The sequence below is a fragment of the Pyrgilauda ruficollis genome, unplaced genomic scaffold, assembly GCF_017590135.1.
Source record: "Pyrgilauda ruficollis isolate IOZ18807 unplaced genomic scaffold, ASM1759013v1 scaffold146, whole genome shotgun sequence".
Taxonomy (NCBI): Eukaryota; Metazoa; Chordata; class Aves; order Passeriformes; family Passeridae; genus Pyrgilauda; species Pyrgilauda ruficollis.
In genome coordinates, this window is record NW_024513210.1 from 399,337 (window position 1) to 460,284 (window position 60,948).

At 45.4% G+C, this 60,948-nt stretch overlaps 3 protein-coding genes across 8 annotated transcripts; 2 read left to right on the plus strand and 1 right to left on the minus strand.

The window, feature by feature from the left end:
• Window positions 1-11,004: 11,004 nt before the first annotated feature.
• FOXJ2 (forkhead box J2) lies at window positions 11,005-42,349 on the plus strand. Of its 5 annotated transcripts, none has more exons than XM_041460594.1 (12): window positions 11,005-11,125; window positions 11,325-11,466; window positions 30,744-31,096; window positions 31,617-31,691; window positions 33,607-33,675; window positions 34,013-34,153; window positions 34,562-34,760; window positions 36,858-37,178; window positions 37,577-37,678; window positions 38,140-38,340; window positions 39,074-39,172; window positions 39,757-42,349. In XM_041460594.1, exons 3-12 carry the CDS (start codon window positions 30,764-30,766, stop codon window positions 39,843-39,845), a joined length of 1,629 nt encoding a protein of 542 aa, XP_041316528.1. In that variant the 5' UTR covers window positions 11,005-11,125; window positions 11,325-11,466; window positions 30,744-30,763; the 3' UTR covers window positions 39,846-42,349. The 5 variants fall into 5 exon arrangements, with proteins under 5 accessions (XP_041316528.1, XP_041316525.1, XP_041316526.1 ...); XM_041460591.1 differs by lacking the exon at window positions 11,005-11,125 and adding an exon at window positions 16,291-16,415 and having other exon boundaries at window positions 11,159-11,466; XM_041460592.1 differs by lacking the exons at window positions 11,005-11,125; window positions 11,325-11,466 and adding exons at window positions 14,914-15,617; window positions 16,291-16,415.
• Window positions 42,350-43,361: 1,012 nt separating this feature from the next.
• C3AR1 (complement C3a receptor 1) lies at window positions 43,362-49,578 on the minus strand. 2 transcript variants are annotated; one of them, XM_041460604.1, is made up of 3 exons: window positions 49,027-49,578; window positions 44,695-44,859; window positions 43,362-44,529 (listed from the first exon to the last, which is right to left on the minus strand). In XM_041460604.1, the coding sequence occupies exons 2-3, from the start codon at window positions 44,850-44,852 to the stop codon at window positions 43,746-43,748; spliced, it is 942 nt and encodes a 313-aa protein (XP_041316538.1). In that variant the 5' UTR covers window positions 44,853-44,859; window positions 49,027-49,578; the 3' UTR covers window positions 43,362-43,745. The 2 variants fall into 2 exon arrangements, with proteins under 2 accessions (XP_041316538.1, XP_041316537.1); XM_041460603.1 differs by having other exon boundaries at window positions 43,362-44,859.
• A 2,327-nt stretch (window positions 49,579-51,905) lies between these two features.
• NECAP1 (NECAP endocytosis associated 1) lies at window positions 51,906-58,697 on the plus strand. Its single transcript, XM_041460620.1, has 8 exons — window positions 51,906-52,107; window positions 53,458-53,558; window positions 53,680-53,784; window positions 54,177-54,258; window positions 54,666-54,774; window positions 54,862-55,048; window positions 56,214-56,307; window positions 56,423-58,697. The coding sequence occupies exons 1-8, from the start codon at window positions 52,010-52,012 to the stop codon at window positions 56,469-56,471; spliced, it is 825 nt and encodes a 274-aa protein (XP_041316554.1). The 5' UTR covers window positions 51,906-52,009; the 3' UTR covers window positions 56,472-58,697.
• Window positions 58,698-60,948: the final 2,251 nt, after the last annotated feature.

Consider the following 60,948-nt stretch of genomic DNA (forward strand, 5'->3'; position numbering starts at 1 on the left):
CCTCCCAGCCGATCCATCCCGCTGCCGCTCCTAGCCACAGTTCTTCCAGCCACTCCCTTTTTCCCTGTTTCCCTCACCAGTCTCCCCTCCTTCCCCCTCCTTCTTTCTTCTTCACTTTCTCTTCCTTTTCTCTTTCTCTGAATGGCTGTAACGCTGCCAGGACTTGGCAGATGAGCCAGCCCCTTTCTTAGAATTAGCTAGATTAGCTCCATCAGCTGTGTGCGTGACAGGGAAACCCCTCTTTCGCAAGCTCAGCCCTGCCCATCCTGGACACGAGAGGGCCGTTTTTAGGGATTCTGTTTCCTGCAGCCACTTATCTGTCTGACGCTGTTTGCTTCTGAGCCGAGGCTCTGAGGTGTGCAGTGATGTACCCTGACAGCTATTTACAGGATTTAACAATGGGCCTGCTGCCCCAGGAAGCGGCTCAGGCGCTGAGGCAGGCAGGCAGGGTTTGCTAAGCGGCGTGTGCTCATGCTTGGGGGCAGCGGGAAGCAGAGCTGAGACCTGGCAGCGCTTCCATCACCTGTTGCAGAGACAGGCAGGACCACCCCCAGAGGGCACGGGGGGACGGCTGATTTATCGTAGTGCTTGACGAACATCTAGCTGCTTCTTAGAGACAATGAGTGGAGGGGATAGCAAGCCAGTTCCCATGGCAACCTGCTCGAGTCATCTAAGGTCAAAATGATGACCGAGGCTGCCAGAGAAAACGAATTTCGATGTGGGGATAAATGCCACATCATTGACCGCATGACTCAGTCTGCCAGCTCCGGGTGTCCGAGCAGCCCTGCACCCCCCTTTGCCCACCGTCCCCCAAAACTGGGCTGCACTGCTCCCCGCTATGATGCTTCTGGGGGCCCTCTCAAAGCCCGATCATCTCTCTCAATGCCTGCCCTGAGTTCACCCGCAGCTATTTCTGTTTCTGGGTCACCGAGATCACATCTGCACAGCCACAGAGGCTGACTGCAGCGTGGGCTGGCACATCCTCGCTCCTCGTGAAGCGTGAGCAGGGGCTGCCCACAGCTGTGAGGCCCAGGCCACCAGCCCGCCACCGGCCGGCAGAGCCTCAGCTGGCAGCCACCGCCCCCGCGCTGGCCTCAGGGGTCCGACTTCATCGAAAGCCATCGCGCCTAGTGACGACAAAATCACGTCAGCTTTCGTCTTTTTTGGAAAGCAGCTGGAGCTGAGCAGCAGTCTCTGCAGGATGCTGCCGCGCTGAAACGGATTTCTGTTGCCATCTGGTGGCAATTGAAGAGTACTTGGAAGTACAGACAAATTCCCAAGATCCACGCCCCACCATTCGCTGAGAGAGGCTTGCTCTCCTCCCCTGGATTGGAGAGAGGTGCCCAGGGAGTCACCATTCCTGAAGGGATCCAAGGAACGGCCGGACTTGGCACTTAGTGCCATGGTCTAGGTGACAAGGTGGTGATCGGTCAAAGGCTGGACCAGATGGTTTTGGAGATCCTTTCCAACCTAAATGGGTCTGTGATTCTGTTTATTCCACATGTCTTTACTTGGGCCACATCAAAATTTCCTCACTTTAAAAGGGAACAGGAGAGAATGTTAACACTTGATTTGATATCTAGAATCCAGATTATACCTGCCATTGCAAGTGTTCTCCACAGTTTTTAATTAAACACTGGCAATTTTCTTGACTACTCCACGTGCAGTAATCAAGACTCTCTCCTATTATCCCCTAAACCCTGCAGTTTAGCTCACCCTAAATTAGAAACCTTCCCTCTGCCTCTGAGAATTGTTGAATGAATCATCCACAGTTGGTCAGTTAATGAATGTACAATTACCAACCCCATCAGGCTATTGCAGAAATCTCCCTAAAGGATTGCACCCCTGCTTATTGAGGAACATATGAAACAGAGCCAGCCTCAGACTCCCTCTCTGTCTAGCCCAGGGCCCCATCCCGTCTCTGGCTTTAGGGCAGAGGCCTCGTGAAGGGCAGAGTTCTCTCATCAGATTGTTTGCCCTGACACGTTCCTTTTGTGGGCGCTATTGCAGCTTGTGCTGGAGTCTGGCTTACACTGCAGCACCAGCATTTCTGAAGGCAGCCACAGATTCACCCTCTTGTCAATTCACTGCTCTCTGGTGGAGAATAATTCCCTTCCTTTTTAAGGAGGGCACCAAACCATTGGACTGCATGGACAATGCAGAAGCAGGGCATCCTAATGGTATTAGGATTGTATAGTCCTGCTTTGGTTTTTGCTCCCACTTATGCTTAGCCCTGCCTTTGTGCCTTCCCTCATGCCAGTCTTGCTCTTGCCCCTGTTCCCTGCTCCAGCCCAGGCACATCTGCCGGCTGGAACCACCCAACCTCCTCCATGAACATGTTGCCTCAACTCCAACAAACCACCTTTACCAGTCAGGCAGAGAGCCCACAGAGTTTCCCACTCTGTTGTTCCCACAGGCAGGGGTGACTCATGACATCTTGTCACTCCCAAGTAACTTAGCTGATGAAATCCCAGGAGCAGCCAGCCACGCTCCAGCTCCATGTTGGTGCTCCAGCACCAGCTTCTGCTCCATGTGAAATAATCCAAGGAAGCGCAGTAGCTCCTTCCCTAGCCCCATCTCAGAGCTGAACCTTCCCTTGCCACATAAAAGTAACAATGACCACTGATGTTGTTTTGGTGCTGTTCATCTTTCTCATGGGTTGGTTTTGGCCCAGTCTCCTGTGTGTGCTCTTGCTCGCCAGACAGAGGATGTGAGTGAGGACCCAAACAAGCCCTCCCCCGCAGAAGGCGAGGCATTGCTTTTAATCCTTTGTTTAGATCTCAGGAGACAGCAGTGAGCAGAAGCAGCACTCACAACATTAAACCAAAAGCAGAAGGACTGTGTGGATACCTGGCAGTACTATGATCCTCAGCATGGTCCCAGAAAGGAGTTATGCAATGGAGCCACCCCACTTCCAACAGGAGCTGATTGGAAAAGCCCTGGTGCAGCTGTAAACATCCTTCACTTTGTTAATTTATTTTTTTATTCTCTACATCATTTCTGACAACCACTTTCAAGAGAGGAAGGCTGAGTGTTCGAAGGGCTTGTAACTTGTGGTGATTTTCTCATCCAGTTCTCTACAGCTTCATATTTCATCTTCATGTTCAGTGAATTCAAAACTGTTACCTCAGGCCACAGAGCAGAGGTAGGCACTAGAGAGTCACACCACAAATGCAGGCAGCCTGACCGACCTGCTCCAAAATGAGGAAACCTCATCCCACCACCGTATGGTGGCAGTGAATCACATGGGTCTGAAAGACACAGGAGCCTCTACAAACTTCACAGACACAGGATTTTATTGAGAATGTGAATGGTTTTTTACAATTTAGACCAGGAACAGATCTTCAGTCACTGTACGCTATTTTGTGAAAGAGAGTAGTTGGTTACACAACAGCACTATGGTGGCTGAGAGTGTTCCCCACTAAAAACTGATGATTAAAGTTAGTTAGCAGCCTAATAGAAACTGTCCTTACAGTTCTGTAAGGACAATTTAGAAGTTCCTGCCGGTTTAGAAGTCAGCACATGGGAAGGAATGTTCCAGAAGGAAGTCTGCCTGCAGCCAGTCTGTTATAGAGGGTAAGAATTTAACACTACGGCCACTCCATGCCCAGTAGCTTCAAAACCAAAGGAGTTTAATCTACTGCCAGAGTGAGCCTTACTTTCTGAGTGGCCATTGAATCAATTTCTCAACACTCTGTTCACTTTTCATGTGGCCCAATTACTTTAGGTTCTCTGCATGGTACCAAAATAATTTGGGTCAAGAGCCTAATGTGGTTTAGGTTCAAAGTCATCTTTCACTAACGTGTCTCTGCATGTAATGTTTGATTCACTATGATGACAGAGTCAAGTTTATTTATTCTTTGGTTTTTTTTTTTTTTTCTTTAGAAAATTAGAGCTTGTTGCTGGTTTTGAGGATCCAAGTTACTGGGAACACTGGCCAATAGGCACATTTGTGCTCTTTTCCACAACTCCCATTGATTTGATCCCAGACATGAAATCTCCCTAAAAGAACCAAAGCTAATGCTGATTTGAAACAAAGCCAGGTTACTCTGAATGCTTAACATAGAGTTCCTTGTTCCCAGAGCTTAATCTACAGATATCCACGTTCTTTCACAGCTGGAAAGGAGAGCTTCCTTAAATCTTGTGCTGCCTACCAAGAACTGAAGAGGAAATACTGGGAAATACCTCTTGCATTGCACCCCTGACCTATTGGCTTGCATATGGCAAAAAATCACTACAAAGCTGGAGTCAGGAAAGCATAATTGTTCTAAATCAAATAGGATACAAATAGTAAACAAGACTTCCAGGCCAGAACTGGTCATTTGGGGTATATGGATACTCATCTTGTTGACAATAGCTTTTCCAGAAGCTGCAGACTAATTTACCTCTGAATATTTTGTATCATCCCCAATTGCATGCCACAACCTCAGCAATGCCATTTTAAGCAACCCAGAGCAGAACTATTGGCTCACACCAATTTTTAAGAAGTACTAAGAATGACTCAAATTAAGATTTCAAAGCTCACAGACTGAACCAAGCCTGTTTAGGGACTCTGCAAATGCTTCTTACCAATTTCTTACCAGATATCAAGTAATGTCTCTTTCTGACACACATTCCTTAAGAAGGGGACAGTGTTTTTTGGACAGCAGTCATTAAGAAATGCACTGAAAACCTTACAAAAGCCTTTATAAATACTTCCCCACTTTTATTCATCCTGTGTTTCTTCAATTACTTGAGAAAAAATCTGATTATGCATGGGAACACAGTTGTCCCAGCTCCTCATTCCTTGGACAGAAAGACAACTCATCCTGGCTATTTCTATAAACCAAAAACTTTAGAAAATAATTAGCAATGCTGTCAAAAAATCCTGCAACTAATTAGGACCACGTTTAGCCATTGGTAAACTCCACTCGAAGGAGTATGTTGTGCTTTCAAATGTGGACTGATTGGAAAGCTTGAATAGTTCAGACAAGAAACTGAATTAAGTTAGAGTTAAATGGCTGTTTCCGTTTCCTGTTTCCACCTCAGGCTTAGTGAAAGAGTAGGACAGCAGATGACTGTCCATGAAAGGAAACATTAGTCAGTCCCCTTCTTGAGCTCTGTATCTTCATTTTAAATTCAGTTATGTTTCAGTGTGACTCACACATTCTTGGGACATTCTTTGCTATCATCTCTCCTGGGCATCAGTAACCTAACAAATAATTTGGCATCTGTAGCCAGGATGTCCCCCCTCAGAACCTCTCAACAGCTTATGAGGACACAACCCTAACAAATACTCCTGGCCCAATTCTATTGTCACTGATGACAGCACTACACACTGATGAGAGCTGTATAAATTTCCAGTCCTTTCTGAAAACTAGTGAAGAATTTGGGTCAACCACTTCCTTCAGCTCCCAGTGTAATCTCATGATATGGAAAAGTGATCCCCAATTTTCCCTTCCCAGTTTCACTGAATGGTCCTTTTGTTCTCATGTATATGATACAGGCAGAACAGAAGCTAAATCTGCTTTTCCTACTCTAGCAATTATTTTACAAACTAGCTGTCGCCACTTTTATATCTCCTTTTCAAAACAGCAATCTCGGTTTTTCCAATGTCTCAGAGTTTTTGCATGCCTTAGTTTCTCATGTCACCATTTCCTGAAGTCTCCTATTTGAGGGCAGACTTCTGTGTTGTCTCCAGAGCATTCATACAACATTGTCCTCAATGGTGATGAAATCTCACGCCTGTAATTATTACAGAGTTAATTTAAACCCACAAGGGTAACATCAGCCCTTGCAATTGCACTGTTTAGACTGAATTTCAAACACTGCTGTGTTGTCCACTCACCTTCCCTGTACAGGTCATTCTAGGGAAAGACATTGCAGAAAGTCCTTAATTAACACTGGAATTTTTTTTCTTACTGTTCACCCTCACTTTGGGAGTATTAGTTCTAAAATTTGCAGCATCCTCCTGATTGAAAGCTCCTTTCCCTATCTGTTGATTACCATCAAGTCTGTCTCTGGAAAACCATCAGATGCTTTCCCAGCCCTAATTTTACTAGGCAAAGTTTTTAAGCCGAAGTTCTAGGGATAGGATCTTCATTCTCCAGAAGATCCTAAATGAAAACACCTGATTTTCATGTGCATGAATCTTTACTGGGACTGAATGATCAGAATTATTCACAATATTCTCTATGAGACTTTTTACATAAAATATTCTCTTGATACTTTTCTGTATACCATTTACCTTTTAGCAGTTCATGATGTGTAACCACCTAATACTCAAAGATCTTTTTTTCTCCTTCTCTCTCATTTCCAGTTGGTGAGTTCCCAGGAACAAAAGTTATTAGTCCCTATATCCATGGTAGTAAATTTTGCATACTCAAATCTCATCCAAGATTTCATTTCATCCATCTTTCAGTATTCATTTATAACATTCTGATCATTCTGTCCTTGTACCATCAGCAAATTTCATCCAAATGCTCTTTTTATTTGTGCCAAGGCCATGAATTCAAATATGAAACAAGATAAGGCCCCACAGTGACCTCCATTAGTAATCCCTTTTCCCTATCAAGATTCTGCCTTTGTGGAGCAGTCTCAAAGGCCTTTTAAAAATCGAAACGTATCAGATTAAATGTTTCTCTTTTATTAAGTTCTTTGTTGACGCATCCCGAAAACTGAGCAGAGGATTTATGAGATACTCTTTGCTTAAAGAATTAATCTCAGTTATCAGGATCTTCCAGGTGTTTTGACATATTTTTAATTACCATTCTGACCAGCTTTCAAGAAACAGATAAAAGCTTCACTATTCTACTTCCCTGATTCATCCCTAGCACCTTTTTCAAAATTGTGGGTGCAGTCTGTGTTGTGTTCCCTGAAGTTGTGGTACCATGGCAGCTTTCCATGACAGACCATATATTTTCCTAACCCAAGAAGGCCCACTACTACTCACTTGAAATTCTCTGGAATTCTTGGAGGTATACCATATTGTATTTTAAAATTATCAGTTTGGTCCAACATTTCTCATTATCAACTCTCAGTCTTTGAGAGCTGCTTCATTGTAAAAAACAGAGTGCATGCAGGACAGGAATACAAAATTCTCAAAACTGAAAGTGTATGTGAAAAACCAAGGTTTTTCTCGATTGTTCTCTTTAACCACCCTTGATCCAACACATCCACTAATTGTTTCACAGGCTTCCCAGTTCTCACACCCAGGAAGATTCTCATTTATCTTTTTCATTCCTTTCATTGTTTGCCCTGCAACTCCCTGTTCTGGCTTCCCTCCTAATTATTAAATGCTGCAAATTCAAGCTTCTCCCTACTGTAAATTTTGAAGAACCTCTTGCTTGACTCTGAAATTATAAGTTAAGTCACACAAGTATCCTATTTTCCTTTTGATCCACAGGAATGCTTGTCATCCAAGACTATTATTATTGCTGATATCATAGGTATCCGCCAGCACTTCTAAGGATTTTAATCTTTTACTATTAACTCTGATGTCTGCTTCTCAGTCAGAACGCAACAGCATGAACTGCTCATTAGTTTGAGTTATTGCGATCAAACTTCATATCCTGTCTGCGTTTTCACACCATCTGCTTTTGAAGTGGCAGATAGGCTGTTAATCAGACTCACCGTGCTTCAGTGCCTGTGAAGTGTACTGGCTCTTTGAAAAGTGACTTCAGGTGGTTCTTCATTTACTGTTTCAAGCAACTTCTGTCCACACTTACAGGCAGCCAGAGCTTTCCTAGCTGCCAGTCCTGGGAATGTGTCCACAGCTTTCCCTTCCTGCTTAATGCCCAAGATGAAGACCCAAAGTTTGATGCACAAAACAGGGTTCTCTTTTAAGGACAGCTATCAATCGATCTTTTGGTTTGCTCACTATAAGCACCCAAAACTTAGAATACAATTTTGTCAATTCCAAAGGAAGGAGCAGTATCCAGCTTCCTCTTTCAGCGCAATTTTTATTCTGCAGGGCTAACAAGCAAGAAAACCAGTAAAAATTACTTCAGCTTATCAAGTTGAATTAGCTATAATGCACCTAAGCATCTTACCTGCTGTGAAAGAAGGTACCTTTTCAGGCAGGCATTTCAGAGGAGGATCACTTTATAACTTTGCTGTACTTTGTATTCCTTGAGCCTGTGGTAATACATGTGACAGTACCTCTGTGAGCTTTGGGGCCCTAGAATCTGACCTTCGCTATCAATTTGTCTGTCTGTCCAAAAACTGAAATGTTTCCCTTATGAGTACTTCACAATCCTTATCATAGTAACACTAGGCAAATCTTTTGAGTCAAGAAAGTGCAATTATAATGGAAATAATTTTTTTCATGGAAAACTCTTCAGATGTTCTACACTGAAGGAAAAACAGCATGACTTGAAAATGTATGCAAAACAAATTTGTTCACTGACACTCCTTTATCTTCCTAGAAAAGCACCTTTGTCTCACCTAAGTCTCCTAGAATAGAGCACAGCAGACCCTAAGCCACCAGAAAAACTTGTGAAGACCTTGACACCGTGGTGTACCAGACCACGACGGCCGGGAGTCCCCTCCCCAGGGCTCCCCTGCTCTCTATCCTTACAAGCACTGAGACCACACAGGAGTTTGCATTTAAGTACCACTCAGAATCCTGGAGGCTCGTGCAGACTCTGACAGCTCCGACTTCACCCTCCAGGTTTTTCAGTTTGAACAGAAGCTCCAGAACAAGACTCCTGCATATGATCTTCCTCCACCAACCTTTCCAGATGGCATCGTTCCCAGAGGGCCATTCACAGCACAAGTCAGCCACAGAGAACCCATAGGAAGGGCTGGGGCAGACCAAGAACATCACGGTTAAAATATTTTCCCCAGTTTGTGTTAGATCTGTATCCTGACTCCTGCCTCAGTGCTCTGCTTTCTGTCAGATACCACAATCTGAACGCACGGTTAAGCATTGTGCAGCAAGTTTTGTCATTTTGTATCTCCCTGGTATCTCCCATGTACTGCCTGGAATGTCCTAATGACTGGGGTTTGTAATCCACCTATTTTTGTCTCTGTGAATATTTAATCAGTCATTCACACAAAGAGGATAAGCTTCAAGGGGAAAAAAAAGGCATTAAAAAACAATTACCTCCAATTATCCAAAGCTGAATAACAAGAGCATTTGCCTAGGATACGCTGGCACATCTCTCTTTCAAACAGGGCATTTGACCTCGGGACACAGAAAGAGCAGTCTTCCTCTGCTCAAGATCCTTGGGAATGAGCCCTACTCTGTTCCCGTGCCTACCTACAGCCACTGTGCCTGTCTGAAAGATCAAGGGAAAAACGGGTGAGCCAGGTTTAAACCTCTGCTAAAAAGCCATGAAAAGAATGAAGGTCCCTTGCAGAGATCTAAAAAACCAAGAACTCATGTAGGATTCATGAAAATAAGAGACCAAATACAGGAGACAGACTTTATTTTTGTCCTTGCAGAGGGAAAGGTCACAGTACAAACTAAAGATTTAAAAGGCTTAAGAGAACCAGAATGAAAAGAGACATTACAAATGCACCAATTAGGGGAAAAGCTTCAGTTAGAACTTGTGCCTTGTCACTCATCAAAGGATCCAATTACGAGACCAAAACCAGGCTTTGTTAGTACTGCAATTCACAGAACTACCTGCTTCAAAGCACATTAAAGTGCAGCTGCAGCCCGAAAAGTGACTCTCACAGCTACGTGGGATGGCATGGAGCCTGCACCGAGTCTTGGAGGAAACAAAGACCCAACCTTCAGTCCCTAAGGAATGAACACAGGGACTTTCCTTGTTTCAACAAAGCCTCCCTGTATTGGAAGTACAGCCAGTGGCCCCGTCTTGGACTTCTGAGAACTTCAGGGAGAGCTTCTACTGTTTCAGGTCCTATTTGAAAGCAGAGGTGGGCCTGGAAGAGATGGGACAGTCCATGTGGAAACCATTTTTGCGGGCAGCGAGAGACAGAGGGGCTTCTGTCCACCCAAAATACTCCACTGCCTTTCCCGGTGACTAAACCTCTGGAGCATGACTGGTTTGGGTTTGGCTGGCATTCCTCAGGCAGGGAATGGCTGAAAGACAAAACACACCCCACTGCTGGGAGCCCGAGTGCAGTGTGTGGGAAGGGGACACACTTCACCCTGAGAATTCTGTCCTACCCGCTGTGTGAGTAACTGAATTACGTTTAAAGGCTTCCAGGATGAAAGGATATAGTCTCAAGATGTGCCAGGGGAAGTTTAGGTTGGGCAAATTTAGGTTGGAAGAATTACTTCACCAAAAGAGTGTTTAGACATTGGAACGGGCTGCCCTTGGAGGTGCTGGAGTCACCATCCCTGGAGGTGTTTAAAGAACATTGGACGTGGCACTCAGTGCCACGGTCTATTGCCACGGTGGTGTTCCGTCACAGGGCAGACTCAGAGATCCCGGAGGTCTTTTCCAACATCACTGACTCCGTGTCTCCCCGCACCCGAGTGAGGCCCTCACGCAGAGCACGGAGCCCCGCGGGGCGCGGCCCTCACGCACAACATGGACCCCCCGCTGCCATTTTGCGGGCGCCGCTCCCCACGTGCCCCGGACACGGGGGATGGCCCCGCCCGCGCCCTGACGTCACGCAAGGCGCATGCGCCGAGGGGAGGCGGGAGGGGGCGCCACCGCCCGAGGCCGCGGGGCGGGTCAGCCGGAAGCCGCCGAGCCCCGCGCAGGAAGTGGACCCCGCGCGCACGCCGCGACCAGCGGCCCCCGGCTGCGGCCGCCCGCGCGGCCCTTTGTGACTCATGTGACTGACGCGCGCGGCGCTGACCAATGGCAGCGGCTCCTCCCTTGCCCGCCTGGCCCCGCCTCCTCTCCGGCATCACGGCCAATCGGGAGGGCAAGCTCGCCTCCGTCGCCATCTCCTCCCTGATGGATGGGTGCGAAACCCAATGAGATCGCTGGCCCCGCCCCCACCTCTCGCCAATGGGCGCCGCGCAATGCGGCGCTCGCGGGCCGGGGGCAGCCACGGAGGGCCCGCCGGCCGCCCCCGCCCCGGCGGAGTCGCCGTGGGCGCACTCCGGCCGCCCCCGGCCCCGGGCAGCCCCGCCGCCCGCCACACGTTCCCTGGCTGGTGCGACACGGGGCGGGGAGGAGCCGCCCGGCCGCTGCGTGCGGGGGCTCTGCGCGCTCTTAAGGTGGCCCGAGAACGCGACGGGAGCGGGACCGGGATAGCCGGGGTGTCCCCGGGGGGGCGGAGGAGGGGCGGCGGCGGCGGGAGCTGCCTGGTGTGAGGGCGGCTGCTGGAGAATGCCCGCCTGGCCGTCAGGGTGAGGGAGCCGGGTGGAGGTGTGTGCCGGGAGATAAGAGCCTGTCACATGAGGATTCCCGCTGCAGAGACGGGGAGCGGCGGCTGGAGACAGTCTGTGCCTTCCTGTGTGTCCGAGGCTGGGCCAGCAAACACGTCCCTCGACGACTGTCCAGCCTTTGAAACTTTGGAGCTCCCGGCAGGTGCGGTTGGCTCTGGTGGAGATATCAGGTACACTGGCTTTCTTGTAGCTAGGATCCTAAATTGAATTGTAATTGAAGCCCTGAGTTTTAAACCACGAGTTTTGGCTTCATGGATGTGCAAGATGCATCGTTACATGCATGGGTATGTAATTTACGTAGAGCACACCAAGAAATTATTCAAGATACACAACGTGAGTAACCAGTAAATCTTTACATACACATCTACAGAATCACTGCATCTCTGAGGTGGCAAAAGACCTCTGAGAACATCGAGTCGAACCTTTGACTGAACACTACCATAGCAACTAGACCACGGTGCTGAGTGCCACATCCAGTCTTTCCTTAAACACTTCCAGAACGTAGGCTGCACCACCTCCCTGGGCAGCACATTCATGTCTAATCACCGCGAAGTGAAGAAATTCCTTCTGAAGTCCAACCTGAGCCGCCACAGCCTGAGGCTACGTTCTCCTGTCCTGTCACTTGTTAGCTGGGAGAAGAGGCCGACCCCCACCTGGCTGCCCCCTCCTTTCAGGTGGTTGTAGGGTGAGAGGGTTACCTCTGAACCTCTTCCTTCTACAGGCTAAACAACCCCTGTTGTTCCCTCAGTCATTCTTGTACTTGTGTGCAAGTGCATAAACAAAGGTTTTCCTGGCTAAGAAGGGTTTTTTTTAAAAAAAAACCAAGCCAAACACCTAACCCTGCCCAGAGAGAAAAACATGTTAGGATACCTGCATGTTACATAGGATTCCTGAGATGCCTGTTTATTACTAGTTGCAAATGGAAGGAACAGTCCTTGAGCCAGGATGTAGAAGAGAATTCCTTCCCAAATACTGAGACTTTCAGTGTCCCAACTGCCAAAAACCAAAGCCACCTCCTACACCTTCCTGGATGCGAGAAGCCCCAACTGCCCGCTACCCATCTGTCAAAATTTATAGATCTCCTTAGACAAATATTAACAATTCAGTCATGCGCAAAGCCTGTGGCATATTGAAAAAATTGGGAGAAGGGTAAAATACATTGAATGTAATGTAAAAATAAGCTATGTGGTGACTGGTTTACTCTTTTTTCCCCGTGTCTCCATCTGCTCTCCTCTGTCTTCTATTTAGCTTTGAAAGGCTTTGGGATGTGTCTTTGTTCTCTGAATGCTGAATATGATGATGGATCATGATACATTTATCTCTGTGCATTTCTGCCACACTGATCCTTTGCCCTGCCTCCCTAGGGCACTTTTTGTGTTGGATGGTAATTTTTGCATTTACATTCTTACAAGCAGTGAAACAAGTTAGTTACATCATACCTTTTAATTGTCTATAAAAAGCAGGCAGTACTTCAGATATTCATTCGAGGAGAGGATCCTGAAAACCAAAAGGAAAAATAAGTAGGGAGCACACATCGGATGCCTGGCACACGTCGAGTCCAACCACAGCTTTTTAACACCTCTGCATTTGGCTACAGATCAAACAACTTGCAGATACCACCCGTCTGCCTCCCAGCACAATGATGCTCCTGCCTTGTCTCTCAGTAAACAGCAGTCTGAGCGCTGTGTGGACACAAATCCTAGCTAGAGGGGGACTGGGGTACTTGGACTAGGAGTAGCAGACACACCCAAAGACCACCTAGCCCAAAGAGAGGTCAAAAGAGAGGCAGAAGAACAAGGGAGCTGAAGCTAAGCTGTTCACGCAGGACTTGAGTGAGGCTGGGAGAAATGACAGACTCGGACAGAGCTCTGCTGTGGCGGTGGGAGGGAAAGAGGTGGTTGTTGGCCCTTGGTAATGATCAAGAACACCATAATGGAGATCTGTAGTGAGATAATACGAATAGTGTGGGGAAAAAGGCAGGAAACCCTTGACAGAACAGGTAGTAGCATAGGGAGGGAAGTTGTGACTAGAGCTGCTGGCATAGGTGCAGAAGAAGGGGATAGTGTGAGAGAAGAAGGACACAGAGAATCCTGAGAGGATGGAGGATGATGACTGACTTCCTGAAATGAAGGTGTGGAACTATGGCACAGGTTTTGACCTGTTGAAGGAATGCAAGGAGTCATTGCAGGTGCAATGGTAAACACAGCCCTGCAAAAGCAGCAAATCTTAAAACACCCCCTCTGCTATCTCAATTTCCACATTACAGTTTCCAGAATTTAAAAAAAAAGATTCTTTCAGAAAATGCCATTTCCTCCCAGTATATTTGCTGTTCTCTACTTCAAGCCTTACAGCAGTCCTACCATTTGGAAGGATTCAGATGTGAAACCACACACAAAAAAATGAGGTGATGAAATACAGGGTGACTTTCAGATAACTGGGATTGGGGCCCTGGGGGGGGCTGTTTCGGTCATGCTTTTCAGATTGACACATCAAAATGATGTGCCTACCACACTGTCTGCAGGTGTATGGGACACCAGGCAGCACCTGCTCCTCCTCACACACACATTTTAGAGTATTGCTCTTATTTGGCATGCTTTACTGCACAGTCCCCTTTAATGTTATAATGAACTACTGCCTTGGTCTGCATCCCTGAGACACATCAACAGGAGACTCCTAGGTTTTGGCCTGCTGGGTCAGAGTGGGACAGCACTGAGTGTAATTCACAGAGTCACAGAATGAGTTAGGTTGGAAGTGACCACAGTGGGTTATCTGGTCCATCCTTGTTTTAGCAGGGTCCTGCCAGAGCGCATTGTGCAGGATTGCATTCAGATTGTTCTTGAGTATCCCCAGTGAGGGAGACTCCACAACCTCTTTGGGCAGCCTTTTCCAGTGGACAGTCTGTACAGTGCAGTTAACCTGCACAGCAAAGAAGTTCTTCCCCATGTTCAGGTGGAACTTCCTGTACATCAGCTTCTGCCTCTTCATCCTAGTGGTTGGCATCACTGAGAAAAGCCTTGTTGCATCTTCTTGGGACGCCCTCTTTAGATATTTATACACATTAATGAGGTAAATTAATGGGGTTGCCTATATGGTTCTAGCTGGCTTTAACACACAGAATAAATAGCAATGAGACTTTTAACAGGATTGTGGTAGAAACACCTTTTAAGATCTGGTGATGTCTCTGCAATAGGTTGTGGACACACGGTGCTTGAGAGAAGACTCCTAGAGACGGAGAGCTGCATTGTTTTAGGGTGGGAGTTGACTCGGAGCACTCAGGGCTGAAGTAGGGCACCACCACTGCACGGCCGGCGTGAGCAGCGCGGGTGGGCAGACCCCGACCCAGGGTGGCCATCTGTGAGCCCCCGTGCCGGGGCTATGCCCGGCTCTCGCTGGGGTGACCCCGCAGCCGCTGCCCCCCGTTTAGAGCGGCGAAAGGCGGCTGCTGGCAGCGGCCGGGGGGCCAGGGCCCCACTGCCATCTCCGCGGTGAATCGAGCCTCCGTGCGGGGGACGGGCGGGCAGCTCCTCCCCTCTGCCTGGCAGAGCGGGCGGGCAGCCGCTGCTCCCCCGGCCCGGCGCCTCCTTAACCCGAGGAGGCGGGGGCGGCCGCGGCCGGGGGGAGCCGGGGGAGGCGGAGCGGCGGCCGGGGAGGAGCCGGGGCCTGCAGTGGAGCCGCAGCCCGGAGCAGCAGCCGCGGGAGCGGCGGGGCCTGGAGAGAGTCAGCGCAGCCCGGGCCGGGCCCCCCGCACCGGAGCCCGGGGAGCCCCCCGGGGACGAAGCCGCGGCCCGGCGGAAGGCGGCGGAGGCGCCGCGCAGCCCCGCGCAGGCCCGTGAGCCGCCGCGGCCTCCCGTGGTAGCCGAGCCCGGGCAGGAGGAGCTGGGGCCTGGGGGGAAGCCAGGGACAGCGGCCGGGGTGGGGGGACACCCCCTTAGCCTGCCGGGGTGGGGGAGAGACCCTGCCCGCCGCCCCCCGCCCCGTCCGCAGCCGCGTTAGGCAGCCCCGCGCCCGCTGTGGGGACACCCCGGCGCCCCCCCCTGCCAGGCCCCTTCCCCGCAGCTGGTGAGGGAGCTTAACACTTGCCCCCTTCCCCACTAACGAGCCAAGGGTGTGCGGAGGCCCCCGGCACCCAGCCCTGGTAACTATCTAGAAGCAGGTCTGCTCTTTCTCGCTGTGGAACAGAGCCTTCTGGAGCTCCCTCGATACTTGTTACCGGGAGAGGTGTCCTCAGACCCCAGTTCCTGAGGATTGTGAGAATAACCTTTACTGCCGACTCCCTCCTGCTGCTGAGGGAAGTCTTCTCTCAAGCCCTTCCCCGGACCAGGTAGTAGTGGGTGTCTTTACAGAGGAAGTCCTGTATGCCCAGGAGAGGCAGTTCCCAAGACAGAAATAAGCAGGAGCTCCAGATACTTACCTAGTAATTTTAATTATTTACATCTGCTCAGCAGGTGCTAGAGCAAAATAAGGGAGAGAAAGCAGAGAGATATTTAGCTACTCTTTCCTTTTCCAGTTGCTGTTAACTGGAGATAAAGGTAATTTCCAATACTAATTTCATCCTCCTTCATCCCAAGGAAGATCCCTCATCCCCTAATCCCAAGAGGGTTTTCTTCAAATACCCCGTGCAAGGAGAGAAGACACACCTCCTAGTTACAGGGAGAGGAAAAGGCAGATTTCACTGATAATATCCACAGAGATAGCAAGAATTGTTTTAGAGAAAGAGATTTTTTTCCCCTTACGGGCAAGGTGTACCTAGAGAAGAGAGATTTCTAGGTAGGCAGATTGGGAAAACAGATTTCTGAAATAATCTGACCGTCAGTGAAAAGGCTGTTTCCCAGGGAACACCCCTTTAGTAGTTAGCTGCCAGACGGGAGAGAGGATCTCCATCCCGGGATAAAACCAGCAGTTTTAGGGGACTGACAATCCCCTAGCAGATTGTTTTAATACTCAGCATCCTGATTTCATCCACAATCCTTTCGCCCTCGAAATATTTTTTGAAGAAGCCCTTGGAATAGCTGACAGCAGCGGTCTGAGTATGGGTCTCAGAGAAGCAGTGTGAAGGGCAGCACCCCAACAACCAGCACCGAAGATAATCCACCTCCCTCCAGAAAATCTTCCAGACAGAGTGAGTGACCACATTATATCACCTCTCTATTCCTACCTGTCTTCTGTTGCCTTCTGTCCTTGTTTTCTGTATCTCTTCTTCTCTCACTGTATCTGCATGCTTTTAATCGTTTAGCTCTTTCTGTTTCTGGAGTTGTCCCCACCTTCTTTTTCTGTGTGTCTCTCTCAATCTCATTCATTTAGCTGCCTTACGGAATTGACCTGATTCTTTCCCTCACTATTTAGCTTATGGGAGACCTTAGCCCTCTTTAATTGTAAGAAGCCTCTCTGCCCTTCTACTTTCTTTCTCTGGTTTATTCATCCTAGACTCAGCCTTAATCATCACTGGTGTGAATTAATTCCTGTCATTTAAGGGTCACTGAGAATGATAATAGTGGCCAAAAAAAGCTTTGAGGAGACAGGGGCAGTGATTTGTAGTGCCAATGTCCAAGGATGCACCCATGGGGTGGAGTGTCAGTTCTCCATGTGGGTCCTACTATGCTTGTGACTGTGGGAATAAAATCATTGTGCAGTGCAGACCTCGCTGTGCTTGGGGTCTGAACCTACAGATCCCCATGCAGATACTCTGAGATGTGCGTCCTAGTGTACCTAAGGGACTGAGGGATGAATTCTGGAAAGAGTGCCCTTGAGAGTGGGTCCTGTGGTGCTCAGGGGCCTGGCAGTGCAAGCTGTGACAGTGCTGGTGGAACCTGCTCTGAAAGCCAAGAGAAGCCGTTCGGTTGCCACCAGTCTTCATGTGTGTTTTATGCTGCGTTTGGGGCTAGGAATGTGAATCCTAGTGCTGGTGCTGCGTGAGCCAAGCTGCTGCTTTTTGTAAATGAGGCAGTTAATTCCCAGCCACAAATGAGTATTCTGACACCAGCGTAGTGATTTCCTGAGAAATCAAGTCTGAGGGAGACGTCGTGCTGGAATCCAAAGCAGATTCCAGTAGCAGAAGAATCTTGGATATCTCACGTGAGGTATTACTGTTTCTAGTGAGATAGCAGTGAGGAAATCTAAGATCAAAGGGCCAGGACAGGGAGCCCTATTGGAGTGCAATGGTTAAACAGGGAGTCCCTGAAGAAGGAACTCCTTGGTGTAATGTGCTTGCAAGATCAGACAAAAGATGCCAAAGTGATTCCCCATTTTGGCAGAGAATTTTGTCAGTTATCCATAGCTTCAGAAGGTGACTCTTTCCAAGGGAAGGCTGAACCACCAAGCATACATATGTTCTGGGGGTACTGTTAGATGCCCTCCTACCTGTTGCCCTATAGTTATGCAATCAGCCTGTTTTGAGTAGAGCTGTGTTATCTAGCACAAGGGAAGCGATAACTGAGGCATTTTGGCCTTTGTACATTCAAGGGGATAAACTGACTTTTCATGCTCGTGAGGTTAATTTACCTCACGCTGCCCCCTTCCTCACAGTCATGACTTGACATTTTTCAAGTGCTTTTGCCTCTGATGGATGCCAGGGCACTTTACAGAATATATACACCAGCCTTGACAAAATTCTGCTCTTCCACAGCAATTACCTTTCTGCATATGAAACATTTTTTTTTCTTCGATTGATGATAAAGATTCTGTATTTGCTTCCTGAGCTTTAAATGTTCGTTACAGACATAAAAGACTGGAAGTGGTGTGCTATAGACTAATTGTTATTTATTTGTTAATTGCTGCAAGGCATTCAGTACTGACTTGGACAGCAAATTAAGACAATTTCTGCTCGAAAGATCTCATAATCTAAAACACAGCTATACAAAAGCTGGGACATACTCATAAATTTTAGGGAATAATTTTTCGTGAGCACAGCTCTTAAAAGTGATCATGGTATTCACATCAAATGTTTATCACAGGTGAAAATGCAGCTTCCTCTGAGATGGAATACTGCAGCTGCTCTGCACCATTTATTTTATACAAAAGTATCTATGCAAGAGAAAGGGAGAGTATTATTTATCTTCATGAAAGTGCAGGGTACTTTATACACACGTTTAAATGCACGTTTAAATGTTACATCTGTAAGAGTTTACATTAAGAATGTTAAACCTGACCACCTAAAATTAGACTTCAAAAACCACATTAATGTACCTACGCAAACAGCCTAATTCTTCTAGATGCCTAGGAATGTGGAATTGGCTTCAACAGAAGCAATGAAGTCTTCTACATTTGAGGAAAAATACACTTAGTTGTGTGTATATGGGTTTGTAAATTTAAATTTGGACGTTCATGCTTCCAAAAGTTGACTTTTTAAGTTGAAGCAGTCTGATCCTGTCCTATGGGCACTCAGCTCCCCTCTGAGAACTGACAGTGTGGCATTTCTCAGGTCAAGCCCTTAAGCAAAATGAAATGAGACGGTCCAAAGAGTTATGGGAAAAGGATTATGTTACTGAAAGATCATGAGGTTATAATAGTGTAAGTCTCTGTTCTATAACTTCTTGGGTTTTATCTTGAAATGTGGTTTTGTAGACAAGTTTCTAGGATTGAATAAGGAGTCCAAAAAGTTGGAGTAAAAGAATGAAGCATTTTGAGGAGTTGGGATCTAAATTTTCAGTCTGACAGGGGGTTGTGACTACTGTAGTCCTTCTGGTTTGGGGTTTTTTGCTCAGTTTTTTTTCCCCCCTCTAAAAATACAGCTGAATGTTGGTGGTGTCTCTGAAGAAGTTTATTCTTATCACAGAGGTACAGGTTCCAGGTTACTACATCTTTCACTAAACTTCAGCTGACCTTCATGTAGGAGGAGATTCAGTCTGCATCCCAGTTTGGATCTTTGGCCCTTTACTTCAAATGTCAGAAAAGAGGAGTGGTTAAGGGCAACTGTGATATGGACAGCTGTCCTTCAAGAGCAGGACTGAGCTGATTATCTCATTTTACACAGCTGTCAGACAGGAATTGGATCTCAGTCATTAGCAACCAAAAGATGAAAAATACTCTGGACTAATTTTTCCATTTGCTTTTCCCAACCTTGGGTTGAAGAGTAACCAGTGATTTTCATGCAGAACCTTCTATGTTTTTTAGTACTCCATTTGCAGAATCTGTTTCTGAGTGATTCTTCAGAACTGAAACTTTGAAGGATACTGGTTTTGATCTGGGAGGCATCTTAGAGAAGATGAGTAATCCCTAGATTGATGGGCAGCCCAATGTGATAGCTAACATGTTTGAACTCTCCAGTTGTGTTAACTCTGAAGCCTAAAGAAAAGTCTTTAATTTGCTGTATTGTTGGCAGTTGCACACGTTATTTTAGCAAGAATATCCAGTTGATGTGTTCAGCCTCCAAATGCTTATTGTCTTTGTAGGAGGCAGTATTGCTACTTGCTGTCTGTTTTGCTGGTTTTGTTTCCTTCTTCCTCCGAATGGATATAGGATGAACATAAAAATCTGTACCATATTCCAGCCCTGAACTCATGTTTCTCACTTCTTAAAGGCCGCCTGTTTGTGTGTATTACTGAGAGAGAGCAAGCATGGAGCAGTATGTTTTCACAATTAATTAATTGCAAATTTTCATCTTAAGTTTGAAGTGCAAATGCAAAATAACTGTGAATGTTTCAAAATTTGGAAATCTCACAGCCAACTTTAAGACCAATTTAATGCTATATCCTGTGGTGATTTGCCAAGATTTGGACTAAACTGTTGTTTTATCCATCTGTCTTTGACCTGCCCAGGCTTCCTATTATGAACCTGATAGGTAGGCAGCACAGATTTAAAGGTAGACAGCAGAGATTTTGGTAGTGCCTGACCTTTCCTGAATCCCTGGGCTCCATAGCATCATGTGGCACTCGTGTTCCTCTCCTGCACCTTTAAGGCCCAGCATGTTTCCAGCCTGCCTACTTCTTGACTCTCATTTCCTCCTACTCCCACTCCTCCTCTCAGTTGTTCCTGCTCTTTGCATCTCTTTTCTCTTGTGGTCCTGTTGGCCTTCTGTCCTATGGTCCTAGAAGCACAAATGCTGCTTTTCTCTTCATCAAGCAAGCATCCCTTATCTCCTCACTGGGATTCTTCACTGGCAGGAGTCTTTTACTGCATCTCACAGGCTCTGGTCTTACTTCTACACCTGCATTTTGACTTGTTCCTGGTTGCCTTTTGTTAGATTATATGCCTGTGGACAAGTAGGATTTTTTGTCTGACGTTATCTCAAGAAACGTCTTTTTTTAGTCACTGAAAATAACCAGTTCTGCTTGCCTGGGGAATGACACTTGGTCTCCATAGTCCAACTCAATTCCATTCTCCCACCCTCCCTTCTCTTCTGGCCCCTCTCCTTCCTTAGGAATAGCTATATTTTAGTTAGTTAGAATAAAACCCCCTTCCATTACATTCTCTGGTTCCCTCTAGCACTTGAGGATCTTGGTTTTCAGAACTGGGCTGAGCATTTTGTGCAAGGCCCAGTGCCTCATTCCTCACCTTTCTGAGCTGGTCAGTTTATTTGGTGTGAAATCAAGAACTAAGGGAATGTGAGTTCTTTTTTTGGCCTTTTTTGTGTGTCAGAGAGACTGAGTAATGAGGGACGGGGTGAGATGATGAGTGAGAGCTTTTATACCTCGAGGAAAAAAATATTTGCTTTTTTGTTTTTTACCATTAGCAATTCAAATTTTGTTTATGCTCTATAAAGACTGTGGCTGATTATAGCAGAAATATGTAATTACTGTTAAAAGTTCAAATCTGAATAATTGGGAAAGAATCTGAACACTTTGTGGTCACAAATTAAAGCAGCAAAGTTCCTGAATTTTCAGTTTCCCTTAAAAAAACTATTGTTAAGTAAAACCAAGACAAATTCTCCCTCCCCATCAGGAATTTGCAGAGAAAAATAAACAAGCTGCTAAAATAGTTATATCTGAAATTCTTTTTATCTCTACCTGAACAAAGCAGACAAGGTTTGAATGTAGAGAACTGGTCTGGGTTTTGGGAGAGCAATGTTCTCTGCAAAGTTCTGCTGTTCCTTTGCTGGCTGACCTTGGGCTGCATGCTTCTCCATGCATGGCTTCCCATTTATCCTGGAATAGGTTATTGATCCTTTATAAGGGTTCCAAAGTATAAGGATGAAAACCACTTTATAATGGCTGCCTGCTCTTGCTGCTGATTGCCTTAATTACAATGTGATATTGAACTTAAAACCTCTATATGCTGGTTTTTGTGGCATTAAGAAACAGTAAAAGCCCCAATATGTTTTTGTTTCATTGAAGGACCAGTCACTCCAAAATGGAAAGATTCTGTATGATTGTGTGCAGTCTAGAACTTTTTTATAAAAGTTGACTTCAGTATAGATATTCTCACTCCCTTGAAGCTTCTCCTGAGATCTCTAATGACCTTTTCTTGGCCAAGTCTCAGGGTCTCTATTCCATCTTCATCCTTCTTGGCTTCCCTGCTGTTTTTGACACTTGATCATGCCCTGTCTTGAAATCTTGACCTCCGTTGACTTTTGTGACAGTATTTTCCTGGTTTCCCTCCTAACTATTCTAGTCATTCATTCAGTAGCCTCTGCACTAAGCTGTTTACTTCCCTCCATTTTTTTTCCCATAACTTAGACACAATGACCCACTTCTAGTATCCTGTCTTTTCTTTACCTCCTTCATGCCAGGGATGTTAAATGATGCAGCTTTGCATACTACCTTAACATATTTTTAAATTAATTGCTGCAAGTTCAAGATCCCTGAGGCCAATATGGAACTTGAGAAAGCTCCTTTGAGATTTGCCTTTGTTTCCTGCTTTCCTCTGCTGCAGGCTTTCACACTTGGGCCTGTAACATGTTCTTGCTCTGAACGTACAGTCTAGGACTCATCTTCCTCTTCATGGCCTGAATGTTTTGCTGCTTCTTTGAGTCTCTTTGGGTAACCCTTATGCTTCCTCCTTCATTTCTCGTCTCTGTTACTGTGAGCTGTTCTTGCTGGCCTCTGACAACCGTGTTACCTTCTCGTCTTGTTAGCAGCACGATTGCTGGAGCTGTCCTCCTGGCATGTTTTCTCAACACGTTGCCATCTCCTCCTTGACAAGCCTGTGCTTTGGCTATCATCCACCACATAAGGTTCCAGCTGCTTGTGCTCACTCTAAGGGGCCTTCACATTTCTGTTTCTCCCCTATGTGTCACTGTCCCTTGCTGCATTGTCCTTTGCTCTGCCAGCGACACAAGCATGACATTGTGCTTTTCCATTTTTTTGCATGAACATCTCTTTGCATTCTTCCTCAGCTGACTCATACCTTGATACACACAGGAATATTGCCAGCCAATAGAAGCCAGACATACTGGAAAGTACTTATTTCATAGAACCCTAGAATCATTAAGGTGGGGAAAGGCCTCTAAGATCATTGGGTCCCACTGTTAATTGCCTATTTGCAATTAGCTGTTTTCAAGTATGCAAATAGCCATTATTTGCATTTTTGAAAATTATTCAAAGGTCTAACTGATACTCAAATGTAGTCATCTTACTGTATGTACCCCAGTCTCCCTGGCTCCTTTTGTGAAGAAGCATGATTGCAAAAGAAATAAAGATTGTTATAAGCAAAGACACAACATCTTGAAGATTGGAATGTTCAAGGTTAGAGCAGAATAATATTTATTTGCAGCTGCAAGGTGACAACTGTGGCAAGCATGTGTGTGGAAGAAAGACTCCTTTCAGTGTCTGTAAGGAGATGAACAGAAGATTTAGTTTCAGAATGATACACAAAATGGAGCATTTTGTGAGTAGGATGCCAAGTAGCAGTACTAGTGTTTTAAGCAAAAAGAAACCATTAATTGGTGTGTGTTCTGTGGTAGTGTGGTTCTGAATCCTCTTGAACTTCAAGTGTGGTAGAAATCTTTTCGAGTTGTGAGCCAGGCAGGGATTGTCAGGTGTTTTGTCTACTGGAAGAGAGTTCTGTCAGTTTGAGAATAACAGCTAACAGAATAGTAAAAAGGAATTATGTTAAAACAGTGGTTGAGACTTAATTTATGAGCCTCACACAGTATTATTTGATTCTTCTGATCATTCTCCAACTTCAGTTTCAGCTGTGCTTTGCTCTTAGACTCCTCTTTAACAGGCTTCTCTGCAGTGCTTTGGTAATCTCAACCCATGTGCTCTATGTACATTTTGGGCACGTGGTATTCAACTAATCTGCACTTGATACTGATTTCCTTTTTTCCTATGAATTCAGTACAGAGTTCTTGCTACTGCTTGATACCCATTTCCACGAGTGGGTTGTGGTTTGTTTCAGCAACTATTGCAGAGTTCATATTGACTAATCCGTTTTCAGTGGTTCAGCCTTTGGTGAACAAGTTCTGACCACTTGCAGTCAGATTTTCATTTTCCCTGTATGTGGCTGACGTTCCTTTCTCTACCATAGAAGCTTTTCACTATTGCTGTCATTAAAATGCAAGGCTAACAGTAATTTTTCACTGAGAGACCCATTTTTCAATGTGAATAAGAATGCAGTTTTCGTTTATAAGCATGTTACATTCTTTTAGCCTGTGTTTCTGTATATATCTTTGCAACGCTGTGCAGATCTTCTGAGCAAGATAGTCTGCATGCTGATCTACTTCTGGTGTTGTCTCTAATTTCGGAAACAATCTGTGTATTAAATTGGTGTTTACATGTCTTCTGGTGCAGGTTTATTACTGGATGTGATTCTGATAGGCAGGTAAAATTGAAATCCTTCAGCTTGGGGGCTCTCATAGGGATGGGGAAAATACCTGCTCTTACCTACTGTTTCTCTACCACAGACTTCCCAGTTTCCGAGAGAAAATTTCATTTCAGATATGTGCTCATAAATTTGACTTATTCCAAACCCAGTTCCCTATACCTTTCTCAGTGTAAGAGTAATTGTTCCGTTAATACTCTTAAAGCAAATGTCAAAGATTTCTCTCCTGCCTTGGCATATGCTTGGAATTGCAGCTGCTACTTCCAACGGTGAATTATTGCGTAGCGGTACCGAGGGTGGAGGGATGCTGCAGAGACACTTCTGCTGTGGTGATGTATTTTCATTGCACTTCTTCAAAGTGCTTGGTTTACTTTTTACTTCAAATCTGTTATTGGGAGGGTTGTCATGGGACATTTGGCTTATTATTAGAATAAATCTTTTCTAGTAGTCTTATTACAAAGGAAATAATTTCCAGCTCAAAAGTATTTTATGTATACCAGTATTCTCAGTACCATTCACTGGTTTTTTTGACAGGTGTTACGCATTCCCCACTTTACTTTACACAGCATCATAAATAAACAAACTGGTCCTAACTTTGAACACATATTTTCATACTGTCTTAGGAGTGTCTGCAATGTTTGTGTAGTATTTCTCAATGCTTTTTTTCCCTGTATGTTTATATAGCAGACAACAAAAACATTTGATTAGTTGGACTTATTAAAATCTGGCAAGGCCCTAGCTATGCTCAATCCTAGCCTGTTAGACCCATAAAGATACTGCTTCTCTTGACATGAGCATATTTCAGACTTTGGCTATAATGCCATCTGTTGATAAGTTTAAATAAGCAGGTCAGATTTTGTAAACTATAACATTTGTCAGTTTCAAACAAAGCTAGGACATAATTGCCTTTGGAATTGAATCCTGATGCACTTCCAACATGAGGGTTTGGGTGACTTTATAGTTCTCACAAGACTTCATGCTTCATTAGTACCAAAAATGCCTGCACAGTCAATGCTGTTCATTTACTAAATTCAAAATACAAATTTGTGGCCTGCTTGTGCACCTTTTACAAAATGGAGGGAATTGAAAGGTCCTATGATAAATGTGCTATCATGATATTTATCTAATATGTAATGACAGTGAAAACAAATTTGTTTTCATTTTTCTTTGAGACTTCATATGAACCTTATTTTGTTGAGATTTCTATTCATTAAAGGAAAATTATATCCATATAGCAGTTTAATTATAACAAAACAATAAGTCGAGCAATTTATATTAAGCTATACATGGCTTAAAAGTTTTCATCTTGCTCTAACTGATAATTTTCAGTACCATCTCAGTGTTTTTTGTGACTTGGAACAAATTTTCCATTCAGGATACCATAATCACAGTGTGCCATGAAACAGCACTGAGCATTCAGAGCCGCGCTGTCTTGCACACGCAGTAGTTGTGAGCAGGGACTCGGCCCCTGCGGACAGGTGCACACTGTGACAGCTCATACTCATAGGCAACAGCACGCCGTGTGCTCTTGGGTGACAGTGGCTTCCTTTGGTTGGATCCCTTTTCCCTTTGTGGCTCATGGCTAGTGAGAACCACTAGTGCCTCCTGTTACTACATCTGCAAGCCTGTAGTTAAGTGGGAAAACATTTTTTGGCTTGTTCTACTGCTCCCCAAAAAGGGAAGCATGGTTCTAGGGCATGAGAATTTCTCTTACCTCCTTGCCCCCAGGGATGGATTTTCCTCCTTTCATATGGCACTGCAGACAGAAGGGTGCTGTCAGACTGCAATGCCTTTCTTTTCTCAGTAACATGACACCTATCATTCCTTCCAGGTTAAGTTTCATTTTATGAACAATACTCACCAACCTCTCTTCCTTCATTTGATTCCAGAAATATAAACATTTCCTGAAGGCTTCTCACAAGTAGTTACCAAAATATGGATAGCAGTTTCAGTCGGGGCAGATAATCAGTATCCTCTTTCTTATTTCTTACATGAAACAAGTATTTCTGTGAGAATGTTTGCTTAGAGAAGATCAGATTTTTAAGTGTTTTGTTCCTGCCATCTTAGTTCGCACCACCTTCTTTATGAGGGAAAGCACATATCTTAAAATGGCAAATTTCTCTTCCTTCTAGGCTCTGCAAAATTGATTATTTCCCCCTTTTTTGTATTGGATGAGGACACAGGGTTTTTTGAGTGTGTAATTTACACGAGTATGTCAGAACTGCCTTTTTTCATCAAAGTAGAGGCTCTCCATTTCTTCATGCACCTTTTACTCCTTACACTGTGACATTATTTCAGGAAAGTTGTAGTCAAAATTTGACAGTTTTTTAATCTGCTTAATATCTTAGAGACTAGGGGTATCTCTGAGTATATTAAATGGATATTGTTAGTTAGATCACTGGATCTGTGTTTCAGGTAATAAATACAAGTGGTCACCTGTTCATAGGTGTTCTGCAGCAATGTCTGTCATTGCTCGATAGTCTGTTTGGTGTTTTTTCTCTCAAAGTGCATGTTGAGAAACTTGAGTCTCCTTTAAATCTTTTTGTCGTAGTGTTTTGTTGGATCAGAATACTAGCAAATAAAGCAACAGTGAAAGTAAACACAGGAAAATGTAAATGTAGAGATTTATTCTAGAATAGGCATCTTCTGTAGGCAGTGCACAGCATTGTGCCATTCATTGTATGGCTCCCTAGTTCAGTCTAACTGATTCTGCCTGACCAGCCTTTGAATCCAGCCTTAGAGAATGCTTCAGGCTATACATGTTCATTAACTGTGTGTTCAGTGTGACCCTTAGTGTGTCGTTCCCCACATTTCATGTGTTTTTCTGTCCTCATAGGCAAGTAGCAGTGATCCTGGATAAGATCTGACTGGCTTAGAGTGAGCATTTGCAAAGTAGCAGAGTACAGATTTCTTCAGCGCTGCTGAGGGATGCCCTTACTGTCCCATCGGCAGGAGCCTGGCCTGCATTTGCAGCAGGAGCTTCCATTTGCTACTTGCAAAGATTCAAAGTAAGGCGGCAGTTTTCCCAGAAAGCTGTAGGTCTAGTCCCAAGCGAATTAGTGGTTATTGAAGGGTATTCAATGCAGGGATTTTCTTTAATACATTTTTCTTATGAATTGGACAGATTCTTGTCTGTTTAACTGTTGTTCAGGATCAGTGCTTGGCTGGACTTTCTGCATCTCTCTGACCTGTCTGACTTGGGATTGTACTGTAACTGTTTAGTCCTTGAGAAATGAAGACTCTGCAGTCACCTTCCAGCTGTTGATGGTGGTTATGCCCTTGGCTACCCTACCCTTGCTTTTTAAATTCACCCAAAATTACCTTCTAAAGTGGGACATTATGAATTCTGGTCTTTGACTTTTTTTACTTCTTGAAAATTAATTCTGACTTGCTAATGTGGTAGGATTTTTAAAGCACCCTTGATTTCAGTTCAATGTGTTTATTAGTTATTACTGTTCTTTTCTTTGTTTGAGTGGGATCATAAGAGAAGAGTTCAAAAGATTTGCCAGGCAATAAGCTGGGAAAGGAAAGTTGGAAGAATTATCAGCTGCTCTGGTTTGGCTGCAGTCTTGTTTTATCATGCTGCTTAGCACTGTCAAGCTGATGCACCAAACACTTGGGTCAGGTGAATGAGAAATGCAACATAAATTAACAGTAATATTTACTGCATAGCAAGTATTCTTTTAAATAATTTAGTAGCCAATTACACTGAATTATTGTTGCCGTGAAAGTGTTCTGGAATTGCCACCTTACCTGATGTTTGACTGTGCCTGATTATTACAGATCCCATATTGGCAGCAAATCCAGTAACATGATCAAGTGCAAACTTGGAAAAAAGGTTTTATTCCATTGCTTTGAAATTTCCTACGTGATTGCTGTTTGGTCTGACTCTTCACTTTCTGTCCTAAATTACTGTCTAGTGTATATGTTCTTAAAAAGCTGCTGTGTTTTACTGAAAAGTGGTTGTTTCAGTACTGGGTGACAAGTGCATATATAGGCACAGGGTTTGGTTTGTTTTGTTGCTTTTTTTTTTTTTTTTTTTGTTTTCTTGTCAAAGATTTTTATAAGCCAAGGAATGAAAATATTAAATTTCTTAGTGTGGGTGTAATCTGACCCAATTCTAATTTTGCTTGTCTCCCTGACAAGTGTATTTTATACAAATGCACAAAAGCTTGTGTATTTGATGATGGGGAAGTTGCATATCAGCCTTACATTTTACTGCATAGCCAGTCACCCCAGATGCTCTACTGGCATAACCTGGGCAAACTTGAAGCTCTGTGGAAACAACAGTGCTTTCTTCTGTTTCTTGAATTTCTGATGTTTCAGATTGGTATCTTAATCTGCCATAGGCTTTTATAACCTAATTTTCTTGATTTCTGTGCTTGTCTTAAAAAAACAAAAAGTGGGGAGGGGGTGGATAAATTTGTGTTTATTTTACTTTGGAGTAGTATTGTTAGTGCAGCTGATACTTCATAATGGGTGGGTGCTACTTTTAATGAGGGCTTTGCCTGTGAAGTTACCATGTAAATGTAGCTGTGTTTTGATTGGTCTGTCCATCCCAACTGGATAAAAATATATTGTTGCTTTTCCCTTGTATTATTCACATAAGAATAGTCCTGATATTTTTTTAAAAAATTGTGTAAATTTCAAATGTTTGATGCTAGATTAAATCAGTCAAAATGAGTTATTCAATAAAGCGCAACTGGAGGGGGCTGAGTAATGGAAAGCCTTTTGCAGCTTGGATCAATTAGTTAGCTGGGCAGCAGGTAGTAATGCCTGTCCTAAGTGATAGTGTGACAGATGAGTTGATAGGTAAGTTAGTAGCTGATGGGCTTTTCTTTTCCTCCCCAGACATAAAAATGTTTCCACTCGCCATAGAGGCTGTGGTGCTGCAATTGTACTTGTCAGCCTGGGTACCTAAGAGTGTGAGTGATGATGTTGGCTGTGCAATTGGGGCGTGTTTCCTGAGGCCAGGGCTGTGAAGCCACTGCCTGTGGGGGCTGAGGGATGGATTTTGTCGGGGTATTGTGTAGGTGTTCGAGCCCTAAGAGGTGTGGTGAGCACATGCATGGAAATGAAAGGTTTAGCGCATATGAATGCGTTGGAGTATGGACTTCATTGCTTTGGTGCTGTGAGAGCCCTGGAGTGCAGAAGTGAAAGGTATAATGCATATGGGTGTGGGGGAAGAACGGGTAGCTTCAGTGTCAAAATGCTGGGTGCATCTGTCTCTGGATCTGTGCATCCACACTGTGTTATTGTCAAATGCCTATTTTTAGAACAAGTATCTAATTGGTATTCATGCAGATGGGTGTCTCCCTGTCTCATCTGATCCACTCATCTGAGTGATGCACTCAGTGGGAGGTGTCTGCTGACGAATCTTTCCTAAGCAGAGTGTGTTCGTGTCAGTCTCTTCTCTCTTACATGTATGCAAGTGTTTAATTTGCTATACATACCTAAGTGTGTTTGTGTGTTTGCCTTGTCTGTGCTTCAGCATGCTCAAAGACAGTACCATTTGATCTTCTGGAAAGACTAATTTAAGAAATGCAAGGTGTAGAATTTGCATGCCTTCAAGACATGATTCTTCTCTTTATGCAAAGAGCAGTGCAAGTTGTGGCCTTGGAAATTTAGCTACCTCAGTCCAGACTTCAAGGGATTGCTCCCAGTATAGTAATGCAGGCAGCTGTGAGTAGGAATAATGAACTTTCTGCTGCCTTTTCTACTGCAACAGACTACAGAAAACTTAGTGTGCTAAGTGTGCAAGTTCTTACAAGTTCATGCTACAAAATGTTTTCTTCTTATAATTATTACATAGAAATCCCTGTATACAACTGCTAGCCAGGTGTGCTTTATTTTTCTGAGGGGAAATATATAACGTTTGAGGTAAAAGATTCTGAGTCTCTTCCTGCAGCCAACTTGTGTGATTTGAGACAAGTAAGTTTTATCTGTGTCTCAGAATTGGAGAAGATACTTGCCTGCTATATTGTGAATCAAACAGGATTTAAATATATATATATATGTATGTATGTATATATATATTTTTAAAGAAAAACTGGTTATGGCAGGCAAAGCTTTAACTATTATGAGCTTAATATAGTCTGTTCCAACTTGACATGGTAGATGTAATTATCTATATATAGTATTATGCATGATCTTGGTGTTTTAAAATGAGATATGTAATCCTAGCTCTAAGGAATAGGATTCATTATAATGTCACCTAATGCAAAAAGAGAGGCTAGGCCTCAGAGAGAAATTAATTTCCCCTCAAATTAAGGTAGTCCTGACTTCGCAGATGATCCAATTAAATTGTGGTTTGTGTATGGCATGAATGAGTGTTCCCTTTTAGCTATGATTTTCCTCTTACCTGACACTGTAAACCTACTGGGTTACACGTAATCTTGGTGAAGAGTACCAAGGTTACATGGATTATATAGTAAAGGAGTGAATGTGATATACCTGCTGAAAGGGCTCCACTTCCCTTAAACACATCTTGGCTTTTTACCTGGGAGCAGTGCCCTGGGTAAGACTGCCCTAGCAATGTTACCATCAGTGTCAAAAAGCACTGTCCCAGCTGCTCTCAGTACGGATGGTCCTCCCTGAGGCACAGTCATGGGCCCTTTGGAACAGTTCTGGCTAGCTGTGAATAAGATGCATGAAGTAGGATGATATTCATACAGGTATTTGTGATATAGCAGAAGAAGAATGCAATTGTTTATGTCTCAAGGATTTCCTTTCCTCTCCTTTATCTTCACAGATATTCCTGCTTCCAGCACCATGGCCTCTGACCTGGAAAGCAGCCTCACTTCCATAGACTGGCTCCCACAGCTTACTTTAAGGGCTACTATTGAAAAATTAGGGGGTTCCTCACAAGCAGGACCTCCAGGGTCTGCCCGAAAGTGTCCCCCAGGCTCACCAACAGATCCCAATGCCACACTGAGCAAGGATGAGGCAGCAGTGCACCAAGATGGGAAGCCACGTTACAGCTATGCCACTTTGATCACATATGCCATCAACTCCTCACCTGCCAAGAAGATGACGCTTAGTGAGATCTACCGTTGGATCTGCGACAACTTTCCCTACTACAAAAATGCTGGTATTGGTTGGAAGGTGAGGACTTGCATCACTGAAGTACCCTTTGCTGCCTAATTATAAGGCTTACTTTCTTAATTCTTTGCAGAATAGCTTCACTGATTAAAATAAAATTGATGTAAAACTAAGTTGACTAACTGGAGAAAATGCAGAGCCAGCAGTCCCATTTTCGCTGAGAATTTTGTTGAACGTATGTGGTGGTCCACTAAGGAGTGTGCACAAAACCCACCACCACCAACCAAGGAAAAAAAAAACAAACAAAAAACAAAACAACAAACCCACAAAGCACACATCACTACCATCCCCTGCATCACACTGATACTATTTTCATTGCACCTTCTATAGGTGTAGAGGTGGTTCAGCCCAGTATTAACCTCTTAATCCATCCCTTTCTACAGCTTCTGTTCTGCCCCATTCCAGCAATATGTAGTGAACTTTGGCTTTTATGTACCATCCTATTTTCTCTGCTCCAGCACATACTCAGAAGACTGTGTGTTTTTGTTGTAGCACTTACCTGTATCTCTTACTCTCTCATCAGAACTCTATCCGTCATAACCTCTCTCTGAATAAATGTTTTCGAAAGGTGCCTCGACCAAGAGATGATCCTGGGAAGGTAAGAAATCTGCTTGCTCCTGGGCAAGCAATTTAAAACTGCAGGGAAATAAGCTGGGGTTGCCCTTTCTAACTCATGGTTGGAATTTGAAACCTAAAGTGTAGGCAAAAATGGAAGCAGTAGTAAGATTTACTGCAGTCCTTTGGCTACAGAAGCATTTACTTAAAGGGAACCTGTAAAGGAAGTTTAAGGGTTTTAGTAATTATTTTTCTTATCTGTGATCTTCAGTTGACTTTAAAGATACTGCCAGAAGTCAAAAGTGTGATTGAATGTACTTTATTAATTTTGTTTCTTTTTTTTTAATCTTTGTGTGTAAAATGTGGGTATAGCCCAACTTGTTCTGTTATGAGAGAGCATAGTGGCTGCTGCTGAACATAGGACTATGATGTGACATCATGGATTTCATGGAGGGCATGATCCATGGAAATGAGAGCAGAATTACTACCTATATAGATGGCAAAGTATTTGGTGTTAGAAAAATACGTCATCATCACGTAGTTTAAATCTGTAGAAATTATTTACAAGTAAAACTCAAGAATTTAGGAATATGTTGGCTAACTAAGAACTGGTAAAGCTCTAATAGTACACATAGATTTTAAAGGGGAATTGCTAGCAAAACCAAGACTTGGCATCTTGGCATGCAGATATTGTCTGAAAAAAACCCGCACCCAAACAAACAGTAGGGGATGGTAGGGACAAGAAGCTGTGTATTTAGACACAAGGATTGTCTCCTCCCCCTCATCCTAAAGTTACAAGAAAGGACCATTTGCTCAGGCCTTTATTTCAGGTTCTGTTTAAAGGACTGTGTGGTGCTCACTTGGCATCTGTAAATGGAAATAGTAGATATTTGAGGATCACAGCTCAAAAATACCATTAATTATGTGGCTTATTCCAGGAAATCCTAACTGACTTAAGGGTATATGTTTGCAGGTGTTCATTGGCATGTCGGGCTGGGTTTATAATAAAAACCTGTGCTTGTTGCTTATTCAGATGATTCAGGTCTCGATGGGAGGTTAAAACAAGCTAAATCCACTTTGGAGTTCTTTTTATACTTAGTCAGAAGACAACACACATAATTATACACTGTTTTATGTTGGAAGGGAGGTGTAGGGGTTTACATGTACCCCTATCCTCTCCCAGACAGGAACAATCACATTAGGCTGATGAGATCAGTCAAATTTTGAATATCTGCAGGGATGGAGATAGCAAAACTGGGCACTTGTTCAGTGCTGCAACACCATCATTGTGAAGAAAGTTTTGTTTATATCGGATGGTACTTTCCCTTGCTGTAACTTGTATTTGTTGCCTCTTCTTATGCTGTACATTTTTGAGAAGAATTTAATTCTTTTATAATATGCTTATGCAGTTGAAGACAATTGTTTGATCCCCTTAGCTTTTTCTTGTCCAAGTTAAACAGACCTCTCTGTACATCATTTGTTTTAGTTCTTAACCATGGTTTATTTCTTAGCCATCTTGGGCCCTCTGTGGATGCTTGGAGTCTCACAATCATGAAGAAAGAGCAATCATTCTGGCTGTCTCTGCCAAATACCAACATTGAGTTGGTTCTCATGAGTTAATCATAAAGTCAAGTCGTGAGGAAGCCACTGAAAGGAGTGTGCAGGGCCAAAAGAGTTCTCTTAGCTTGGATCAAACCATCCTTTTGTGTCCTGTCTCAAGAGTGATGGAAAGTAGAGGATTCTGCCTTCCACCAGTAGCATTGTTCCTCATACTTCATTGCAACCCAGTGCAAGAAAGGAATCTCTTGGCAACACCCGAGTCTCAGTTGTCTGAGGTTCTAGAGGGTGGTCCTTGTGGTCCTGTGTTTAGGTGGTGCTGCTTTTCTTGAGTCAGAAGCCCCCTACTTCAGGAAGCTCTGTGATTTCATCATTCATTCACCAATGGGTCTTCTTTCCAGGGCTCTTATTGGACAATAGATACATGTCCAGATATATCTCGCAAGAGGAGGCACCCTCCAGATGATGACGTGAGTGTTTGTCTTTCCACACAGCATGGAGTGGACTGGGAATTCCCTTGGGGGGAATGTTTTGGGGTCAGGGTGTATAGATGGGCAGACAAAGTCCAGGACTGAAGGCACTAGTGTGTATGGCCTGTTGATTGCCTGTTGTTGCTGCTATTCAGTAGCAAAGTTAATCTTGTTTGAAGTCCTTTATCCTGACTTTTCTGTGACTAAGGCCCAGTCCTCCTCTTTTTTAAGCCATGAACTTCTACAGCGGGGGAGCTGGCTTCCCATCTGCAGTTTCACTTCTCCATCTGTTTTTGATTTCTGCTCCTTTCCTTTTCTCTTTCTTCCCCATCCACAGATACCACAAGACTCCCCAGAGCAAGAGGCAAGTAAAAGCCCTCGAGGGGCTGTTCCAGTCAGCACAGAAGCCTCTTTGCCACCTGAGGCTACCCCTCAGATGTCAATCCAGAGCACCACCCCCATTGCTAACTACAGTCAGGTGAGCCGTGGGGAAAAGGATAGAAGTGGGAGGAAAAGGAGAGTAGGAGGAGTGCATGAATGGAAAAGCGAAGTGGTGAGGAGAGGGAATTGTGAAAATTGTGATACAGAGGCAAAAATAAAAAGAAGGGAAGGAGCTGAAAATGCAGAAAATAAGGAGGAAGTGAATTTTAGCAAAAGGTTGGATGGGGATAAGGATAAAGGTGTAATGGTATTAGCTGAAGAAAAGGCTGGAGCCGTTGTGCTGTGGTTGGTGTTCCTCAAGAAAAATGGCCTTTGGGAAGATTTGTTGGAAGATGAGCTAAGTGATACGGGATATCAGTGTATGTTCTATGTGTATCTAGTCTGATCTCTGTCTCAAGCTGCAAATGCTAGCACAGACTCAAGGCCTTATTTCTGCCTCCCTTAGCAGGGTGCAGGGCCCGTGGATGTTGCCTCTACTGTGGCAGGGGGGCAGGGCCGTGAAGGGGCCGATGTGCCACCTCCACTGTACAGTGCCAACCATGACTTCAAGTTCTCCTACTCCGAGATCAACTTCCAGGATCTTAGCTGGTCCTTCCGAAATCTCTACAAATCCATGCTGGAGAAATCATCTTCCTCTCAGCACGGTGAGTAACTACATGCGTCATGTGGGGTGGGCAGGTATCTGCCCACACAGTCTTGTCCATTTGGCATATCTCAGATCTTTCCTCGTTTAGGAGCCTGTGCAAACAGACTTTCCTTCTTTGGCATGCTGTAATTACTTCTGCCAGGAGCTGATAAGAAATCTGCACGTCCTTTTATGCATTGCTCCCCCTAGTTCTCTCAGAATAAAAAAGCACAATGTTTTAAAAATGCCTTGTGTTGATACAAATGCAAATACTAAAATGGCAGAAGCTAAGAAAAATGAAGTCCTGAAGAAAAGCATGTCAGAGAAACATTCGCAGTCTGTCAAGCTAGAAGCCATAAGAGGGAGGGGATTGTTGCATCTGGAGTCTGTCAGAAGGAGAGTGGAAAATCATCACAGCTCAGGTCTGTTAAAAGTAGGATTGTACAAGGCCTTGGAGAATTGAGCTTTGTGGATTGAGAGCAAAGAGAGGGCCTCCAACTCCATTCATATCTTGTATTTCTGAGATTAAGTAAGCAGCCAGAAGAGGGCAGAATCACTTCAGGGATGCAATGCCCATGGAAAATACTTCAGAAAAACTTAAAGCTCTTTCTGTCTTTAAACACTCTTCTAAATATTAATCTTGTGTAAAAAGGAATATGTTGTTACATGAGCTTTTCACACAGTCTAGACAAAGTTTGCCACTCCAGAAAGGGCCTCCTGAACTTGAAGCTTCAGTGAAATAAAAATGTATGTACTTTCAGTGCTTTCATCATGCTGGCACTCCTAGTAGGAGCCTGTTGTGTGAGGTGTTGTAGTATGAGCAAGCTAGAAAAATGCAGAGAAGAATCTTGACTTGGTGTGTTCCTCTGATTTTACAAACTTAGCAGCTGTCTGTTGTTTTTTTTTTTTTCTCCAAGTTGTAGGCTGCATGGCAGTGTAGGAAAACTTGCAGTTTTTGAAAAAATTTTGTTGGCAACTTTTGAGTCAGGATGGCAGTATTCTTCCTTTTGCCTTAGGATAGTAGTAGGGTACTCAAAGGGTGATGTTGAATCTACTGAAAATGTGAGGCTTGCTTGCAGATGGTCAAGTAAAGGTACTCAAAGGAAGAAGTGAGTAGCTCAGGTTAATGGCATGCAGTGCCCCTGACTGTGGTTTTCCACAGAGGTTCCTCAGTGTGTGGGGAGAATGAACAGGGGAAGCAGATATAAGAGATATGCTGATCTCCTGGTGTTGGGGAAGGATGGAAAATACCTGATGCTCTCACGTGTAGGGGTTGCCTGAAATACAGGAGGATAGAAATGACACACCCAGTGAGTCAGGAGGAATGAAAGTAATAAAGGAGCCCTGGTGTGTGCAGTGTGCTCTTTGTACAAAAGCAGTCTTTTATGACCTCTTATGATCAATGTGAGAAAAATTGTGAAGATTCCTGACCAAGCTGCTTGTAAGAAGGGAACTGAAGGAAACAAGCAAGTCAGATGCATTAAATTCTCAGTTTTCTAAATGTTCTACTGTTTAAGTATGCTTAATGTTCATTTATAGGAAAACAACATGTGTTTGACATTTTCAGGAGAGGTTGGGTTACTTTGATAAGTCTAGGAAAAAATCCAGGAAGGAACTTAAGTGCCTAATGCTTACTAAAATCCTTCTGGGTCTTTGTTGTAGAGCGTTTTGTTTTGTGTCTGGAGCACAGCAAGGGCATAACTGCACAGGTGATGGTTGCTGGCAGCCTGTAGAGGGCACTCCTAAAGCTTCATAAGTAGCGGGATGAGCAGTGTGAAATTAGAGCTGGATAATGTAAGCAGAGGTCTGACCCAGGCTCTCTTAAAGCCGCCTCCTTGTTCATTTACGTAAGTCTAGGAAAAAATCCAGGGAGGAACTTAAGTGCCTAATGCTGTACTAAAATTCTTCTGGGTCTTTGTTGTAGAGCGTTTTGTTTTGTGTCTGGAGCACAGCAAGGGCATAACTGCACAGGTGATGGTTGCTGGCAGCCTGCAGAGGGCACTCCTAAAGCTTCATAAGTAGCGGGATGAGCAGTGTGAAATTAGAGCTGGATAATGTAAGCAGGGGTCTGACCCAGGCTCTCTTAAAGCCGCCTCCTCGTTCATTTACTCGGCAGGTTTCTCTTCACTCCTTGGTGACATGCAGCCCTCCAACCACAATTACTACATGTACCAGCAGCAGCAGCAGCAAGGCCCCTCCTCAGTGGGTGCTGCTCCCCCACTTCACACTCCAACCCCAGAGGGTTGCCCATCCCAAGGAGGAAAGCAGCAGGGTGGCGAAGGTTATGGCCCTCCACCAGTGATGTCCATGCACCCGCCCCCGATGCAGCATGGAGGTTACCACCAGCATCAACAACATCACCCACACTCCCACCCACAGCAGCAGCCACACCAGCAGCAGCAGCAGTCACAGGCTTCAATCAACAACGCTGGCTTTGGTGAGTCAGGGGTGATGGAAAGCATGAATGGGGGAAAGGGAGCAGTGAGTAGCCCCCAGACAGAAATCCCACAAGTGAGCTTTCCCTAAGTAGTGCCTACTTGAATGTAGAAAATGGGGGAAAGCCAGATACAGTTGAAATCTGAGAAGGAAATTGCTTTCTTACCTGGAGAATGGAGGATTTATCCACCCTGGGTTTGGGATTCTGTTAAGGGATGCAGCATAAAGTCAGGACCTTAGTGGAAAAGGAGATACCACCCCTGGTTTTCCAAGGGAGAAAGGATTTCTAGCTGCTGTAGCATCAGGCTCTTTGGTGAAGAGGGACCAATCTTTTTACATTAAGGGGTGGAGAGGAAGGGTGATCTGTATTGTATTAATCTTGTTCCTGTTTCATTCCAGCGTTTCCCCCTGATTGGTGCTCCAACATTGATTCCCTGAAGGAAAGCTTCAAGATGGTAAACCGGCTGAACTGGTCTAGCATTGAGCACTCCCAATTCTCAGGTCAGTGTTGGCCTGGTGATTCAATGACTAGGGCTGTAGTCTAGAACAGGCAAGTGCTGTGCAGGGATCTATTTTTCAGTGTAACTGTGGCAAGTGCCTGGATTTCTCAGTGATTCACCTCACTTTTAAAAAGAGGTGTCCTGCTTCATGAGTTCTGGATTCTGTTAAAGATCCTGAAGCACTTGAATGAACACTACAGGATTTGGGGCAGGGAGAATTAAGTCATAAAAGTATGTCAGAAAGCTAACTGAGCTTTTTCCTTCCAACTCTTCCTTGCCCTGCCTGAGTTAGTGTGACAGTATCTTAGATGTGGAGCTCTTCAGGAGTCTGGTGACAGATTTGAAACTACAAAGTTTGGTTTGTGAGGAGGAGGTAGGATTTAGGGACAGAAGACAGAAATTCTTTGCAGGGAAGATCACGGTGTGACTACTGTCTTTGACACTCTCCTCTGTCCCTTGCAGAGCTCATGGAGAGTTTGCGCCAGGCTGAGCGGAAGAACTGGACGCTGGATCAACACCATATTGCCAACCTCTGTGACTCCCTTAATCACTTCCTTACCCAGACTGGTCAGCTCCCTCATCTGGTTGGCCCACAGCAACCCCCTCGAATCTCTGATTCTTGTGCCCTGAACAGTGGCAAACAGGAGCAATCCATGAACCAAGGTAATTAGGAGGAGAGTAAAATGACATGCAAATGAAGGCCCAATTCTGTGAGTATCCTAAATTACTTGCAGCCTTACCAGGCAAGGCAGCATTGAGCAACTCAGAGCTAGGCTGTCAGAGCTGTTCATAGCGACTCAGCCTTTTCTGGCTTTAAAGAACTGGGATGTCCTATACCTGTGGTCTGGACAGGCTGCTGTTACGTGATGCATGCTATTGACCCCCAACCTCCAGGCAGGAATATGTTTAAAAGACAAACCTGGAAGAGAAGGAGAGGTATTTTTTAGGTGACCAGCAGAGAGGAATGATAAGGTAGAGAGGTTGTTATTCCAGATGTCAGGAACAGTAAAGGAGAAAGCTCTTGCACCCTTGTTGGAGAAATACTGTACAAAGGAGAAGGGAATACATTCTGAGGAGGAGATATGGTGGTCGTGATAGAACTGTAATGGTGTGTGTCATCTAGTACTGAACTAAATGGATGATACTGAGCCAGCTTGTGGTGTTTCTGGATGAAAATTTTCTTCTCTTACAATGATAGAGAAACTCCTGCTGGTTTCAAGAACAAGATCCCTGACCAAGCTATAGCTTGGAGTTAGGACTCAACAGCTGAACATCTCCTCAGTATCCTGTGGGTCTGAGTGAGTTGCTCTGTGGCTGAGCTGCCACCCAGTCAGGGCCAAGACTTCTGACCTGAACATTAACAGTTGTTTTTTTGTTAATTCATTTCCTTTCACAGTGAACTCCTATGGTCAGCCCCAGCCTCCCCATCTCTTCTCCGGGCCATCTCCTATGTACCAGATTTCTACCCAGGACTCTCCGGGATATAATCGCCCAGGTAAGGGGTGATGTTAAGTCGTATTACTCCAATGAACATTAAAGAACTGGTTCCCAACCCCTTTGTGCATTTCTCCCAAAGCACTTAGTAATCAAATGGAGCACTGTGGGTAGAGAGGGAGCATGGACTGCAAGGGACCCTCCATTTAGGGCTCTGTTACAGCTCTGGGAAGTCAGAGCTCTTAGGATGTCAAAGGCCTGATTTCTTTCACTTCACATAAACAGTCTTCTAGCTTAGCCTCACCCTCAGTTAGTTGTTTGAAGACAGCCGTACATGAGAAGCTTCTGTTGATGAAGTCATTTGTGCTCTATCAGCAGTCAGCTATGAGGTAAGTAAAGGAGGCTGAAACTTAACTTCTGTAAAAGCTGCTGTGGAGAATTTCACAGCAGAACATTCCCAGACACTGGTAGATGCTGACAGAGATTAATGGCAATGGTGTTCTTGCTTTGTTAGACTGCTGGAAAGGAGAAGGCCCAAATCACTTTTGATTTCTTTTGCCCAAGGACCCACTATGATAAAGCATGTAGTTTTAGATTCTAACTCTTCTCTTTCCTTTTTCTTCTTTTTTCTTGTTTTTGGCTCAGCTCATCATCTGGTCCCTCGGCCTCCAGGCCCTCCTCCAGGCGCCAATGAGGAAATCCCCGATGATTTCGACTGGGACTTAATCACCTAGCGAGTTACAGACTTGATAGCCCGTCCTTTATGAAGGACGTGGGAGGGGAGGGGGACATGGGGTCAATGGTGTCAGCACCACCCTCCCCAGCCTCCCTGCCTTGCCTGTATATAGATATATATTCTCTATCTCCGCCAGAGAAGCCACCGCAAGATGCTGCCGAAGATAATCCTTCCTTGCGTCCTGTTTTATCTTCTTTTCTTCTTTTGTTTATTATTATTATTGTTATTATTATTATTACCAATAATTGAGCACAGCCCTCCCCCTCCTCCGGTGGCCTCAGACGCATCGGATCGGCTCTTTCGTGTTGCGCAGTGCCCTATGGAGGGCGGGAAGACGGGTCCTTGGTGCCATGAAAAGACCTTGGAAGGCTGAATCCTCGAGTGCATCTTTCTCTGCCTCCGTTATTTTGCGTTTAACAATCCCTCTTTCCCTTCAAGGTGGCCGGTGAATCTGTCGTATTGGCTACTGGAGTGAGAGAGCCTAGTGGACCCTGGGAGCCTGTAGTTATGTTGTTTCGTAAATGTTGTAAAGGTCAGGGGGCTGAAGGGACACTGGAGGGGTGATCTTAGCTCTGTGAACTTTGTTGCACCAGCAGGAACAGCAAGAAAATAAGTGGTGTTCCCAAGTACAAAGAGAGGGTAGTCCCTGAGGTAGGGAGAGCTGAGCTGAGCTGGGAGGGCAGACCTGAGTTTGGAGAAAGGAGAATGTAGCGGATCTGGTATTTCAGCAGAGAAGTTGGGTTTCAGAATGTGGTGCCATCTGTGAAGACTGAGAGATTTTGAGGGAATCCTGACCCATTTCCTACACTGCCTTTTGCAGTCTCTAGGTGAAGCCTACATACCCATCAGGTAAAAGAAGCAGTCAGGGGTGTCATGTGATTCAGCAAATTCTGTTCCCCAGAGCTTTTCATTTCACCCCACACCCCTTCAAGCCCTTTTTCGAAATATGTAGTGAGGCTCTCCCTTTTATATGCAAATTTGGAAGTTTTCTCTCATCAGTATTTGTCCAATTGTTATTTGGTCCTTCACCCCTCATATTTCTTTGGAGGCTGTCCTTGCCTGTGGTTGAGAGTGCCAGCAACAGGAGTGTGGCTGTGTAGGTGCACATCCCCCGTCAGCGGTTCCCACTTGGTGAATGGGCTCGTGGTGGGCAGAGTGGGGCTGGACTGGGGGGCTGCTGGTCAAGGGCTGAGCCCTCGGGTCAGGGATCGAGAGGCCCTTGCAAGCAGTTTTTGTAGGAGGGGCATTAGGGGAGAGAGGGTGAAGCAGGGCAGGGTTTTGAACCGACCAACCAAAGAGTGTAGTATGAAAGGGAGGAGGGTGTCTCAGACCTTTGCAGTTCAGCTGGGGAGATGATGTAACCTAGTGTAAATCCTGAAGGATGAGCTTTGTCAGCACATGCAAATCAGGAAGATGGGAAAGGTGCAGGAACGGGAGTGAGCATTTAGATGCTTCCTCCCCAAACTTGTCCTGTGTTCCCCTTCTTTTCTCATATGGCTCCGTTCTGTCAAACCTCTTGTTTCTTCTTAATATTTTGTAAAGCCTCCCCCCAGCCCTTACTCCCTATTTACCAGTGAAGGGAACAAATGTGGAAATAGACTATCATGGCTGCTTGACAGACCTGGAGCACAGGAGTAAAATAATAACCTCTAGTCTGACTGCAGGAAGGTGGGGAACTAGCACTGCTTTTTAAATTTGCTGTAGGGATAAACCAGTTGAAAATTGGATTGTTGTCAGGGAAGTGGACAGAGTCTCATTGCATTGGAAGGGGGGAACAGCACTTTTTTTTCTTTTTTTTTTCCCTTTTTTTTGGGATTTTTTTTTTTGTTGGATTTTTTTTGGGGTTTTTGTTTTGTTTTGTTTTAAGTGTGTGTTTGGGGGGAGTTCGTCATTGAGCATTTCCAAGAGAAATGAGGAATCCCAGACAGCTTCAACATGGAGTCAGCTGTTATCTCTGCTGCCTCAGGATGGGAATGATACAGCTTTGGAAGCATGTGTGATAAGTTTCTGTGGAAAGTGGCACCAGACACAACGAGAGACAACTTATGGCAGGTGCCAGTTAGTGTTTTGCAGTGGACATTACTGAGAGCCGGCCCTGTGGAAGTCTGAAAACACCACCGGAAGAAAAACAAACCAAGATGGCTCCTTCTGCGTATCCAAGTGCTCCTCATTTGCATATTTGCCTCATTTGCGTATTAAGTTGTGCCTCATTTGCATATGTAAATACATGCCGGTCAGTGTGCAAATTAGCCTCGTTCCTCTGCCCCTGAAATCAATGTGTGTTGTTAGTGCGTGGTAAGACATCGATGGGAGGCTGTGGAGCTCTGCGGGTGCGCTGGCACCGGCCTGCAGGCAGGGCAGGGGGGCCAGCCTGGCCCCTCCAGCCTGATGTGGCCCCCAGTGCTTCGTGTCAGTGGTCAGGGAGAGAGGGGCGTGGTCTCACGAGTTTATTTTTGTGCATGCTTTCTTAATAAAAAGAAAAAGTGAATGTTTATGGTTTAACTGTTTTAGTGCTAGTATTGATTTTTTTCTTTCAGCGGCGCCTGTCAGAATGGCTTGGTTCCCATTTAGAATTTGGGTGTGGGCATGGCTAAATGGACAGCTCACACCTGGATGTTCTTGAGATGGAGACTTCTTAGGATTTTAAGAGCTGAAGGTTCTGCCAGCTGTCTGTTCTCAGGGCAGTGAGATCTGAGAGGCTTTCAATTCATGCACCAGAAAGGCAGAGTGAAAACTCTACCAATGCTTAGTGTCTATTTGTCTTAATATTTGCTGGCTTTTCTCTTTTAAGGAAGAACTAACACAAAAAGCATATTTTAAACTGCTTCCATAGAGTACCTAGTAAATGTATTTCTGCTTTTCAGGACAGGGAACATTCAACCTTGGGAACACCCCAAATAGCCTGACTGGATTAAACTTTCTCCACTGGCAGGACATAAGAAGCACATCTCTCTTGTAAAGAGAGCTTGATGTGACTGAGCCACAACATGGTCATTCTCCATCTTGGGGTCAGACTGGAGGTTATCACTTCTCAGTTCCAGGGTTCTGCCAAATGGCTAATAGTCCAGCAGTCACCTAGTTGGGTAACAGTGACTGCAGCTGCTCAAATTCTGCTCGTGTGCCATCTCAAAATACAGTAGGTGCATTTGGATAATATCAAACTGCTTCCTAAAAGGAAGATTTGGGATTCTGGTGGTGGAGGGAGTGTTGGAGAGACACCGAGTGTGCGCATGCTAATGAACACAGGTACAGCATGTGCATTGACCAGTTACTACCACACAGTGATGTATTTGCCAGGACAAAGGAATGGATTGGGTGTCTACAGGCCACAAAAGTCAGTTCAGTGCAGCTGACTGGGGCAAGTGCTGTGCTAGTGCATGGCTGTAAGGAAATGTAGCAGTACCCTCTAGGGAATCTCCAGATATTCCTACACACACCTCAGAGCCCTAGTAGAGTCCGAGGAATGATGTGATGACCCTCTGAGGACCAATATCCAAGTTAGTTTTATCTGCACTTTATCAGAGATAGGAGATGTAGAACACAGACATATGCAAATAAAATAACATTCTTATCTCAATTGAGAGGTTCAACTTCACAATTCCCACCACAAATCTGTAGCCAGCCCTGCTTTCTTAAAATAGTCTGTGTAGGTTAAAATACTGTGTCTTCTGCTTCACCAGTCATCCCTCAGATTATTATTCCTGGTGCTTCCAACTTCCCATCTCTCTAGTGTAGGATATAAAGGGGTTTATCTGTCATGAGCTGAAAGATTGCAGTGTCCTGGGTTGGAGCTGCAGATTAATCAAACCTATTGGAGCAAAACCACCTGCTAAGCGGAGAGTGATTGATGTCCAGTGCTATAGCTTGTTCTTTCTACAGCGGTGATAGAAGTCCTGCGTTACAAGGTGCTGCTCAGGTTCTTGTCTGCTGAAGTCTGGCTTCTGTGAAGGGTTGAAGATGTGAGCTCCTCACTAAAGGCACCTTCCAAGATTCTTTGCACCGATTGCCGTACCTTTGCCCTGAAGTCCCGTCCCACAAAAACATAAAGCAGGGGGTTGATGCAGCTGTTGGCATACGCAAGTGCTGTAGAGAGGTGATCCCATAGGATCAGTGACTCCATCCGTCCTGTTCTAAGACTAGGTACAATGGAGAGCATCCCAACTACATGGTATGGAGCCCAGCAGATGAAGAATGCAGCCACCACACATAAAACTGTTCGCAGTGTCCTGTTGTGTGACTTGTGAAACTGATTTGTGTGTGTTCTGAAAACAATGAGGGCATAGCAAACTGCCATTATGCCAAAGGGGAGCACAAAGCCAAAGACAGCCCTAGTGACATTTATTAGCACCGAGGCGAGGGGTACGGAATCATTACCTTCATTGGTATCTCCCCACAAGTCACTGCCCTTGTAGGTTGAGTATTCTTCCCATAAATCATTTACAGATACATTTATAGGATAATCTATGTAATCATCAACTCCATAATTGTACCCACACTCTGTTTTGCCATCGTAAGTGCTTGTCTCACGGTAGTAGAAGACAGGGCAGCAGAAAATGAAGGCCAGCATCCAAATGCCACTGCATATTAGCGATATAAATTTCACTGCTCGGTGGTTCTGACACCAGACAGGTTTCATCACCAGGAGGCACCGATCAATGCTGATGGCCACGAGTAGGAAGACACTAGCAAACATGGTGAAGATTATGACTGATGGAATGACTTTGCAGAGGAACCAGCCATAGGGCCAGTGTTCATGAAGGGCCAGGTGAACAATGAAAAATGGCAAAGACAAACAGCACATGATGTCAGCCACAGCAAGATTTAGGAACCAGACAGTGTTCACAGACCTTTTCATTTTCAGACCAGCTACCCAGATCACCAACCCATTGCCTGGGATGCCTATGATGAAAACGATGGTGAAGATAGCAATGCAGACAATTGATTCTGATGCATAATACACAGCAGCCTGTTCCTGTGAACTGCTATTGCCCAGAAGATGAGGCATTCTGCAGCTGTAAAACAGAAAAGAAATTAGTAGCAATTCACATCCTTGGTTCTCGTTACCCACAAGCAGAGCGGGGCTTTCCTCCGGCGAGCAGCGGGTGATTAAAAGAGGGCTCTAGGGAGCGTGGCGAGCAGCAGCGGGCAAACAGGGAGGGTGGCAGGTTCCCTCCTGCTAGTGGGGTTTTTAGTTTGTTGTGGGGTTTTTTTTGTGGAGTGTTTGAGCCTATCAGTGGCGCCAGAGGCCGTGGCAGAAGCAGCCTGCCGGCGGTGTGAACAGCTGAACGATCTCCTTTCGCTGGTGGCCGAGCTTAGGGAGGAAGTAGAAAGGCTAAGGAGTGTTAGGGAAAGTAAAAGGCAAATGGATTGGTGGAGTTCCGCTGTTCCATCCTTGAGGGAGGCCCACCAGGAGTAGGAGGACTCCCATGCCTCCCACTGTCAGGTGATAGGAGGACATCTGGTGGATGAAGGGGAGTGGAAATGGGTCCCTACTCGGGCAGGTAATAATAAAAATTCCTCCCGACCCCCATCCCCTAGCCAGGTGCCACTTCAGAATAGCTATGAGGCCCTGGATCTAGAGGGCCAGCCAGAGGAAGTAGAAGAAAATTATCTGAGCAAGCCTCCCAACTGCACTTCATCTGTCAGATGGATCAGTGCCTCTAACATTAAAAAGACAAGAAAAGAAGGGTAGTTGTGGTGAATGACTCCCTTCTGAGGGGAGCAGAAGGCCCCATATGTTAACTGGACTCATCCCACAGGCAGATCTGCTGCCTCCCTGGGGCCTGGGTATGGGATATTACTGAGAGATGATCCCAAATCCTGGGCTGATTTGGCCCTCTCACTATTACCCACTGCTGGTACTCCAAGCAGTGATGAGGTTGAAAAGAGGAGTGTCAGGGCAATTAAAAGGGGCTTTGAGGCACTGGGTCAAGTGGATGACAGGGCAGGAACACAGGTCCCTTTGGTGGCAGAGAAAACTAATGAAAGGAATAGGAGAGCCCACATTATCAACAAGTGGCTCAAGGGTTGGTGACATCAGCAGAATTTTGGGTTCTTTGATCATGAGGCAACTTTTTTGTCACCTGGCCTGCTGGAACCGGATGGGCTCCATCTCTCTGATAAGGGCAGAAGGATTTTAGCTCATGCACTGGTGGAACTCATTGAGAGGGCTTTAAACTAGGTCTGAAGGGGGAAAGGGATGCAGCTGGGTTCTCTGGAAGCAGGACCAAGGGTGGTAAGCCTGGGTTAGGGCTGAAATCAGCCGCCCAGCTGAGGTGCATGTATGCATGCAGCATGGGTAACAAATGAGAAGAGCTGGAGGCCATGGTGAAACAGCAAAGCTATGATGTAGCTGCCATCACAGAAAGATTGTGGGATGACTCACATGGCTGGAGTGCTGCAGTGGATGGCTACAAGGTCTTCAGAAGAGACAGGAAAGGGAGAAGAGGTGGAGGGATGGCCCTTTATATTAGAGAGGCTTTTGATGCCATAGGTATTGAAACTAATGACAATGAAGTTGAATGCCTATGGGTAAGAATTAGGGGGATGGCCAACAAGGCTGGCATCCTGCTGGGAGTCTGTTATCACCTACCCAGCCAGGAAGAATAAGTGGACAACTTATTCTGTAAGTGGCTGGAGAATGTTTCAGGATTACCAGCCCTTGTTCTTGTAGGTGACTTCAACCTACCAGACATCTGCTGGGAACTTAATACAGCAGAAAAGAGGCAGGCCTGGAAGTTCTTAGAGTGTGGAGGACAAGTTTTTGTCACAGCTGGTGGGTCGGCCCACCTAGAGCTTATTAAGAGAATTCCTTGGGAAGCAGCACTTAGAAACAAAGGAGTCCAGGAAAGGTGGGCGTGCTTTAAAACAGAGATCTTGAGGGCACAGGAACAGACATCTGTTCACCCCTGACTTGGCAATGGTGAGGCAGCACCTTGAGTGCTGTGTCCAGTTCTGGCCCCTCAGTTTGGGAAGGACATTGAGATGTCCAGAGGAGGCAACAAGGTTGGCAAGGGGCTTGGAACACAAGCCTTGTGAGGAATGACTGAGGGAGATAAGGGTGTTTAGCCTGGAGAAAAGGAAGCTCAGAAGTGACCTTATCACTCCCTACAACTTCCTGAAGGGTAGTTGTAGTCAGGTGGGGTTGGTCTCTTTCTCCAGGCAGCAGCTGACAGAATGAGAGGACACAGGCTTAAGGGAAATACAAGTTGGATATTAGGAGAAGGTTTTTTATGGAAAGAGTGATAAAGTACTGGAATGGTCTGCCTGGGGAGGTGGTGGAGTCACCATACATGGATGTGTTTAAAAAAAGACTGGATATGGCACTTGATGCCATGGTTGAGTTGAGGTGTTCGGGCATGGGTTGGACTCGATCTTGAAGGTCTCTTCCAACGTAGTGACTCTGTGATCCTGCTCCCCAAATTCTTCTCTTGACCTTTACTGAAGCATCCCTGACTCAGGTGACAGTACAGAGCTGTCAGGATACAAAGGCATTGGCCTACACAAATTTGTTACTAATGTACTTGTTGCACATCTTCATAATTTTCATAGTGGCTAAACCTGTAAGTAAGCTTGCTCTTCAAACAGGGGGCTCTATACAGTTGTGTTCTCCTATCTCTATCATCCCTTTGATTTCCATCTAGTTTTTCTTAGTCTCCAAAGTGGAGCTCTCTGTTCACATGGCCTGTCCCCAGGTGTGTTTCCTGGCTGACTTCCTGCTTCAGAAAGGAAAATCAGCATTTTTAGTTCCTCTTTCCTTTAAAATGAGCAATTTCTTCTGGCATAATTGGTGAAGTACATTTAAGTTAAGAAAACAATGCCTGTCTTTCTGAAATAATCCTGCTTCGCTTTCTGAACATTACAAATAGAACAGACAGGACATAAATTCTGTTGGCTAAGTGGTATTTTAGGGAAGTGCCAGTGACCACTTCCTTTTCTTACAGCTATCTGCTGGTTCCTTGGAGAGCTTATCTTGACCAGGAGAAAGGTAAGACATTAATGGTTTAAGATTCTATGAAACACAAGAACTGAATGTTTAAGAAGAACAGACAGATATTTACATGTAGAAATAAAAATGAAAACATGGAGTAATGTTCTTTAGCCATTTTAGATATGAGGTATCCTACTGCAAGACAATGAAGCTGACCTCCAGCATACTTAAGTGACATTTTAAAACTATGACCGTAGTAGAGGAAAAATGTTAATTGCTCAATTGTTCTTGGACTAGTAAATTTAGAAAGAAGAAGAAAACCAGCAAACCTAAGATAGAATTGAGGAAAAAAAAAACCCTGATCTTCAACCTTTAGGCATTAAAATAATTGTCTAAAAATTCCTGTTAACTAAACCCTTGATGAATTGATGAAGGCAGTTGTATTACTGAAAGGTCCCAAAAAATGTTACCAAAATGCAAAGAAACTGAATATGGAAGAGATGAATACAGCCTGCAGAAGCAACTGAGAAGACATAAATAAGGCAACTGACCCTTTTTAAACTTCTGTTATGCCAGTATTTAAATACCAGTCAGAGATTGTTGTATGCAGGACTAAATATAAATATTATTAAAAAAAAATTCAAATCATCAATCTCACTCTTGCATAACATGCAGTCTGAAAGTGGAGTGATGCATAAGTGTTCAAGCTGCTTGACTAAGAAGAAAATAGAGATAAACAATTGTAACAAACATCATCATTTATCAGGTTTTGGTAATATCTGCTAAGGGACTTGTAATAAGTGAGGGTGACCTGCTGCAAGGAAAGCTATGAAAGACATAAGTGGAAGGCTTAACTTAAAGCTGGAGGCTTAATTTAAAATTCTCCCACGTTTGTTCCATTTCCTGTGGTCTTGCTGATCCATGTAGAAGCAACTTTTAGAGGGACAACTGGCAAACAGTGCTGCAAGAGTTGAACCCTGCTGCCTCCCCATATAGCTACAGAAAATGGTATGAAGAGGACAGGGAAACAAGGAATGCTGTAAAATAGTAATGCAAGTCCTACTCCAAAGTAAACATGAATCAATTAGAAGACACTGCCCACACGACATTTTCCAGAGTGCTAAAAGGGCTGCAGTGTGGTTTGAAAATGGAAGGGGGAACTGGAGGAGGGAGAGCGGTTTTCAGGAGTAAAGAATAATAAATGGCAAGTAGATGAGGAAAGCAAAATTCTCCAGTTTATGATACCTACCTGAGTGAAGTAGTTATTTCAGTGTGTTGGAGCAAGTACCATCAATCCTGTCTCTGGAGTGACTGAAAAAACTCTCACATGACATTTTAGGAACTGCATTTTTTTTCCTGCATGCATCCTGTGTGTGCCAAGTGTGTTCTTTCACCCTGATGACTCACTTGAATGTAATTTCAAAATTTAGATATCATCTGCTCATAAAATAGAGGGTCACACAACAGGAAGTTTCTCAAAACTGTCAAAATAAAATAGTGCTCAAAATAAAATATTAATAGAATTATAATCACAAACATATACTTTACTATATTCTGTAAGACAACTGAATGATGTTTTGCCTGTTGACACAGTGTGACCTTTGCTGGAAGAAATTTCTAAGTCCAAACGCTGCAATGTCGCTGTGAAATGTCTGATCTGTTATTGTCTTCTAGCCACTTCTATATCTTACCAGGTCAGCACGTTCACCGAGCTAAACTCATTTCTAGGATTTTTACCAATCCAGATCAGCCTCTGTCCCAGCTTGAGACAGTTTGCTTCATCAAATACAGAACACTGTACTCACCAAACCATGACTGGTCATGACAAAAGGATTTTAACCTGCCTTTTACTTTTCAGGGTATTAAAAGTCTATTTTTTAAAAAGCAACTTGACTGACAAAAAGTTAGAAGTGGTTAACTGAAATTAAATCACATTGTGATTTGCACAAAATGTGGCAAGACAATAAAAATGGAAGACTTCCAGGGCAAGGCATTTCTCATGTTTAACAAAGGGGTTCCCCTTTGCCTTTCACAATTTGGGAAATCAAGACTGCTAGCAGAAATGACAAAGCCCAGACAAACAAGAATCAGCCTCAGTATTTTGGTTTTGGTCTGGAAAATGAACTGCGACAGAGCAGACTTCTGCTCCTGAGCGTGTCTGTGAAAGACACAGATGCTGCCTCCAACACAAAACCAGAGAAAGGAAGACAGGCCAGGGCTGAGCTGTACCCACAAAGACAGACAGGCTGTCAGCAGCCTGCCAGGAAAATTCCTGTAGCTTTGTCTTACTCTCAGCTGCCATCCTGCCAGGGGGACTCCTCGGGCCCAGACATGCAGTGCTGATAGGAGCTTATTCCTATGGGCTCCTCTTGGCTGAGGGACACGCAGCTGGGTCACCACCGTGGGACCTGCCAGTCAAGCCCTGCTTTGCAGGAAGGTCCTTAACCAGTTCTATCTTCCAGGTTAAATGTTCTATTTCAAGATTTCAACCTGTCTGCTGAATCCTTAAAAAAAGAGAAAAGTAAATAATAGAAATAAAAATTTAAGCTTCAGTGGTTATTGGCAGTGCTTTGTTGTTTTTTTTTGGTTTTTTTTTTTTTTTTTTTTTTTTTTTTTTTTTTTTTTTGTCCAGAGATGCTTGTTTGAACCCAGCAGAAGAATGTTATGTTCTCTGCTGGCTAAGTCTCAATGGAATTGAATGGGAGATGTATTCCCAGCGTTCTGATGCTGCTTGTGAGGCTTTGCTCACATGCCTTATAATAGTTGGCCCTTTGCCACTCCCTCATCCGAGATGCTCTCCTTCTAGAGGGACCGTAGGAGGACTGTGGCACGCTGAATGACAGCACTGTGAAGAGGGAGGTGAAACTTAATACTGCTAATTGTGAATCACTGAACTCGGAAAAGCAGAAAAGTAACTATGCACGTGGAGGGGTGTACTCCCAGTAAGTTATTAGTGCTCAATGAAAAAACTTAGCAGTCGCTGCAGGAAGTTCTAATGAAAAATCAGGACAACGAGCAACTCTATCCAAAAGGTAAATGTAAGTTTCTTCTTGAATTCTGAATGCTGTACTGGTCCTTGATCTTAAAAAGTTAGAGAACAAGAAAAAACATAGAGAATAGAGACTAGACAGCCATAGCTGGGAATGGCTCTGTCTGCATTAACTAATGCTATTTCCCTACTGGGAAAACAAACAAACAAACAAACAAGCAAAACAAAAAACCCCAAAACCAAAACAAACACCCCCAAAACCAAACCAAAAAACCTCAAAACCCCAAACAAACAAAAAACCCAAAACAAAGAAAAAAACCAACAAAAAGCCCCAAAAACCACAAAAATCCAAACAAACAAAACCCCAAGGAAAAAAACCCAAAAAGCCCACAACAAACCAAAACCTCAGACTTGGTGGTGTTTCAGTGATTATTTCTGCCTCAACACCTCCAGGGATGATTCCACCACCCCCCTAGGCAGCCCGCTCCAGTGCTTGACAGGGAATGCTCAGACACGGCTCTGTGTAATTTTTAACCTTCTCTTGTGCCTTTTCTTCCACTTTTCGGAGTGAACACCGGTACTTTTTGAGACTCAGCAAAGGACGCCGCACAGCACTAAACTTCAACACCATTGAAGCCACCATTAAAAGAGTGGCTTAAATGCTGCCAGCCTTATCATTATTGACAAATAGACTGGTATCTACACTCTTTTTGGGGGAAGACCCACTCCTGAAACTAAGCTTTGCACAGCTGCCATCTCCATCACTTCCAGCAGCAAACCCTGCTCTGCGCCGCACTTCCCTTTTGGCGTGCTCTTGTACCAAAAAGCCACCTAATCCGCGCACCACAGAAAGAACTGACACTGAGCCGCCCAGGGCGCAGGGAGCAGCTCCCGGGGGATGCAGACGAGCAGGTCGGTACCGTGTGGCGGCACAGCCATCCCGCCACCCCCGGGGACGGCGCCCATAACAAACATGGCCGCGCCAGCCCCGCCGCGGCACCTGCCCGGCCCCAAGATGGCGCCGCCCGCCGCTGCTGTGTCAGGGGCGGCTCCAAGATGGCGCCCTCCCGCCCCCGCTGCCAGCACCCAAGATGGCTCCATCCGCTTCACCGACGTGGCTCGCGTCTGGCGCGGCCGCGCCGGCGCCCCCAGGCGGTGTCTGCCCTCATCAAAGATGGCGGTGGGCAGCGCCGCTGGTCACTAGGCTCCCGCCGCTCGCTCCTCGCCGGGCTTCGCGGCCGACATGGCGGCGGCCGAGCTGGAGTACGAGTCCGTTCTCTGCGTGAAGCCCGATGTCAACGTCTACCGCATCCCGCCGCGCACCTCCAACCGCGGGTACAGGTGAGGGAGCGTGCGGCACCCGCGATCGCCCCGGCGCGGCCCGGCTTGCCTCAGGCCCTGCCCGCAGGGCAGCCGGGGGCTGGGTTATGCCGTGCCGTGCCATGCCGAGGCCCGGCCTCGTCCCTTGGGAAGGCCGTGTCCTGTGGCCGCGAGCAGGTCTGGCCATCCCCTGAGCCCCTCCAGCCGAGCTGTGGAGGAGCCGCCGGCTGGAATTGCCTCTTGTGGGCAGGTGGTCAGCGCCTGAGGGTAGGGGAGCCTCCGCTCCTGCTGTGGAGGAGCGGGGGCTGCCCTGTTAGTAGGGCAGGAGGCGAGGGGACAGCTTGCTGTTCCAGGCAGAGCTCCCGGCTGCTCCCGGTTTCTGGGTTCCCTGGGATGTGGCGCTTATGAGCTATAACGGCACGTTGGATTTGGCCTGGTGGCTCTCGCAGTGGCGGGAGGAAAGCAGGGGGAATTCGGGGTGATTTTTAAGAAGAGGCTGCAGAAGCAGCAGTTAGAAATGCCTTCTCTGGTCAGCCAAAAGCAGCAGAGTGTGACTTTGTAAGATGTGCCCACAGGCCTGCTGGAGGAGCGGGTTTGTGAACTCCCCGAACCTGACAGACTGTAGGCGGATGTTGTGCCTGGCCAAGGATGTTTGTTTCCACTTATAAAATCCTGTAGATTTTATAGCACCAAGCCTGCCGGAGTTCGGGAAGAGTTTGGACAATGCTCTCAGGCACATGATGTCATTTTTGGGGTGTCCTGTGCAGGGCCAGGAGCTGGATTCAGTGATCCTTTTGGGTCCTTTCCAACTCAGAATATTCTGTGATGCTGTAGTTGGGTTTTTTCTCTCTTTCCTTTTTTTTTTCTTCCTTCACAAGAGCCTGTGGCAAAGAGTGTGATGGGACAGTCAAAATGTCTGTGAGTGTGTTTTGGCTGGTGTAAGTCAGCTGCCTCTAGGCTATGAAGTACTCAGTGTTATTTTACAGCCATAGGGTAGAATAATGGAGTGTCTTCTCAGCATGTTACAAATTAAGTTTTGGGATCTTCCCAATGCTCACCAGTGGCTTTTGTGGATTTTATGTTCAAGTGAGTTTGTGTGCTTCTGTCTCCCCTCTTTTGCAAACTTATAGAGGTGAGGAGTTGTGTTCTCTGGGCTGTGTCTCTTTCCCTTTGCCCAGAGATGCCAGTCAGAGTCGTGTGCCAGGTGGCAGCAGCAAGAGAGGAGCTGAGACCCCATGTCTGATTTGGGGAGGGAAGTGGAACAAGGCAGCTGCACGGGTTGGGGGTTTGGCAGCAGAGACTTCTGCTGAGGTGGCTGGGCAGAATTGGAGGGGTTGCCTATGGTCAGTGCTCAGCTGCTCTTCCTTTCAGGGCATCTGACTGGAAACTGGACCATCCAGACTGGACAGGGCGGCTTCGTGTCACCTCCAAAGGCAAAACTGCTTACATAAAACTGGAGGATAAGGTTTCAGGTAAGGGAAAGGCTGTGCCCTGCCAAGGCTGCCACTGTGATTGCCCAGAGCTGTGCATGGCAGCCCTGGCCACGCTTTAGGAAGGGGTTGCTCTTCTTAACAGCTGATTCTTTGTCTGCAGGAGAACTTTTTGCCCAGGCTCCTATAGATCAATACCCTGGCATTGCAGTGGAGACTGTGGCAGATTCCAGCCGCTACTTTGTCATTCGAATTCAGGATGGGACTGGTGAGTTGGGGGTCAATGTAAGTGCCAAGTTCTAGGGGTGGAGGAGACCCAGGTGGAGCTGGGAGTGTGCCAGGAGGATGAAAATGGTGTTGGGAGTGCTGAAAAGACCAGGTGGTGTGCCTGGAGGGGTCTGAGGACAACGTAAACAGAGGAGGTTCTCTACATTGCACAGTGCCCAGGGGCTGGGCTGGGAAGGAACATTTAGTTTCCAAGCACACCCCATGGGAAGAAGGGTGCATCCTGAAGGCTGGGGGCAATGAACTGCTGTGAGCTGCTGGCATCCATCTGCAGGTGTGTCAGAGAGAGGAAGCACAGAGTGGTTTAGGACAAGCAGAGGGATTTGTGGCCCAGTTGCAGGGCACCTCCAGTGACTCCTCCTGTCTCCTTGCTAGGACGAAGTGCTTTTATAGGCATTGGCTTCACAGATCGGGGTGATGCCTTTGACTTCAACGTCTCTTTGCAGGATCACTTCAAGTGAGTTTTGCTTTTCTGGAATGCTATTTTTCCTCTGGCCTGTAGAACATGGTGGGTGGTGGTGCATGTTCATTTAGCACAGGTTTCCTTGGGGTGGCCCTGAAGCCCTGCTCTGGCAAGGGACACTTGTGTGTGCTGCCAGCAGTCGTGCAAGCTGAGAGCCCCTTCAGGATCAGATCTGACTCCTAAGATTAGTCCTGTCGTGCTTCAAGTGCAGTATTAAACAGCTTCATGGGTTTGTGGTGGTCCCAACTTTGTGCTGTGTGACACCAGGAGTAGGGAGGTAGCTGGTTTGGCAAGGCAAAGTAGTTTGGTGGGATGGAGAGAGAAACCACACATTTTTCTGAAACACTGAAACACTGTCCTTTTTTGCCACAGGGCCTCATGTTTTCCTCTCTTCTTTTTAGGTGGGTGAAGCAGGAGACTGAAATCTCCAAGGAGTCCCAGGAAGCTGACACACGTCCCAAGTTAGACTTAGGGTTTAAGGAAGGGCAGACCATCAAGCTAAACATTGGGGTAAGCAGACCAGTTTACCCTGCGTCTTTCGCTGGATGTGCCAATGGAGACTCTTCTTTACCCTTTTTTTTTTTTTTTTTAACACAGAACATGACATCAAAGAAAGGAGGAGCAGCCAAGCCCCGTGTGTCTGGATCAGGGGGCCTAAGCCTGCTGCCACCCCCACCAGGAGGCAAAATTGCAGTCCCTCCTATACCTCCCCCTTCCTCCACAGCCATTGCCAACCATGTCACACCACCACCTGTGCAGAAATCCAGTAATGCAAGCAGTGCAGGTAAACCTTAGCACTGAGCCAGCAGCTTGTAACACACTGGCAGGTGCTGCTTGAGCAAACTGTGTTCAGCCTAGTGCCAGCAGTGCCCTCTGAGACATGGTGTATCCCAAGGATTTTGGTCTCTTTGGCTGCTCCAGTGTCCCCAGTGCAAGAAAGATGTGGACCTATTATACTGGGTCCAGAGGAAGACCATGGGAATGGTCAGAAGGCTGGAACAACTCCTGTGAAGAAAGACTGACAGAGTTGGGGTTGTTTAGCATGGAGAGGACAAGGATCTGAGGAGACGCTTCACTGTATAAAGAGAGCTTGTAAGAAAGATGGAGAAAGACTTCATACCAGGGCTTGTAGTGACAGGGCAACGGGTAGAGGCTTAAACTGAAAGAGGGCAGATTAGATTGGATATAAAGAAGAAATTTTTACCGTGAGGGTGGTGAAGCCCTGGAACACGTTGCCCAGAGAAGCAGTGGATACCCCTTCATTAGAAGTGTTCAAGACCAGTTTGGATGGGACTTTGAGTAGCCTGATTTAGTGCAAGACGTCCCTGCTCATGGCATGGCAGTGGGACTAGATGAGATGATCTTTGGAGGTCCCTTCTAACTTAAATCGTCCTGTGATCCTGTAACAAAGAGGTTGCTGCAGTTTCTGGATGCTGTGTTAAAAGTGTGACTATGCAGAGGTGTCTGGAGAGCTGATGATCCCTTTGTGAAGGCAGAGACTTCAGCAGTGTTGTCCACAGGTTTGAGTGAGAAGAAAACACGAGCTTCTGAGAAGGGCTCATGCGGTCCCAGTGTGTGGTTTGTACTGTTAAGGTGGTGCCTGTTTGGCAGCTGTTATGTTTGCTGGGCTGGGGTTGAGTCTGAGCTTTATGTCTGTCAGGAGAGGTAATAAGTGACAAATGTCAGGTGGTGTGCTGAGTGGAGACTGAATAGTTCCTGAAGACAATGTATCCTTGCTGGAGGTACAACTCAGCTGGAGCTGTGCACATTCAGCAAAAGGAGATGCCATTGTAACAAACCCCTCAAAAAGTCTGATTTCTGCAGGGAAGGCTGGAGTCCCTCCAAAGATTTTCTGCCCTGGAGTTTGTGTAAGGTGACAGTTAAAATACCTGTAGGGTTTTCTGCACACGCTGATGTATTTCTCTCTCTCTCTCTCTCTTCTCCCTTAGATATTCTTTTAGATTTAGATGCTCCTGCAGCTGCATCCAAGGCACCAGTATCAGCTACCACAGACCTCTGGGGAGACTTCAGCACTGCATCCAGGTAAACTGTGATGGATGGAACACAAGAAGGGCAGTGTCCTGATGGGTGTGGGAAGAACCAGAAGTTAAGAAGTCTTACTGCATCTGCTCATTTGATTTTCCTTTTTTTGTTTCAGTGCTGTTCCCAATCAGGCTCCTCAGCAGTCCAACTGGGTCCAGTTCTGAATGATCAAAGCAGTGGAATGGGACAAATTGATGACCTAGAGGCACCAAATGGGATCAGAGGGGGGCACAAACCTCTCTAGTCTTCAATCAAATTGGGACAATCCTTCATTTTTAGATCAGACCTTCACTTAAACTTACTATTTTTGATCCCACTGAACCTAAAGAGAACATACGGACTCCTCCAAACATGGGCAAGGAGAAAAGAGGCAGCCTTATCACCTCCATCCACTTGGCCATTACATGGTACATCCTAGCTCTTTTTCCCTGTCTTTCCATACAAGGAAAGCAAGAATCTTGAAGAAAGTGGGTACAGGAGGAGGCTGGGTAGGTGCCTCTGGGTTCCTTGTCCTTCAAATTTTCTCTGGTTAGGCTGTTGCTTTTTGTGGCTGCTTTCAGTAGTGACTGCAGCCCCTACAGCTTGCGGTGCTGAGAACAGCTGCATTTGGCTGCACTTGCTAAATGGAACCTCTAAGGAGATAGATCTTTTCTCAACACAAAACCCTCTTGGATTAATGACATCTGTGGTGAGGAGTGACTCCCCATGCACACACCACTCTTCTGTCTTCGGTGCAATTCTTGGTAGTGCTGCATGTCCTTGTGCTCCCGTGGGAGGAGTCCTGCAAGTCCTTGAGTAGGGCTGCTGCTGTTGCGCTGTAGTTCCAGGTGGGCACCCTATCTCCAGGCTCCTGATTTGGATTGGAACCTGGAACCTCCAGGTTCACTGGAGGAACTTCCTCTCATTTTAACTCCTTTCTCCCCAGGCAAAGGCCTCACTGTCATTGAGCTGTTTTAACTGGAAATAGCTTTTAGGGAAAAAAAAAAAAAAGCCTGTTTTTACAATTTGGTAGTTACTTGCACTAGATGACAACCAGGTGATTCCCACCACTCAGCATTTCATGTTCCTGCATCACTATCCTGAGCCCTGGCCTTGTGTTGTGACTTGGCGCTGTGTTACAAGTATTGCATATCTACAATAAGAATTATGGTGGGACAATAGATTATTCTCTGATGAAGGGACAGTTTCCTTCCCCTTTTTAACTCATTTGAACAAGAAATGTATAGTAGGCTCAATCCTGAGATCTGTGGGAGCAAAATTCTCCCACCTGTGTTCCTTATTATGACTCTTCTGAGTCCAACTTTTAGGGATGTGAGCTGGTTATTGGAACTTATATTTTTATTTTTAATGTATCCAAGCCCCCTCTATTTCCTGTGTGGTTAAGGGAGTTAGAAAGAGGTAAAAAGCCACGACTTCCTACTTTTTTCTTTGCGAGAGTTTCATGAGGCAGTGTGGACACTACTTCATCTTCAGCAGCTGTGGATATGAGCTGGGGTGTAAGTGTTGATTACTGTGGGCAAACTCACAGGGCAGGCTGGAAACCTCGCACTGCTGCATTGCTACCCTTCATGCTGGCACAGAAGCCAAAACACTAGCTGGGAAGTTTGTCTCAGTAACTCTTGGCTGTACCCAGTTACTGGAACACTAGGGCATTGGTGCTTTGCTGGAAGGCTTCCTGTTTTGAACACTCAACACAGCAACACTTTTGTGTCTCTAGCACACCTTCGCAAGAAAATGTTTCCCTTTGGGCAAAACTTTTCTGGTGAGGCTTTTAAAAGAGTAGTTAGGTGTATGCACCTTGTATTGGCAAAGGTCTTTTGTCATTTTTGTCTGGCTACAGTCAGGGCATTTTGGAGACAGTTTCACTTAGACCATCCCTCTGGGAAGCAACATTCTTGAAATAGCTCTAAAGCTGCTGCAGTTCCACTTGTGGAAGTGGGGACCAGACTGCTCTTGGATGTATTTTAAGTAGTCATTTAACCCTGATTCCCTGTCTCTCTTGGTGTTTCCCCCTGCCAGCCCTCCCCTGCCTTCATAGTCACTCCTGCAGTCTCACTGTACTTCAGCTCCTTGCCTCCTGAACTTGTGGATGGCTGTAGTCTGCCAGCAACATCACAGACTCCTGGGTTGGCATTTTTTCTTTGTCGTTTTGTTTGCTCACATCCTTGTGAGGTCCTGTCATTTCAACTATGTATCAATTCCCCAACCAAGGAAGTTGATGGCACCAATTAACAACGAACTAGGAGCCTCTTCTGTATTGTCTTAGTATTCTGGAGATAATATATTATGTATTTGAAAAGCTGAAGAAGCAAAAATTAAAAATATATGTATATAAAGCATAAGATGTACTGGTGCAAATGGTAATTAAACTAGTAATACTGGGGAAAAAATGTCATGAGTCTTCTAAGTTGTCAAATTGTTTTTGCTTTGGAAGTCTATAGGTTGAAGGTCTTCGTCTCTCCAGCAAAGCCCTCACAGCCTGCTTATCCTTCTGCATATCTGTTGTGGCCTGCAGACTGAACAAGAGCAACCTCAGGAGTGATGGGTTCAGGCTCTGTCTGGGCAAAGAGGTAGGACTGGTGGAGAGAGGAAAAAGGACACAAAACTGACACGGCTGTTCCCCATACGGCAAAAAACACGCACCACCAAACACATATCAACAACATGGAAACAGGCCTGAGTGTAGGTTCCTGTGGGACTTGGTAAGAGTGTGGATAAAACAAGCAAGTGTGAAGACTTAGTTGCCCTGGTATTTAGCCCCTCAGACATTAAAGGCTTCTACAGCCTGCAGGTATTTTCCATGCTGGTAGATGGGAAACAGTCTCTGCCTACTAAAGAGATGGTCAAGGTGAGCCAAGTGGGCCCTTTGTTAGGGGTAACAAGGACAGGCTGCCTGGAAAGAGAGGAAGCAGGAAGATGAGTCACAGCAGGGCAGGCAGGGGCAGTGGCCTCACCAGCAGAGGAGCAGTCCTGAAGTACCTAAGCACAAAGATCAGAGCAGGTCAGGATGAGGATTTAGATAGCAGGGTACATGGCCAGGCATGGCTGTGCTAGCTCAGGCAGGGTCCAAGGGTGAGATACTTAGCTATGATAAGGCCAATGTTGCTGAGGTTTCTCAAAGCCAAACACCTCTATTACTTAAGCTGGACCTGAGTCCAGCCAATCCCCCAGGAGGTGAATATGTTCAGGGCCCTGACATTGTTCTGTCAAGCCTGCTTGCAGCCATCTTGCACAGCAATGCTTGCTTCATGTTCCTCTGCCAGACGGCAAAGCTGTGTATATGGCAGTGTTGGAAGTACAACACAAGTCTTGTGGCCTAGGTAAAGATAAGAAGTCTTAACCTTTTAAGTCAGCTATTTGAATTGTCAAGCATTCTATTATCTGTAGTGGCTGGGGGAAAAAAAAAACAAACCATTTTTTCAGCTCTGGGACCAAAGCTTGTACCTTATTTTTGTAAATAGGATGGGTATGTTGTATAGGTCCTGGCAGGGAGAAGAGGTAGCATTTTACCCTTAAACTATGGTGGAGCTTCTCAGACCTTTCAGTAGGTACTTGCAGCAGAAAGAGTTAAAAAGCCTAAAAGGGTCTCTCCAGAGCAGAATTTTCACCTAAGGGAAGTGCTGGGATATATTCCTGTTTGTGCATAAAGAAGCACAGAAGACTGGAAAACAGTTCATGGAGGAGAGCTTAGTCATGTGTGGGGATCTTCCCAGGCCCCATGCCTTTCCTCACAGCAAGACTTGCTAGAATGCACAGCTTGGTGAGTCCTGTGCAAGTTTTCCCTTTTTTCCTATTGGGAGACAGATTGTAGCACATGGAAAGAATCAGGAAACGAGTGTCAAAGGGAAGATCCCAGTTTTGTCTGGTTTTTGGTTGTCAATACTTCTGTGGGAGCTGTAGTTGAGGTGGGATGTGTGTATTTCCCTGCCCCTTCTCCCATTATGTTCTGTGTTCTGTGACTTTGTGTCTCAGAGCCATGCAGCAACTGTTCTACCACAGCCACACAATATGGATTGCAGACACAAACGTGCCAGATTTCACAAAGCCTTGATGCTGTGTTGGGACTCCTGAAGAAATGGAGAAGAACAGCTGTACGTTGGAGGAAATCAAACAAAAACCAAACAGGAAACCAAAACCCCCAAAGTCTTCCTGAGCTTTGATAATGAGGTAAACGAATCTGAATCTGAAGTCATCCTGCTAAATCAGCATAAACCTACAAGGTTCTAGGAGGAAGAACAAGGGGGCTGTTAATGTATATAAGCAGAGCACTGTGGCCCAAGTGGTTAACGCACATTGTAATGCCTCCAGGTCTAGATAGTCTGATGAGTGCTCCTTACGTTATGTGAGCAATAGACTCTTGCTCTGGAGACTGTTACTGATCTTTTTTTCTCAAGACAATAGCTCTGTCCATGCTAATAGTCAGGGAAAGCACATTGCAGGATGACAGCTTAATTTTGCCACCTGCCATTACCTATAGCTGTATGACCCCATCCAGAGCTGGGGCCATGATGGACGTTCCTGGAAGCTGAGCATAGGAAGAGCAGCCAGCAACAGCTGGACTGTGTAGTGGCTCCTGACCAGAGCTATGTTTGCCAGTCACTGTTGGGATCCTGGGGTGCACTTCTTGCATCATTTGTGTTT

Bases quoted from the DNA above. Each gene is read 5' to 3' on its own strand.
- FOXJ2 (XM_041460594.1), top strand. From the start codon at position 30,764: ATGGCCTCTGACCTGGAAAGCAGCCTCACTTCCATAGACTGGCTCCCA. The intron at 33,676-34,012 runs GTGAGTGTTTGT...CCCCATCCACAG, and splicing joins GGCACCCTCCAGATGATGAC to ATACCACAAGACTCCCCAGA. The intron at 39,173-39,756 runs GTAAGGGGTGAT...TTTTTGGCTCAG, and splicing joins TCCGGGATATAATCGCCCAG to CTCATCATCTGGTCCCTCGG.
- C3AR1 (XM_041460603.1), bottom strand. From the start codon at position 44,852: ATGCCTCATCTTCTGGGCAATAGCAGTTCACAGGAACAGGCTGCTGTG.
- NECAP1 (XM_041460620.1), top strand. From the start codon at position 52,010: ATGGCGGCGGCCGAGCTGGAGTACGAGTCCGTTCTCTGCGTGAAGCCC. The intron at 54,259-54,665 runs GTGAGTTTTGCT...TCTTCTTTTTAG, and splicing joins TCTTTGCAGGATCACTTCAA to GTGGGTGAAGCAGGAGACTG. The intron at 55,049-56,213 runs GTAAACCTTAGC...CTTCTCCCTTAG, and splicing joins CAGTAATGCAAGCAGTGCAG to ATATTCTTTTAGATTTAGAT.